The 72,089-nt window shown below is 46.0% G+C and overlaps 1 long non-coding RNA gene across 1 annotated transcript; it reads right to left on the bottom strand.

Annotated features, from left to right (window-relative positions):
* Window positions 1-19,400: 19,400 nt before the first annotated feature.
* On the bottom strand, window positions 19,401-45,561 carry LOC140694634 (uncharacterized). Its single transcript, XR_012070212.1, has 3 exons — window positions 45,422-45,561; window positions 21,038-21,110; window positions 19,401-19,666 (listed from the first exon to the last, which is right to left on the bottom strand). It is a non-coding gene; the product is annotated as an uncharacterized lncRNA (long non-coding RNA).
* Between the last annotated feature and the right edge of the window lie 26,528 nt (window positions 45,562-72,089).

The following is a 72,089-nucleotide window of genomic DNA, read 5'->3' as shown; positions in this document are numbered from 1 at the left end:
AGAAGGAAAAGCAGGGAATGGATACCAGTGCATGGTCTGAGCCCTGTTGATGGAGCAGTAAAGGTGAAACTCTCTTTAACTTGGACGCACACTCTCAAGCGGACAGGAGACATGGGATTGAAGGTGATGCGCTGAGTGTTAGAAGAGTGCACAGCAGATGCTTGGCTGACAGAACTCAAAGAATCCAGTGCAAAATATCCCCACAGTTGATTCTGAGACCAAGCTCCGAGCTGCCAAATTTGAGGTAGCAGAGGCAGCGTTCAGGGAGGGATAGGGCTACGGATGGTGGCACACGCTGAGTCTCAGGGATCTGGAGTGCGTTGTGGGATGTGGTGGGTCCTATCAAGAGAGCAAACCGACCTGGGACCCCAATGAGCAAGCAACCACCCTGGCGCGCGCAGTTGAAATTATCGATATGTCCCATGGCCACACCCAGTGCATCTGCAGGACCAGAGACCAATTTGGCCTTTTGCCAATAGAGCATGTGTGGGGCTGAATCAGAGATATTGTGCATCGGGTCTGAGGGATCCAGGGGGCCTTGGGTTTGAATTCAGAATGAAAAGCCTTAGGATCTGCTACATTCATAACCTGGGCTGTGATTATGGTTTGGTTTGAGGCACAGGGTGTGCAACAGCTCTGTGGTTGCCTTCGTGCACCCGTGCCACAAGGATGAGAGGACAAGGAAGTGTGGTCCAAGACCACAGCGTGAGAAGAGGAAGGATTTCCTTCAGTTTATCTCTCAAAAGCGGATGCTACATTTTGGATGGCACCGGCACGGTTCGGCAGCGAGGACACCAAGTTCGGGCTGCGGGATCATTCCAGCAGGCCCTGATGTGTGACATCCATAGATATGCTTCCACTGGTGTTTCTGTAGACAGAGAAGCTCTTGGAAGGACTGGTTTCAGTGGGACATTCCCGTGGCACTACAAAGCACAAGCGCACTCACACTCTGCTCTTCTGGAAACACTCCAAAATAACATAGAGTAGAATGCAGAGCTGAGAAGCTTGAGAAGCTCCATTTCCACCAGAGGAAGTGTCCTGTGCTCTTTCAGATTTGTGAGATAAGCGTAATCAAAATGAGGTTATCCTAATCGAAATAGTATGGGGGGTTCATCACAACAAAGGCAACACCAGCAATTGGAGATAGACCAGACAACACACACAGGAACAGGACATGGCATCAATGTCTAGGAAAATTTGTCCTCACAGAAATCCCATGCAATTGTGTAGAGCCAAGTGTCTAAAGTTTTCACTTAACCAAGCCCTAGAAGTCTACATTAGATACCTGAAATTACCTGACCAGTAGAGATGAAGAAATACAGTAAAAGGAAAAGGAAGTACCATTTTCAGTTCCAAAGAGATTGAAGGCCCTAAAGATAAGCTTTCAGACAACTAGACTGCAAAACGCTCTCCAGAGCAAGTATTGAAAATGGAGGTGAGGGAAACACTGAAGAACAACAGTGTCTCAGAATCACAAAAGGCAGAATACCAGAAAAGGGGAAGAGAAAGCCTAAAGACGAGCCAAATAATATCAGAAAACTCAGTGGATGAGAAAATATCAGGGCTAACATTCCGTCCTAAGCAGACGAGATATTGCAGAGGGACGCGTGAATGACTTTGAAGACAGGGGAACAGAAATCCCTCGGTCAGAAGCACACATAGGAAAGCAAGTGCAAACCAATGAAAACATTGCTGTTGAATCCTGGTTGAAGACAAGGCATGAAAGACTAAAATTCGAAAGAGTCCCAGATGGAAAAGCAAGAGATAAAGAAACAAACAATGTTTGAAAAGTGATGTGTAGAAAAATCAGACTGAAACTTGCTGAAAGCCAAGATAGAATCATCTAGGCGAATTCAGGAAGTACACAGCGTCCAAAAGAGGTGGAATCCCAATAGACTTAGCAGCAGCTGTATGATCCAAATCAACAAAGTTCATGAGCATCCCAGTGATTTAAAATGCGCCTGGAGGAAAGCAACATAGTCACAAGAGAACCTCCAGAGGGGTTTCAGCTGCTATCTCAGCAGCAATACTGCAGGACAGGGAGGAGTGCCAGGACATAGACCATAGCTTGAATGGCAAAATGCTGCCATCTAGGGTAGCCTATGCCACATGACCACCATTTCTAATAACAGCAGAGCTAGAGAATGCCACAGACCTGCAAATCTTAAAAGAATTCAGCAGTTCGAAACTTATCCTAAAAGAAAGGTTGAGAATTCTCCCCTGAAGGGATAAGCAGCAAGATGAAATGGAAAGAAGAAAACCCTTATTGGAAATGCAAGAAGAGCATGAGTGGAAAAGAAGAAACAAGAAGAAGGCAAGGAGGACATCAAAACCCTAAAGATGGGAGAGGGAAGCAGGAAATCATAGGGGATTGGAAGCACTCTCTTAAGGGAGTCAGCTTATATGACTCTCTGTTGGAAGCAAACGGAGAGATGCATGGCCTGACGTGTTTGCAAAGCAAACGAGAAGCAGACCAAGAAAGAATCAAACAAACAAACAACACAAAAAGGGTAGGGTAACATGAATATTCAAAAGAAATTACTCAAGGTGATGTCAAGGATCATTCAGTACGCATCGACCCAGTATCGCGGCTTGAATGTACTCAGCACACCTGTATTCGGAAATCAGAGGCGTGCATTTATATTCGTAAATATTGATTCATATGAGCATATCGTGACCTAACCCAAATGCCGATTTGGAATCCAATGGATTCCTAGTCCGTGATATAGACTTGCAAGTCTTCCAACAGGATGAATGAATGCCATCTTCTACACTACGTCGAGAAGAAATGGCACAAGCCTATAACAAGGAAAAGTAGCTCCGCAAAAGTGTACTAAGATCAAAAGAGACAGGCAGTAAAGTGCACATTGGGGATTGTATCAGTCCTAGGAATTTCAGCCCCCTTGAAACAAATGGATAGATGTCCCGTGAATGCGGGTGTTTCAGCAGAAATCATCCGACGGCTATGTATTGCGGGTGTGCCCATATTACAGGAACAATAGTTTCCCTTAGTGGGTCTCTGTGTACTGTGAACTGTTAGAAAGTTTAAAGACGTGTGAAACATTCAACTGAAAATGGACACACTTCCCTCCGTTGCTACAGTGCATACAGATCTGAACAAAAGGAAAGAGGGAAGAACAAAGGCCCATGGGACGCTAGTGGGTAGAATCACTTTTACCTTAGGAACCTCTCGTCGGATGCAGCCCCTCCCCCAACACTGACAAGATGCAGCAGCCATTGGGGATGGCAGTTAGCGGTTGGATTCCAGGTGGAATGTTGGTGTGTACCGCGAGGCTTGTTGTGGCTGGTGGATCCTAGGTAACCGGGCAGAGTTCTGTGGGTGGATCAGTGCGATGGAGGGGCTGCCGCCCTCTGTGGAGCTTGGCTTAGGTCTTTGGTCCGGGAAGCTGTGTCAGTTTGAGATACTGCTGCTGCCCAAAGACCTGAGTTCACGGGTCAGTTTCCAGAACCTGAAAGGGCAGACAGTGGAAGATCTGCCTGTCTTCAGCTTACTGGAGAGGCTCCGAGGTCCTTTCAGACTTGCCCAGTCCTGTTGAAGTCGACTTTATGGGAGACACGAAGAGAAGCTGGCCGAAAACATGGCTGCACGGATTGAGGAGAGATGCGAACACATTGATGAGAGATGTTCTGCTACAATAGAGAATACTGGCCTGGAGACAGCTGTAGAGGATAGCAGGCTCGAAAGGCATTCATGAGACATATTGAACCTCGCTGATACTAGCAGAAACCTACGGAGGGCCACCGTGGACTGGAGGAAGTTCCTCAATTCTCTGCTCCAAGAACGGGTCCAAGATCCCTGACGTCTACAGAGAAGAGATGGCAGAGATGATAAAAACGCTCATGTTCTTGAAAGAGGTCAGATAATCCACACGACCCAAGGGGCAATTCCAAGCCATTCAGAACAAAGTGCACCAAGCCCAGGTAAGCCTTTTCCCAGGTTTGGGCCTAGCTATCAAGCACTTGCTCTTCCCTCCCCTCCACTCAGGCATCCATTTTGAGGGATCAGTACCTGAGCTGCAATGAAGCCAGTAAGAGAAGAGCAAGCCCCTCCTAGAATCAGAGTTCCTCTAGCTTCATCCTCTGTGAACAACAGGGAACCCCATAAAGGTCAAATACTCTCGTATGAAATAGATGGGAATTGAATACTTAGCCCCCACAAAGAAACGATGGCCTTCCGCTAGATTCAGCAAATGCTGGGATTATGTCCTCTCTGGGGTGAAGGGAGTGTGGTAAGTGAGGGGAATCTTTGACTCAACTTGAATCTGTATTAGGCCTCCGTTTTGCAAGACAGTCTAGGTAAATATTAGAAGTCAGATAGTGAACGGAACTGTAAAAGTCGCCAATGACATGAAAGACACAGCTTATGTGGATCGTCTTTCAATTGAGTCAAGCCCCCGGGGGCAATCTATCATGGGGGTGCAGACTTGGTTGCATTCAAGTGCTTTACCCAACATGATCGGATGATTAAGCGTTCTCATCACTGATAGAAGAACACCTGGTTCTCAGTAGCCTAGCATAGCTGCAGCAGGGTTCTCATAGCTATAATGCCTCTAGGTTCTTTGGATTCAAAGCTAAATGTATATATTTAGTTCGTTTCCTCTTGTATTTTCCTTGAGAGGGATGTTACACCTTGAAATGCCAACATTGACCAGTAGGTGTCATCGGGAGTAAAGGGCACCACATGCACAAGGGAATCCAAGCTTGGGGGTTATTTCATGTTTCCATTAGTTATTTCATGGTTCCTGTTGGTTTCGGAGGCTTCAACAGTAAAGAGCTGACATGACCCCTTTAACAGTTCGGACTGCTAGTTTGCATTCTATCTGTCTATGTTTTCCTTAGAGCTGACAAAATGTTACCGAAATTGACAAGTCTGGCTTCTAGGTCGATTTAGTATGTTTCAGAAACTAACTTCATTTTCGTATAACTCCCAAAACATTTATATCAATTCTATTAAATTTTTAAAGACTGCAAATGAGATATCAACACAATGTCAAAACTGGAGTCTTCGGACAATCCCTCCCACCACGGCTGTATAGAAACAAAGAGATAAAAAAAAATCACATTTCTGTGAAATGTATCTGGAAAGTGTTGATTCATCGATGCCCAGTTGACAGAGAAGCAGTGCAACCTGCGCTCACTCGCTCCCATGAACACAGCAATGGAAACATCCACTCACCCAGCCCTTGGCACAGGACACTTGCCGAAGAGAGGTCTGTTACTTCCAAAGACAGGATGAGGCCTCAGAACACCTGGAAGCAGGAGAAGGAAAAGCAGGGAATGGATACCAGTGCATGGTCTGAGCCCTGTTGATGGAGCAGTAAAGGTGAAACTCTCTTTAACTTGGACGCACACTCTCAAGCGGACAGGAGACATGGGATTGAAGGTGATGCGCTGAGTGTTAGAAGAGTGCACAGCAGATGCTTGGCTGACAGAACTCAAAGAATCCAGTGCAAAATATCCCCACAGTTGATTCTGAGACCAAGCTCCGAGCTGCCAAATTTGAGGTAGCAGAGGCAGCGTTCAGGGAGGGATAGGGCTACGGATGGTGGCACACGCTGAGTCTCAGGGATCTGGAGTGCGTTGTGGGATGTGGTGGGTCCTATCAAGAGAGCAAACCGACCTGGGACCCCAATGAGCAAGCAACCACCCTGGCGCGCGCAGTTGAAATTATCGATATGTCCCATGGCCACACCCAGTGCATCTGCAGGACCAGAGACCAATTTGGCCTTTTGCCAATAGAGCATGTGTGGGGCTGAATCAGAGATATTGTGCATCGGGTCTGAGGGATCCAGGGGGCCTTGGGTTTGAATTCAGAATGAAAAGCCTTAGGATCTGCTACATTCATAACCTGGGCTGTGATTATGGTTTGGTTTGAGGCACAGGGTGTGCAACAGCTCTGTGGTTGCCTTCGTGCACCCGTGCCACAAGGATGAGAGGACAAGGAAGTGTGGTCCAAGACCACAGCGTGAGAAGAGGAAGGATTTCCTTCAGTTTATCTCTCGAAAGCGGATGCTACATTTTGGATGGCACCGGCACGGTTCGGCAGCGAGGACACCAAGTTCGGGCTGCGGGATCATTCCAGCAGGCCCTGATGTGTGACATCCATAGATATGCTTCCACTGGTGTTTCTGTAGACAGAGAAGCTCTTGGAAGGACTGGTTTCAGTGGGACATTCCCGTGGCACTACAAAGCACAAGCGCACTCACACTCTGCTCTTCTGGAAACACTCCAAAATAACATAGAGTAGAATGCAGAGCTGAGAAGCTTGAGAAGCTCCATTTCCACCAGAGGAAGTGTCCTGTGCTCTTTCAGATTTGTGAGATAAGCGTAATCAAAATGAGGTTATCCTAATCGAAATAGTATGGGGGGTTCATCACAACAAAGGCAACACCAGCAATTGGAGATAGACCAGACAACACACACAGGAACAGGACATGGCATCAATGTCTAGGAAAATTTGTCCTCACAGAAATCCCATGCAATTGTGTAGAGCCAAGTGTCTAAAGTTTTCACTTAACCAAGCCCTAGAAGTCTACATTAGATACCTGAAATTACCTGACCAGTAGAGATGAAGAAATACAGTAAAAGGAAAAGGAAGTACCATTTTCAGTTCCAAAGAGATTGAAGGCCCTAAAGATAAGCTTTCAGACAACTAGACTGCAAAACGCTCTCCAGAGCAAGTATTGAAAATGGAGGTGAGGGAAACACTGAAGAACAACAGTGTCTCAGAATCACAAAAGGCAGAATACCAGAAAAGGGGAAGAGAAAGCCTAAAGACGAGCCAAATAATATCAGAAAACTCAGTGGATGAGAAAATATCAGGGCTAACATTCCGTCCTAAGCAGACGAGATATTGCAGAGGGACGCGTGAATGACTTTGAAGACAGGGGAACAGAAATCCCTCGGTCAGAAGCACACATAGGAAAGCAAGTGCAAACCAATGAAAACATTGCTGTTGAATCCTGGTTGAAGACAAGGCATGAAAGACTAAAATTCGAAAGAGTCCCAGATGGAAAAGCAAGAGATAAAGAAACAAACAATGTTTGAAAAGTGATGTGTAGAAAAATCAGACTGAAACTTGCTGAAAGCCAAGATAGAATCATCTAGGCGAATTCAGGAAGTACACAGCGTCCAAAAGAGGTGGAATCCCAATAGACTTAGCAGCAGCTGTATGATCCAAATCAACAAAGTTCATGAGCATCCCAGTGATTTAAAATGCGCCTGGAGGAAAGCAACATAGTCACAAGAGAACCTCCAGAGGGGTTTCAGCTGCTATCTCAGCAGCAATACTGCAGGACAGGGAGGAGTGCCAGGACATAGACCATAGCTTGAATGGCAAAATGCTGCCATCTAGGGTAGCCTATGCCACATGACCACCATTTCTAATAACAGCAGAGCTAGAGAATGCCACAGACCTGCAAATCTTAAAAGAATTCAGCAGTTCGAAACTTATCCTAAAAGAAAGGTTGAGAATTCTCCCCTGAAGGGATAAGCAGCAAGATGAAATGGAAAGAAGAAAACCCTTATTGGAAATGCAAGAAGAGCATGAGTGGAAAAGAAGAAACAAGAAGAAGGCAAGGAGGACATCAAAACCCTAAAGATGGGAGAGGGAAGCAGGAAATCATAGGGGATTGGAAGCACTCTCTTAAGGGAGTCAGCTTATATGACTCTCTGTTGGAAGCAAACGGAGAGATGCATGGCCTGACGTGTTTGCAAAGCAAACGAGAAGCAGACCAAGAAAGAATCAAACAAACAAACAACACAAAAAGGGTAGGGTAACATGAATATTCAAAAGAAATTACTCAAGGTGATGTCAAGGATCATTCAGTACGCATCGACCCAGTATCGCGGCTTGAATGTACTCAGCACACCTGTATTCGGAAATCAGAGGCGTGCATTTATATTCGTAAATATTGATTCATATGAGCATATCGTGACCTAACCCAAATGCCGATTTGGAATCCAATGGATTCCTAGTCCGTGATATAGACTTGCAAGTCTTCCAACAGGATGAATGAATGCCATCTTCTACACTACGTCGAGAAGAAATGGCACAAGCCTATAACAAGGAAAAGTAGCTCCACAAAAGTGTACTAAGATCAAAAGAGACAGGCAGTAAAGTGCACATTGGGGATTGTATCAGTCCTAGGAATTTCAGCCCCCTTGAAACAAATGGATAGATGTCCCGTGAATGCGGGTGTTTCAGCAGAAATCATCCGACGGCTATGTATTGCGGGTGTGCCCATATTACAGGAACAATAGTTTCCCTTAGTGGGTCTCTGTGTACTGTGAACTGTTAGAAAGTTTAAAGACGTGTGAAACATTCAACTGAAAATGGACACACTTCCCTCCGTTGCTACAGTGCATACAGATCTGAACAAAAGGAAAGAGGGAAGAACAAAGGCCCATGGGACGCTAGTGGGTAGAATCACTTTTACCTTAGGAACCTCTCGTCGGATGCAGCCCCTCCCCCAACACTGACAAGATGCAGCAGCCATTGGGGATGGCAGTTAGCGGTTGGATTCCAGGTGGAATGTTGGTGTGTACCGCGAGGCTTGTTGTGGCTGGTGGATCCTAGGTAACCGGGCAGAGTTCTGTGGGTGGATCAGTGCGATGGAGGGGCTGCCGCCCTCTGTGGAGCTTGGCTTAGGTCTTTGGTCCGGGAAGCTGTGTCAGTTCGAGATACTGCTGCTGCCCAAAGACCTGAGTTCACGGGTCAGTTTCCAGAACCTGAAAGGGCAGACAGTGGAAGATCTGCCTGTCTTCAGCTTACTGGAGAGGCTCCGAGGTCCTTTCAGACTTGCCCAGTCCTGTTGAAGTCGACTTTATGGGAGACACGAAGAGAAGCTGGCCGAAAACATGGCTGCACGGATTGAGGAGAGATGCGAACACATTGATGAGAGATGTTCTGCTACAATAGAGAATACTGGCCTGGAGACAGCTGTAGAGGATAGCAGGCTCGAAAGGCATTCATGAGACATATTGAACCTCGCTGATACTAGCAGAAACCTACGGAGGGCCACCGTGGACTGGAGGAAGTTCCTCAATTCTCTGCTCCAAGAACGGGTCCAAGATCCCTGACGTCTACAGAGAAGAGATGGCAGAGATGATAAAAACGCTCATGTTCTTGAAAGAGGTCAGATAATCCACACGACCCAAGGGGCAATTCCAAGCCATTCAGATCAAAGTGCACCAAGCCCAGGTAAGCCTTTTCCCAGGTTTGGGCCTAGCTATCAAGCACTTGCTCTTCCCTCCCCTCCACTCAGGCATCCATTTTGAGGGATCAGTACCTGAGCTGCAATGAAGCCAGTAAGAGAAGAGCAAGCCCCTCCTAGAATCAGAGTTCCTCTAGCTTCATCCTCTGTGAACAACAGGGAAACCCATAAACGTCAAACACTCTCGTATGAAATAGATAGGAATTGAATACTTAGCCCCCACAAAGAAACGATGGCCTTCCGCTAGATTCAGCAAATGCTGGGATTATGTCCTCTCTGGGGTGAAGGGAGTGTGGTAAGTGAGGGGAATCTTTGACTGAACTTGAATCTGTATTAGGCCTCCGTTTTTCAAGACAGTCTAGGTAAATATTAGAAGTCAGATAGTGAACGGAACTGTAAAAGTCGCCAATGACATGAAAGACACAGCTTATGTGGACCGTCTTTCAATTGAGTCAAGCCCCCGGGGGCAATCTATCATGGGGGTGCAGACTTGGTTGCATTCAAGTGCTTTACCCAACATGATCGGATGATTAAGCGTTCTCATCACTGATAGAAGAACACCTGGTTCTCAGTAGCCTAGCATAGCTGCAGCAGGGTTCTCATAGCTATAATGCCTCTAGGTTCTTTGGATTCAAAGCTAAATGTATATATTTAGTTCGTTTCCTCTTGTATTTTCCTTGAGAGGGATGTTACACCTTGAAATGCCAACATTGACCAGTAGGTGTCATCGGGAGTAAAGGGCACCACATGCACAAGGGAATCCAAGCTTGGGGGTTATTTCATGTTTCCATTAGTTATTTCATGGTTCCTGTTGGTTTCGGAGGCTTCAACAGTAAAGAGCTGACATGACCCCTTTAACAGTTCGGACTGCTAGTTTGCATTCTATCTGTCTATGTTTTCCTTAGAGCTGACAAAATGTTCCCGAAATTGACAAGTCTGGCTTCTAGGTCGATTTAGTATGTTTCAGAAACTAACTTCATTTTCGTATAACTCCCAAAACATTTATATCAATTCTATTAAATTTTTAAAGACTGCAAATGAGATATCAACACAATGTCAAAACTGGAGTCTTCGGACAATCCCCCCCACCACGGCTGTATAGAAACAAAGAGATAAAAAAAATCACATTTCTGTGAAATGTATCTGGAAAGTGTTGATTCATCGATGCCCAGTTGACAGAGAAGCAGTGCAACCTGCGCTCACTCGCTCCCATGAACACAGCAATGGAAACATCCACTCACCCAGCCCTTGGCACAGGACACTTGCCGAAGAGAGGTCTGTTACTTCCAAAGACAGGATGAGGCCTCAGAACACCTGGAAGCAGGAGAAGGAAAAGCAGGGAATGGATACCAGTGCATGGTCTGAGCCCTGTTGATGGAGCAGTAAAGGTGAAACTCTCTTTAACTTGGACGCACACTCTCAAGCGGACAGGAGACATGGGATTGAAGGTGATGCGCTGAGTGTTAGAAGAGTGCACAGCAGATGCTTGGCTGACAGAACTCAAAGAATCCAGTGCAAAATATCCCCACAGTTGATTCTGAGACCAAGCTCCGAGCTGCCAAATTTGAGGTAGCAGAGGCAGCGTTCAGGGAGGGATAGGGCTACGGATGGTGGCACACGCTGAGTCTCAGGGATCTGGAGTGCGTTGTGGGATGTGGTGGGTCCTATCAAGAGAGCAAACCGACCTGGGACCCCAATGAGCAAGCAACCACCCTGGCGCGCGCAGTTGAAATTATCGATATGTCCCATGGCCACACCCAGTGCATCTGCAGGACCAGAGACCAATTTGGCCTTTTGCCAATAGAGCATGTGTGGGGCTGAATCAGAGATATTGTGCATCGGGTCTGAGGGATCCAGGGGGCCTTGGGTTTGAATTCAGAATGAAAAGCCTTAGGATCTGCTACATTCATAACCTGGGCTGTGATTATGGTTTGGTTTGAGGCACAGGGTGTGCAACAGCTCTGTGGTTGCCTTCGTGCACCCGTGCCACAAGGATGAGAGGACAAGGAAGTGTGGTCCAAGACCACAGCGTGAGAAGAGGAAGGATTTCCTTCAGTTTATCTCTCGAAAGCGGATGCTACATTTTGGATGGCACCGGCACGGTTCGGCAGCGAGGACACCAAGTTCGGGCTGCGGGATCATTCCAGCAGGCCCTGATGTGTGACATCCATAGATATGCTTCCACTGGTGTTTCTGTAGACAGAGAAGCTCTTGGAAGGACTGGTTTCAGTGGGACATTCCCGTGGCACTACAAAGCACAAGCGCACTCACACTCTGCTCTTCTGGAAACACTCCAAAATAACATAGAGTAGAATGCAGAGCTGAGAAGCTTGAGAAGCTCCATTTCCACCAGAGGAAGTGTCCTGTGCTCTTTCAGATTTGTGAGATAAGCGTAATCAAAATGAGGTTATCCTAATCGAAATAGTATGGGGGGTTCATCACAACAAAGGCAACACCAGCAATTGGAGATAGACCAGACAACACACACAGGAACAGGACATGGCATCAATGTCTAGGAAAATTTGTCCTCACAGAAATCCCATGCAATTGTGTAGAGCCAAGTGTCTAAAGTTTTCACTTAACCAAGCCCTAGAAGTCTACATTAGATACCTGAAATTACCTGACCAGTAGAGATGAAGAAATACAGTAAAAGGAAAAGGAAGTACCATTTTCAGTTCCAAAGAGATTGAAGGCCCTAAAGATAAGCTTTCAGACAACTAGACTGCAAAACGCTCTCCAGAGCAAGTATTGAAAATGGAGGTGAGGGAAACACTGAAGAACAACAGTGTCTCAGAATCACAAAAGGCAGAATACCAGAAAAGGGGAAGAGAAAGCCTAAAGACGAGCCAAATAATATCAGAAAACTCAGTGGATGAGAAAATATCAGGGCTAACATTCCGTCCTAAGCAGACGAGATATTGCAGAGGGACGCGTGAATGACTTTGAAGACAGGGGAACAGAAATCCCTCGGTCAGAAGCACACATAGGAAAGCAAGTGCAAACCAATGAAAACATTGCTGTTGAATCCTGGTTGAAGACAAGGCATGAAAGACTAAAATTCGAAAGAGTCCCAGATGGAAAAGCAAGAGATCAAGAAACAAACAATGTTTGAAAAGTGATGTGTAGAAAAATCAGACTGAAACTTGCTGAAAGCCAAGATAGAATCATCTAGGCGAATTCAGGAAGTACACAGCGTCCAAAAGAGGTGGAATCCCAATAGACTTAGCAGCAGCTGTATGATCCAAATCAACAAAGTTCATGAGCATCCCAGTGATTTAAAATGCGCCTGGAGGAAAGCAACATAGTCACAAGAGAACCTCCAGAGGGGTTTCAGCTGCTATCTCAGCAGCAATACTGCAGGACAGGGAGGAGTGCCAGGACATAGACCATAGCTTGAATGGCAAAATGCTGCCATCTAGGGTAGCCTATGCCACATGACCACCATTTCTAATAACAGCAGAGCTAGAGAATGCCACAGACCTGCAAATCTTAAAAGAATTCAGCAGTTCGAAACTTATCCTAAAAGAAAGGTTGAGAATTCTCCCCTGAAGGGATAAGCAGCAAGATGAAATGGAAAGAAGAAAACCCTTATTGGAAATGCAAGAAGAGCATGAGTGGAAAAGAAGAAACAAGAAGAAGGCAAGGAGGACATCAAAACCCTAAAGATGGGAGAGGGAAGCAGGAAATCATAGGGGATTGGAAGCACTCTCTTAAGGGAGTCAGCTTATATGACTCTCTGTTGGAAGCAAACGGAGAGATGCATGGCCTGACGTGTTTGCAAAGCAAACGAGAAGCAGACCAAGAAAGAATCAAACAAACAAACAACACAAAAAGGGTAGGGTAACATGAATATTCAAAAGAAATTACTCAAGGTGATGTCAAGGATCATTCAGTACGCATCGACCCAGTATCGCGGCTTGAATGTACTCAGCACACCTGTATTCGGAAATCAGAGGCGTGCATTTATATTCGTAAATATTGATTCATATGAGCATATCGTGACCTAACCCAAATGCCGATTTGGAATCCAATGGATTCCTAGTCCGTGATATAGACTTGCAAGTCTTCCAACAGGATGAATGAATGCCATCTTCTACACTACGTCGAGAAGAAATGGCACAAGCCTATAACAAGGAAAAGTAGCTCCGCAAAAGTGTACTAAGATCAAAAGAGACAGGCAGTAAAGTGCACATTGGGGATTGTATCAGTCCTAGGAATTTCAGCCCCCTTGAAACAAATGGATAGATGTCCCGTGAATGCGGGTGTTTCAGCAGAAATCATCCGACGGCTATGTATTGCGGGTGTGCCCATATTACAGGAACAATAGTTTCCCTTAGTGGGTCTCTGTGTACTGTGAACTCTTAGAAAGTTTAAAGACGTGTGAAACATTCAACTGAAAATGGACACACTTCCCTCCGTTGCTACAGTGCATACAGATCTGAACAAAAGGAAAGAGGGAAGAACAAAGGCCCATGGGACGCTAGTGGGTAGAATCACATTTACCTTAGGAACCTCTCGTCGGATGCAGCCCCTCCCCCAACACTGACAAGATGCAGCAGCCATTGGGGATGGCAGTTAGCGGTTGGATTCCAGGTGGAATGTTGGTGTGTACCGCGAGGCTTGTTGTGGCTGGTGGATCCTAGGTAACCGGGCAGAGTTCTGTGGGTGGATCAGTGCGATGGAGGGGCTGCCGCCCTCTGTGGAGCTTGGCTTAGGTCTTTGGTCCGGGAAGCTGTGTCAGTTCGAGATACTGCTGCTGCCCAAAGACCTGAGTTCACGGGTCAGTTTCCAGAACCTGAAAGGGCAGACAGTGGAAGATCTGCCTGTCTTCAGCTTACTGGAGAGGCTCCGAGGTCCTTTCAGACTTGCCCGGTCCTGTTGAAGTCGACTTTATGGGAGACACGAAGAGAAGCTGGCCGAAAACATGGCTGCACGGATTGAGGAGAGATGCGAACACATTGATGAGAGATGTTCTGCTACAATAGAGAATACTGGCCTGGAGACAGCTGTAGAGGATAGCAGGCTCGAAAGGCATTCATGAGACATATTGAACCTCGCTGATACTAGCAGAAACCTACGGAGGGCCACCGTGGACTGGAGGAAGTTCCTCAATTCTCTGCTCCAAGAACGGGTCCAAGATCCCTGACGTCTACAGAGAAGAGATGGCAGAGATGATAAAAACGCTCATGTTCTTGAAAGAGGTCAGATAATCCACACGACCCAAGGGGCAATTCCAAGCCATTCAGATCAAAGTGCACCAAGCCCAGGTAAGCCTTTTCCCAGGTTTGGGCCTAGCTATCAAGCACTTGCTCTTCCCTCCCCTCCACTCAGGCATCCATTTTGAGGGATCAGTACCTGAGCTGCAATGAAGCCAGTAAGAGAAGAGCAAGCCCCTTCTAGAATCAGAGTTCCTCTAGCTTCATCCTCTGTGAACAACAGGGAACCCCATAAAGGTCAAATACTCTCGTATGAAATAGATAGGAATTGAATACTTAGCTCCCACAAAGAAACGATGGCCTTCCGCTAGATTCAGCAAATGCTGGGATTATGTCCTGTCTGGGGTGAAGGGAGTGTGGTAAGTGAGGGGAATCTTTGACTGAACTTGAATCTGTATTAGGCCTCCGTTTTTCAAGACAGTCTAGGTAGATATTAGAAGTCAGATAGTGAACGGAACTGTAAAAGTCGCCAATGACATGAAAGACACAGCTTATGTGGACCGTCTTTCAATTGAGTCAAGCCCCCGGGGGCAATCTATCATGGGGGTGCAGACTTGGTTGCATTCAAGTGCTTTACCCAACATGATCGGATGATTAAGCGTTCTCATCACTGATAGAAGAACACCTGGTTCTCAGTAGCCTAGCATAGCTGCAGCAGGGTTCTCATAGCTATAATGCCTCTAGGTTCTTTGGATTCAAAGCTAAATGTATATATTTAGTTCGTTTCCTCTTGTATTTTCCTTGAGAGGGATGTTACACCTTGAAATGCCAACATTGACCAGTAGGTGTCATCGGGAGTAAAGGGCACCACATGCACAAGGGAATCCAAGCTTGGGGGTTATTTCATGTTTCCATTAGTTATTTCATGGTTCCTGTTGGTTTCGGAGGCTTCAACAGTAAAGAGCTGACATGACCCCTTTAACAGTTCGGACTGCTAGTTTGCATTCTATCTGTCTATGTTTTCCTTAGAGCTGACAAAATGTTCCCGAAATTGACAAGTCTGGCTTCTAGGTCGATTTAGTATGTTTCAGAAACTAACTTCATTTTCGTATAACTCCCAAAACATTTATATCAATTCTATTAAATTTTTAAAGACTGCAAATGAGATATCAACACAATGTCAAAACTGGAGTCTTCGGACAATCCCTCCCACCACGGCTGTATAGAAACAAAGAGATAAAAAAAAATCACATTTCTGTGAAATGTATCTGGAAAGTGTTGATTCATCGATGCCCAGTTGACAGAGAAGCAGTGCAACCTGCGCTCACTCGCTCCCATGAACACAGCAATGGAAACATCCACTCACCCAGCCCTTGGCACAGGACACTTGCCGAAGAGAGGTCTGTTACTTCCAAAGACAGGATGAGGCCTCAGAACACCTGGAAGCAGGAGAAGGAAAAGCAGGGAATGGATACCAGTGCATGGTCTGAGCCCTGTTGATGGAGCAGTAAAGGTGAAACTCTCTTTAACTTGGACGCACACTCTCAAGCGGACAGGAGACATGGGATTGAAGGTGATGCGCTGAGTGTTAGAAGAGTGCACAGCAGATGCTTGGCTGACAGAACTCAAAGAATCCAGTGCAAAATATCCCCACAGTTGATTCTGAGACCAAGCTCCGAGCTGCCAAATTTGAGGTAGCAGAGGCAGCGTTCAGGGAGGGATAGGGCTACGGATGGTGGCACACGCTGAGTCTCAGGGATCTGGAGTGCGTTGTGGGATGTGGTGGGTCCTATCAAGAGAGCAAACCGACCTGGGACCCCAATGAGCAAGCAACCACCCTGGCGCGCGCAGTTGAAATTATCGATATGTCCCATGGCCACACCCAGTGCATCTGCAGGACCAGAGACCAATTTGGCCTTTTGCCAATAGAGCATGTGTGGGGCTGAATCAGAGATATTGTGCATCGGGTCTGAGGGATCCAGGGGGCCTTGGGTTTGAATTCAGAATGAAAAGCCTTAGGATCTGCTACATTCATAACCTGGGCTGTGATTATGGTTTGGTTTGAGGCACAGGGTGTGCAACAGCTCTGTGGTTGCCTTCGTGCACCCGTGCCACAAGGATGAGAGGACAAGGAAGTGTGGTCCAAGACCACAGCGTGAGAAGAGGAAGGATTTCCTTCAGTTTATCTCTCAAAAGCGGATGCTACATTTTGGATGGCACCGGCACGGTTCGGCAGCGAGGACACCAAGTTCGGGCTGCGGGATCATTCCAGCAGGCCCTGATGTGTGACATCCATAGATATGCTTCCACTGGTGTTTCTGTAGACAGAGAAGCTCTTGGAAGAACTGGTTTCAGTGGGACATTCCCGTGGCACTACAAAGCACAAGCGCACTCACACTCTGCTCTTCTGGAAACACTCCAAAATAACATAGAGTAGAATGCAGAGCTGAGAAGCTTGAGAAGCTCCATTTCCACCAGAGGAAGTGTCCTGTGCTCTTTCAGATTTGTGAGATAAGCGTAATCAAAATGAGGTTATCCTAATCGAAATAGTATGGGGGGTTCATCACAACAAAGGCAACACCAGCAATTGGAGATAGACCAGACAACACACACAGGAACAGGACATGGCATCAATGTCTAGGAAAATTTGTCCTCACAGAAATCCCATGCAATTGTGTAGAGCCAAGTGTCTAAAGTTTTCACTTAACCAAGCCCTAGAAGTCTACATTAGATACCTGAAATTACCTGACCAGTAGAGATGAAGAAATACAGTAAAAGGAAAAGGAAGTACCATTTTCAGTTCCAAAGAGATTGAAGGCCCTAAAGATAAGCTTTCAGACAACTAGACTGCAAAACGCTCTCCAGAGCAAGTATTGAAAATGGAGGTGTGGGAAACACTGAAGAACAACAGTGTCTCAGAATCACAAAAGGCAGAATACCAGAAAAGGGGAAGAGAAAGCCTAAAGACGAGCCAAATAATATCAGAAAACTCAGTGGATGAGAAAATATCAGGGCTAACATTCCGTCCTAAGCAGACGAGATATTGCAGAGGGACGCGTGAATGACTTTGAAGACAGGGGAACAGAAATCCCTCGGTCAGAAGCACACATAGGAAAGCAAGTGCAAACCAATGAAAACATTGCTGTTGAATCCTGGTTGAAGACAAGGCATGAAAGACTAAAATTCGAAAGAGTCCCAGATGGAAAAGCAAGAGATCAAGAAACAAACAATGTTTGAAAAGTGATGTGTAGAAAAATCAGACTGAAACTTGCTGAAAGCCAAGATAGAATCATCTAGGCGAATTCAGGAAGTACACAGCGTCCAAAAGAGGTGGAATCCCAATAGACTTAGCAGCAGCTGTATGATCCAAATCAACAAAGTTCATGAGCATCCCAGTGATTTAAAATGCGCCTGGAGGAAAGCAACATAGTCACAAGAGAACCTCCAGAGGGGTTTCAGCTGCTATCTCAGCAGCAATACTGCAGGACAGGGAGGAGTGCCAGGACATAGACCATAGCTTGAATGGCAAAATGCTGCCATCTAGGGTAGCCTATGCCACATGACCACCATTTCTAATAACAGCAGAGCTAGAGAATGCCACAGACCTGCAAATCTTAAAAGAATTCAGCAGTTCGAAACTTATCCTAAAAGAAAGGTTGAGAATTCTCCCCTGAAGGGATAAGCAGCAAGATGAAATGGAAAGAAGAAAACCCTTATTGGAAATGCAAGAAGAGCATGAGTGGAAAAGAAGAAACAAGAAGAAGGCAAGGAGGACATCAAAACCCTAAAGATGGGAGAGGGAAGCAGGAAATCATAGGGGATTGGAAGCACTCTCTTAAGGGAGTCAGCTTATATGACTCTCTGTTGGAAGCAAACGGAGAGATGCATGGCCTGACGTGTTTGCAAAGCAAACGAGAAGCAGACCAAGAAAGAATCAAACAAACAAACAACACAAAAAGGGTAGGGTAACATGAATATTCAAAAGAAATTACTCAAGGTGATGTCAAGGATCATTCAGTACGCATCGACCCAGTATCGCGGCTTGAATGTACTCAGCACACCTGTATTCGGAAATCAGAGGCGTGCATTTATATTCGTAAATATTGATTCATATGAGCATATCGTGACCTAACCCAAATGCCGATTTGGAATCCAATGGATTCCTAGTCCGTGATATAGACTTGCAAGTCTTCCAACAGGATGAATGAATGCCATCTTCTACACTACGTCGAGAAGAAATGGCACAAGCCTATAACAAGGAAAAGTAGCTCCGCAAAAGTGTACTAAGATCAAAAGAGACAGGCAGTAAAGTGCACATTGGGGATTGTATCAGTCCTAGGAATTTCAGCCCCCTTGAAACAAATGGATAGATGTCCCGTGAATGCGGGTGTTTCAGCAGAAATCATCCGACGGCTATGTATTGCTGGTGTGCCCATATTACAGGAACAATAGTTTCCCTTAGTGGGTCTCTGTGTACTGTGAACTGTTAGAAAGTTTAAAGACGTGTGAAACATTCAACTGAAAATGGACACACTTCCCTCCGTTGCTACAGTGCATACAGATCTGAACAAAAGGAAAGAGGGAAGAACAAAGGCCCATGGGACGCTAGTGGGTAGAATCACATTTACCTTAGGAACCTCTCGTCGGATGCAGCCCCTCCCCCAACACTGACAAGATGCAGCAGCCATTGGGGATGGCAGTTAGCGGTTGGATTCCAGGTGGAATGTTGGTGTGTACCGCGAGGCTTGTTGTGGCTGGTGGATCCTAGGTAACCGGGCAGAGTTCTGTGGGTGGATCAGTGCGATGGAGGGCCTGCCGCCCTCTGTGGAGCTTGGCTTAGGTCTTTGGTCCGGGAAGCTGTGTCAGTTCGAGATACTGCTGCTGCCCAAAGACCTGAGTTCACGGGTCAGTTTCCAGAACCTGAAAGGGCAGACAGTGGAAGATCTGCCTGTCTTCAGCTTACTGGAGAGGCTCCGAGGTCCTTTCAGACTTGCCCAGTCCTGTTGAAGTCGACTTTATGGGAGACACGAAGAGAAGCTGGCCGAAAACATGGCTGCACGGATTGAGGAGAGATGCGAACACATTGATGAGAGATGTTCTGCTACAATAGAGAATACTGGCCTGAAGACAGCTGTAGGGGATAGCAGGCTCGAAAGGCATTCATGAGACATATTGAACCTCGCTGATACTAGCAGAAACCTACGGAGGGCCACCGTGGACTGGAGGAAGTTCCTCAATTCTCTGCTCCAAGAACGGGTCCAAGATCCCTGACGTCTACAGAGAAGAGATGGCAGAGATGATAAAAACGCTCATGTTCTTGAAAGAGGTCAGATAATCCACACGACCCAAGGGGCAATTCCAAGCCATTCAGATCAAAGTGCACCAAGCCCAGGTAAGCCTTTTCCCAGGTTTGGGCCTAGCTATCAAGCACTTGCTCTTCCCTCCCCTCCACTCAGGCATCCATTTTGAGGGATCAGTACCTGAGCTGCAATGAAGCCAGTAAGAGAAGAGCAAGCCCCTCCTAGAATCAGAGTTCCTCTAGCTTCATCCTCTGTGAACAACAGTTAACCCCATAAAGGTCAAATACTCCCGTATGAAATAGATAGGAATTGAATACTTAGCTCCCACAAAGAAACGATGGCCTTCTGCTAGATTCAGCAAATGCTGGGATTATGTCCTGTCTGGGGTGAAGGAGTGTGGTAAGTGAGGGGAATCTTTGACTCAACTTGAATCTGTATTAGGCCTCCGTTTTTCAAGACAGTCTAGGTAAATATTAGAAGTCAGATAGTGAACGGAACTGTAAAAGTCGCCAATGACATGAAAGACACAGCTTATGTGGACCGTCTTTCAATTGAGTCAAGCCCCCGGGGGCAATCTATCATGGGGGTGCAGACTTGGTTGCATTCAAGTGCTTTACCCAACATGATCGGATGATTAAGCGTTCTCATCACTGATAGAAGAACACCTGGTTCTCAGTAGCCTAGCATAGCTGCAGCAGGGTTCTCATAGCTATAATGCCTCTAGGTTCTTTGGATTCAAAGCTAAATGTATATATTTAGTTCGTTTCCTCTTGTATTTTCCTTGAGAGGGATGTTACACCTTGAAATGCCAACATTGACCAGTAGGTGTCATCGGGAGTAAAGGGCACCACATGCACAAGGGAATCCAAGCTTGGGGGTTATTTCATGTTTCCATTAGTTATTTCATGGTTCCTGTTGGTTTCGGAGGCTTCAACAGTAAAGAGCTGACATGACCCCTTTAACAGTTCGGACTGCTAGTTTGCATTCTATCTGTCTATGTTTTCCTTAGAGCTGACAAAATGTTCCCGAAATTGACAAGTCTGGCTTCTAGGTCGATTTAGTATGTTTCAGAAACTAACTTCATTTTCGTATAACTCCCAAAACATTTATATAATTTCTATTAAATTTTTAAAGACTGCAAATGAGATATCAACACAATGTCAAAACTGGAGTCTTCGGACAATCCCTCCCACCACGGCTGTATAGAAACAAAGAGATAAAAAAAATCACATTTCTGTGAAATGTATCTGGAAAGTGTTGATTCATCGATGCCCAGTTGACAGAGAAGCAGTGCAACCTGCGCTCACTCGCTCCCATGAACACAGCAATGGAAACATCCACTCACCCAGCCCTTGGCACCGGACACTTGCCGAAGAGAGGTCTGTTACTTCCAAAGACTGGATGAGGCCTCAGAACACCTGGAAGCAGGAGAAGGAAAAGCAGGGAATGGATACCAGTGCATGGTCTGAGCCCTGTTGATGGAGCAGTAAAGGTGAAACTCTCTTTAACTTGGACGCACACTCTCAAGCGGACAGGAGACATGGGATTGAAGGTGATGCGCTGAGTGTTAGAAGAGTGCACAGCAGATGCTTGGCTGACAGAACTCAAAGAATCCAGTGCAAAATATCCCCACAGTTGATTCTGAGACCAAGATCCGAGCTGCCAAATTTGAGGTAGCAGAGGCAGCGTTCAGGGAGGGATAGGGCTACGGATGGTGGCACACGCTGAGTCTCAGGGATCTGGAGTGCGTTGTGGGATGTGGTGGGTCCTATCAAGAGAGCAAACCGACCTGGGACCCCAATGAGCAAGCAACCACCCTGGCGCGCGCAGTTGAAATTATCGATATGTCCCATGGCCACACCCAGTGCATCTGCAGGACCAGAGACCAATTTGGCCTTTTGCCAATAGAGCATGTGTGGGGCTGAATCAGAGATATTGTGCATCGGGTCTGAGGGATCCAGGGGGCCTTGGGTTTGAATTCAGAATGAAAAGCCTTAGGATCTGCTACATTCATAACCTGGGCTGTGATTATGGTTTGGTTTGAGGCACAGGGTGTGCAACAGCTCTGTGGTTGCCTTCGTGCACCCGTGCCACAAGGATGAGAGGACAAGGAAGTGTGGTCCAAGACCACAGCGTGAGAAGAGGAAGGATTTCCTTCAGTTTATCTCTCGAAAGCGGATGCTACATTTTGGATGGCACCGGCACGGTTCGGCAGCGAGGACACCAAGTTCGGGCTGCGGGATCATTCCAGCAGGCCCTGATGTGTGACATCCATAGATATGCTTCCACTGGTGTTTCTGTAGACAGAGAAGCTCTTGGAAGAACTGGTTTCAGTGGGACATTCCCGTGGCACTACAAAGCACAAGCGCACTCACACTCTGCTCTTCTGGAAACACTCCAAAATAACATAGAGTAGAATGCAGAGCTGAGAAGCTTGAGAAGCTCCATTTCCACCAGAGGAAGTGTCCTGTGCTCTTTCAGATTTGTGAGATAAGCGTAATCAAAATGAGGTTATCCTAATCGAAATAGTATGGGGGGTTCATCACAACAAAGGCAACACCAGCAATTGGAGATAGACCAGACAACACACACAGGAACAGGACATGGCATCAATGTCTAGGAAAATTTGTCCTCACAGAAATCCCATGCAATTGTGTAGAGCCAAGTGTCTAAAGTTTTCACTTAACCAAGCCCTAGAAGTCTACATTAGATACCTGAAATTACCTGACCAGTAGAGATGAAGAAATACAGTAAAAGGAAAAGGAAGTACCATTTTCAGTTCCAAAGAGATTGAAGGCCCTAAAGATAAGCTTTCAGACAACTAGACTGCAAAACGCTCTCCAGAGCAAGTATTGAAAATGGAGGTGAGGGAAACACTGAAGAACAACAGTGTCTCAGAATCACAAAAGGCAGAATACCAGAAAAGGGGAAGAGAAAGCCTAAAGACGAGCCAAAGAATATCAGAAAACTCAGTGGATGAGAAAATATCAGGGCTAACATTCCGTCCTAAGCAGACGAGATATTGCAGAGGGACGCGTGAATGACTTTGAAGACAGGGGAACAGAAATCCCTCGGTCAGAAGCACACATAGGAAAGCAAGTGCAAACCAATGAAAACATTGCTGTTGAATCCTGGTTGAAGACAAGGCATGAAAGACTAAAATTCGAAAGAGTCCCAGATGGAAAAGCAAGAGATCAAGAAACAAACAATGTTTGAAAAGTGATGTGTAGAAAAATCAGACTGAAACTTGCTGAAAGCCAAGATAGAATCATCTAGGCGAATTCAGGAAGTACACAGCGTCCAAAAGAGGTGGAATCCCAATAGACTTAGCAGCAGCTGTATGATCCAAATCAACAAAGTTCATGAGCATCCCAGTGATTTAAAATGCGCCTGGAGGAAAGCAACATAGTCACAAGAGAACCTCCAGAGGGGTTTCAGCTGCTATCTCAGCAGCAATATTGCAGGACAGGGAGGAGTGCCAGGACATAGACCATAGCTTGAATGGCAAAATGCTGCCATCTAGGGTAGCCTATGCCACATGACCACCATTTCTAATAACAGCAGAGCTAGAGAATGCCACAGACCTGCAAATCTTAAAAGAATTCAGCAGTTCGAAACTTATCCTAAAAGAAAGGTTGAGAATTCTCCCCTGAAGGGATAAGCAGCAAGATGAAATGGAAAGAAGAAAACCCTTATTGGAAATGCAAGAAGAGCATGAGTGGAAAAGAAGAAACAAGAAGAAGGCAAGGAGGACATCAAAACCCTAAAGATGGGAGAGGGAAGCAGGAAATCATAGGGGATTGGAAGCACTCTCTTAAGGGAGTCAGCTTATATGACTCTCTGTTGGAAGCAAACGGAGAGATGCATGGCCTGACGTGTTTGCAAAGCAAACGAGAAGCAGACCAAGAAAGAATCAAACAAACAAACAACACAAAAAGGGTAGGGTAACATGAATATTCAAAAGAAATTACTCAAGGTGATGTCAAGGATCATTCAGTACGCATCGACCCAGTATCGCGGCTTGAATGTACTCAGCACACCTGTATTCGGAAATCAGAGGCGTGCATTTATATTCGTAAATATTGATTCATATGAGCATATCGTGACCTAACCCAAATGCCGATTTGGAATCCAATGGATTCCTAGTCCGTGATATAGACTTGCAAGTCTTCCAACAGGATGAATGAATGCCATCTTCTACACTACGTCGAGAAGAAATGGCACAAGCCTATAACAAGGAAAAGTAGCTCCGCAAAAGTGTACTAAGATCAAAAGAGACAGGCAGTAAAGTGCACATTGGGGATTGTATCAGTCCTAGGAATTTCAGCCCCCTTGAAACAAATGGATAGATGTCCCGTGAATGCGGGTGTTTCAGCAGAAATCATCCGACGGCTATGTATTGCGGGTGTGCCCATATTACAGGAACAATAGTTTCCCTTAGTGGGTCTCTGTGTACTGTGAACTGTTAGAAAGTTTAAAGACGTGTGAAACATTCAACTGAAAATGGACACACTTCCCTCCGTTGCTACAGTGCATACAGATCTGAACAAAAGGAAAGAGGGAAGAACAAAGGCCCATGGGACGCTAGTGGGTAGAATCACATTTACCGTAGGAACCTCTCGTCGGATGCAGCCCCTCCCCCAACACTGACAAGATGCAGCAGCCATTGGGGATGGCAGTTAGCGGTTGGATTCCAGGTGGAATGTTGGTGTGTACCGCGAGGCTTGTTGTGGCTGGTGGATCCTAGGTAACCGGGCAGAGTTCTGTGGGTGGATCAGTGCGATGGAGGGGCTGCCGCCCTCTGTGGAGCTTGGCTTAGGTCTTTGGTCCGGGAAGCTGTGTCAGTTCGAGATACTGCTGCTGCCCAAAGACCTGAGTTCACGGGTCAGTTTCCAGAACCTGAAAGGGCAGACAGTGGAAGATCTGCCTGTCTTCAGCTTACTGGAGAGGCTCCGAGGTCCTTTCAGACTTGCCCAGTCCTGTTGAAGTCGACTTTATGGGAGACACGAAGAGAAGCTGGCCGAAAACATGGCTGCACGGATTGAGGAGAGATGCGAACACATTGATGAGAGATGTTCTGCTACAATAGAGAATACTGGCCTGGAGACAGCTGTAGAGGATAGCAGGCTCGAAAGGCATTCATGAGACATATTGAACCTCGCTGATACTAGCAGAAACCTACGGAGGGCCACCGTGGACTGGAGGAAGTTCCTCAATTCTCTGCTCCAAGAACGGGTCCAAGATCCCTGACGTCTACAGAGAAGAGATGGCAGAGATGATAAAAACGCTCATGTTCTTGAAAGAGGTCAGATAATCCACACGACCCAAGGGGCAATTCCAAGCCATTCAGATCAAAGTGCACCAAGCCCAGGTAAGCCTTTTCCCAGGTTTGGGCCTAGCTATCAAGCACTTGCTCTTCCCTCCCCTCCACTCAGGCATCCATTTTGAGGGATCAGTACCTGAGCTGCAATGAAGCCAGTAAGAGAAGAGCAAGCCCCTCCTAGAATCAGAGTTCCTCTAGCTTCATCCTCTGTGAACAACAGTTAACCCCATAAAGGTCAAATACTCTCGTATGAAATAGATAGGAATTGAATACTTAGCTCCCACAAAGAAACGATGGCCTTCCGCTAGATTCAGCAAATGCTGGGATTATGTCCTGTCTGGGGTGAAGGGAGTGTGGTAAGTGAGGGGAATCTTTGACTGAACTTGAATCTGTATTAGGCCTCCGTTTTTCAAGACAGTCTAGGTAAATATTAGAAGTCAGATAGTGAACGGAACTGTAAAAGTCGCCAATGACATGAAAGACACAGCTTATGTGGACCGTCTTTCAATTGAGTCAAGCCCCCGGGGGCAATCTATCATGGGGGTGCAGACTTGGTTGCATTCAAGTGCTTTACCCAACATGATCGGATGATTAAGCGTTCTCATCACTGATAGAAGAACACCTGGTTCTCAGTAGCCTAGCATAGCTGCAGCAGGGTTCTCATAGCTATAATGCCTCTAGGTTCTTTGGATTCAAAGCTAAATGTATATATTTAGTTCGTTTCCTCTTGTATTTTCCTTGAGAGGGATGTTACACCTTGAAATGCCAACATTGACCAGTAGGTGTCATCGGGAGTAAAGGGCACCACATGCACAAGGGAATCCAAGCTTGGGGGTTATTTCATGTTTCCATTAGTTATTTCATGGTTCCTGTTGGTTTCGGAGGCTTCAACAGTAAAGAGCTGACATGACCCCTTTAACAGTTCGGACTGCTAGTTTGCATTCTATCTGTCTATGTTTTCCTTAGAGCTGACAAAATGTTCCCGAAATTGACAAGTCTGGCTTCTAGGTCGATTTAGTATGTTTCAGAAACTAACTTCATTTTCGTATAACTCCCAAAACATTTATATAATTTCTATTAAATTTTTAAAGACTGCAAATGAGATATCAACACAATGTCAAAACTGGAGTCTTCGGACAATCCCTCCCACCACGGCTGTATAGAAACAAAGAGATAAAAAAAAATCACATTTCTGTGAAATGTATCTGGAAAGTGTTGATTCATCGATGCCCAGTTGACAGAGAAGCAGTGCAACCTGCGCTCACTCGCTCCCATGAACACAGCAATGGAAACATCCACTCACCCAGCCCTTGGCACAGGACACTTGCCGAAGAGAGGTCTGTTACTTCCAAAGACAGGATGAGGCCTCAGAACACCTGGAAGCAGGAGAAGGAAAAGCAGGGAATGGATACCAGTGCATGGTCTGAGCCCTGTTGATGGAGCAGTAAAGGTGAAACTCTCTTTAACTTGGACGCACACTCTCAAGCGGACAGGAGACATGGGATTGAAGGTGATGCGCTGAGTGTTAGAAGAGTGCACAGCAGATGCTTGGCTGACAGAACTCAAAGAATCCAGTGCAAAATATCCCCACAGTTGATTCTGAGACCAAGCTCCGAGCTGCCAAATTTGAGGTAGCAGAGGCAGCGTTCAGGGAGGGATAGGGCTACGGATGTTGGCACACGCTGAGTCTCAGGGATCTGGAGTGCGTTGTGGGATGTGGTGGGTCCTATCAAGAGAGCAAACCGACCTGGGACCCCAATGAGCAAGCAACCACCCTGGCGCGCGCAGTTGAAATTATCGATATGTCCCATGGCCACACCCAGTGCATCTGCAGGACCAGAGACCAATTTGGCCTTTTGCCAATAGAGCATGTGTGGGGCTGAATCAGAGATATTGTGCATCGGGTCTGAGGGATCCAGGGGGCCTTGGGTTTGAATTCAGAATGAAAAGCCTTAGGATCTGCTACATTCATAACCTGGGCTGTGATTATGGTTTGGTTTGAGGCACAGGGTGTGCAACAGCTCTGTGGTTGCCTTCGTGCACCCGTGCCACAAGGATGAGAGGACAAGGAAGTGTGGTCCAAGACCACAGCGTGAGAAGAGGAAGGATTTCCTTCAGTTTATCTCTCAAAAGCGGATGCTACATTTTGGATGGCACCGGCACGGTTCGGCAGCGAGGACACCAAGTTCGGGCTGCGGGATCATTCCAGCAGGCCCTGATGTGTGACATCCATAGATATGCTTCCACTGGTGTTTCTGTAGACAGAGAAGCTCTTGGAAGAACTGGTTTCAGTGGGACATTCCCGTGGCACTACAAAGCACAAGCGCACTCACACTCTGCTCTTCTGGAAACACTCCAAAATAACATAGAGTAGAATGCAGAGCTGAGAAGCTTGAGAAGCTCCATTTCCACCAGAGGAAGTGTCCTGTGCTCTTTCAGATTTGTGAGATAAGCGTAATCAAAATGAGGTTATCCTAATCGAAATAGTATGGGGGGTTCATCACAACAAAGGCAACACCAGCAATTGGAGATAGACCAGACAACACACACAGGAACAGGACATGGCATCAATGTCTAGGAAAATTTGTCCTCACAGAAATCCCATGCAATTGTGTAGAGCCAAGTGTCTAAAGTTTTCACTTAACCAAGCCCTAGAAGTCTACATTACATACCTGAAATTACCTGACCAGTAGAGATGAAGAAATACAGTAAAAGGAAAAGGAAGTACCATTTTCAGTTCCAAAGAGATTGAAGGCCCTAAAGATAAGCTTTCAGACAACTAGACTGCAAAACGCTCTCCAGAGCAAGTATTGAAAATGGAGGTGAGGGAAACACTGAAGAACAACAGTGTCTCAGAATCACAAAAGGCAGAATACCAGAAAAGGGGAAGAGAAAGCCTAAAGACGAGCCAAATAATATCAGAAAACTCAGTGGATGAGAAAATATCAGGGCTAACATTCCGTCCTAAGCAGACGAGATATTGCAGAGGGACGCGTGAATGACTTTGAAGACAGGGGAACAGAAATCCCTCGGTCAGAAGCACACATAGGAAAGCAAGTGCAAACCAATGAAAACATTGCTGTTGAATCCTGGTTGAAGACAAGGCATGAAAGACTAAAATTCGAAAGAGTCCGAGATGGAAAAGCAAGAGATCAAGAAACAAACAATGTTTGAAAAGTGATGTGTAGAAAAATCAGACTGAAACTTGCTGAAAGCCAAGATAGAATCATCTAGGCGAATTCAGGAAGTACACAGCGTCCAAAAGAGGTGGAATCCCAATAGACTTAGCAGCAGCTGTATGATCCAAATCAACAAAGTTCATGAGCATCCCAGTGATTTAAAATGCGCCTGGAGGAAAGCAACATAGTCACAAGAGAACCTCCAGAGGGGTTTCAGCTGCTATCTCAGCAGCAATATTGCAGGACAGGGAGGAGTGCCAGGACATAGACCATAGCTTGAATGGCAAAATGCTGCCATCTAGGGTAGCCTATGCCACATGACCACCATTTCTAATAACAGCAGAGCTAGAGAATGCCACAGACCTGCAAATCTTAAAAGAATTCAGCAGTTCGAAACTTATCCTAAAAGAAAGGTTGAGAATTCTCCCCTGAAGGGATAAGCAGCAAGATGAAATGGAAAGAAGAAAACCCTTATTGGAAATGCAAGAATAGCATGAGTGGAAAAGAAGAAACAAGAAGAAGGCAAGGAGGACATCAAAACCCTAAAGATGGGAGAGGGAAGCAGGAAATCATAGGGGATTGGAAGCACTCTCTTAAGGGAGTCAGCTTATATGACTCTCTGTTGGAAGCAAACGGAGAGATGCATGGCCTGACGTGTTTGCAAAGCAAACGAGAAGCAGACCAAGAAAGAATCAAACAAACAAACAACACAAAAAGGGTAGGGTAACATGAATATTCAAAAGAAATTACTCAAGGTGATGTCAAGGATCATTCAGTACGCATCGACCCAGTATCGCGGCTTGAATGTACTCAGCACACCTGTATTCGGAAATCAGAGGCGTGCATTTATATTCGTAAATATTGATTCATATGAGCATATCGTGACCTAACCCAAATGCCGATTTGGAATCCAATGGATTCCTAGTCCGTGATATAGACTTGCAAGTCTTCCAACAGGATGAATGAATGCCATCTTCTACACTACGTCGAGAAGAAATGGCACAAGCCTATAACAAGGAAAAGTAGCTCCGCAAAAGTGTACTAAGATCAAAAGAGACAGGCAGTAAAGTGCACATTGGGGATTGTATCAGTCCTAGGAATTTCAGCCCCCTTGAAACAAATGGATAGATGTCCCGTGAATGCGGGTGTTTCAGCAGAAATCATCCGACGGCTATGTATTGCGGGTGTGCCCATATTACAGGAACAATAGTTTCCCTTAGTGGGTCTCTGTGTACTGTGAACTGTTAGAAAGTTTAAAGACGTGTGAAACATTCAACTGAAAATGGACACACTTCCCTCCGTTGCTACAGTGCATACAGATCTGAACAAAAGGAAAGAGGGAAGAACAAAGGCCCATGGGACGCTAGTGGGTAGAATCACTTTTACCTTAGGAACCTCTCGTCGGATGCAGCCCCTCCCCCAACACTGACAAGATGCAGCAGCCATTGGGGATGGCAGTTAGCCGTTGGATTCCAGGTGGAATGTTCGTGTGTACCGCGAGGCTTGTTGTGGCTGGTGGATCCTAGGTAACCGGGCAGAGTTCTGTGGGTGGATCAGTGCGATGGAGGGCCTGCCGCCCTCTGTGGAGCTTGGCTTAGGTCTTTGGTCCGGGAAGCTGTGTCAGTTCGAGATACTGCTGCTGCCCAAAGACCTGAGTTCACGGGTCAGTTTCCAGAACCTGAAAGGGCAGACAGTGGAAGATCTGCCTGTCTTCAGCTTATTGGAGAGGCTCCGAGGTCCTTTCAGACTTGCCCAGTCCTGTTGAAGTCGACTTTATGGGAGACACGAAGAGAAGCTGGCCGAAAACATGGCTGCACGGATTGAGGAGAGATGCGAACACATTGATGAGAGATGTTCTGCTACAATAGAGAATACTGGCCTGAAGACAGCTGTAGGGGATAGCAGGCTCGAAAGGCATTCATGAGACATATTGAACCTCGCTGATACTAGCAGAAACATACGGAGGGCCACCGTGGACTGGAGGAAGTTCCTCAATTCTCTGCTCCAAGAACGGGTCCAAGATCCCTGACGTCTACAGAGAAGAGATGGCAGAGATGATAAAAACGCTCATGTTCTTGAAAGAGGTCAGATAATCCACACGACCCAAGGGGCAATTCCAAGCCATTCAGATCAAAGTGCACCAAGCCCAGGTAAGCCTTTTCCCAGGTTTGGGCCTAGCTATCAAGCACTTGCTCTTCCCTCCCCTCCACTCAGGCATCCATTTTGAGGGATCAGTACCTGAGCTGCAATGAAGCCAGTAAGAGAAGAGCAAGCCCCTCCTAGAATCAGAGTTCCTCTAGCTTCATCCTCTGTGAACAACAGTTAACCCCATAAAGGTCAAATACTCTCGTATGAAATAGATAGGAATTGAATACTTAGCTCCCACAAAGAAACGATGGCCTTCCGCTAGATTCAGCAAATGCTGGGATTATGTCCTGTCTGGGGTGAAGGAGTGTGGTAAGTGAGGGGAATCTTTGACTCAACTTGAATCTGTATTAGGCCTCCGTTTTTCAAGACAGTCTAGGTAAATATTAGAAGTCAGATAGTGAACGGAACTGTAAAAGTCGCCAATGACATGAAAGACACAGCTTATGTGGACCGTCTTTCAATTGAGTCAAGCCCCCGGGGGCAATCTATCATGGGGGTGCAGACTTGGTTGCATTCAAGTGCTTTACCCAACATGATCGGATGATTAAGCGTTCTCATCACTGATAGAAGAACACCTGGTTCTCAGTAGCCTAGCATAGCTGCAGCAGGGTTCTCATAGCTATAATGCCTCTAGGTTCTTTGGATTCAAAGCTAAATGTATATATTTAGTTCGTTTCCTCTTGTATTTTCCTTGAGAGGGATGTTACACCTTGAAATGCCAACATTGACCAGTAGGTGTCATCGGGAGTAAAGGGCACCACATGCACAAGGGAATCCAAGCTTGGGGGTTATTTCATGTTTCCATTAGTTATTTCATGGTTCCTGTTGGTTTCGGAGGCTTCAACAGTAAAGAGCTGACATGACCCCTTTAACAGTTCGGACTGCTAGTTTGCATTCTATCTGTCTATGTTTTCCTTAGAGCTGACAAAATGTTCCTGAAATTGACAAGTCTGGCTTCTAGGTCGATTTAGTATGTTTCAGAAACTAACTTCATTTTCGTATAACTCCCAAAACATTTATATAATTTCTATTAAATTTTTAAAGACTGCAAATGAGATATCAACACAATGTCAAAACTGGAGTCTTCGGACAATCCCTCCCACCACGGCTGTATAGAAACAAAGAGATAAAAAAAATCACATTTCTGTGAAATGTATCTGGAAAGTGTTGATTCATCGATGCCCAGTTGACAGAGAAGCAGTGCAACCTGCGCTCACTCGCTCCCATGAACACAGCAATGGAAACATCCACTCACCCAGCCCTTGGCACAGGACACTTGCCGAAGAGAGGTCTGTTACTTCCAAAGACTGGATGAGGCCTCAGAACACCTGGAAGCAGGAGAAGGAAAAGCAGGGAATGGATACCAGTGCATGGTCTGAGCCCTGTTGATGGAGCAGTAAAGGTGAAACTCTCTTTAACTTGGACGCACACTCTCAAGCGGACAGGAGACATGGGATTGAAGGTGATGCGCTGAGTGTTAGAAGAGTGCACAGCAGATGCTTGGCTGACAGAACTCAAAGAATCCAGTGCAAAATATCCCCACAGTTGATTCTGAGACCAAGCTCCGAGCTGCCAAATTTGAGGTAGCAGAGGCAGCGTTCAGGGAGGGATAGGGCTACGGATGTTGGCACACGCTGAGTCTCAGGGATCTGGAGTGCGTTGTGGGATGTGGTGGGTCCTATCAAGAGAGCAAACCGACCTGGGACCCCAATGAGCAAGCAACCACCCTGGCGCGCGCAGTTGAAATTATCGATATGTCCCATGGCCACACCCAGTGCATCTGCAGGACCAGAGACCAATTTGGCCTTTTGCCAATAGAGCATGTGTGGGGCTGAATCAGAGATATTGTGCATCGGGTCTGAGGGATCCAGGGGGCCTTGGGTTTGAATTCAGAATGAAAAGCCTTAGGATCTGCTACATTCATAACCTGGGCTGTGATTATGGTTTGGTTTGAGGCACAGGGTGTGCAACAGCTCTGTGGTTGCCTTCGTGCACCCGTGCCACAAGGATGAGAGGACAAGGAAGTGTGGTCCAAGACCACAGCGTGAGAAGAGGAAGGATTTCCTTCAGTTTATCTCTCGAAAGCGGATGCTACATTTTGGATGGCACCGGCACGGTTCGGCAGCGAGGACACCAAGTTCGGGCTGCGGGATCATTCCAGCAGGCCCTGATGTGTGACATCCATAGATATGCTTCCACTGGTGTTTCTGTAGACAGAGAAGCTCTTGGAAGAACTGGTTTCAGTGGGACATTCCCGTGGCACTACAAAGCACAAGCGCACTCACACTCTGCTCTTCTGGAAACACTCCAAAATAACATAGAGTAGAATGCAGAGCTGAGAAGCTTGAGAAGCTCCATTTCCACCAGAGGAAGTGTCCTGTGCTCTTTCAGATTTGTGAGATAAGCGTAATCAAAATGAGGTTATCCTAATCGAAATAGTATGGGGGGTTCATCACAACAAAGGCAACACCAGCAATTGGAGATAGACCAGACAACACACACAGGAACAGGACATGGCATCAATGTCTAGGAAAATTTGTCCTCACAGAAATCCCATGCAATTGTGTAGAGCCAAGTGTCTAAAGTTTTCACTTAACCAAGCCCTAGAAGTCTACATTAGATACCTGAAATTACCTGACCAGTAGAGATGAAGAAATACAGTAAAAGGAAAAGGAAGTACCATTTTCAGTTCCAAAGAGATTGAAGGCCCTAAAGATAAGCTTTCAGACAACTAGACTGCAAAACGCTCTCCAGAGCAAGTATTGAAAATGGAGGTGAGGGAAACACTGAAGAACAACAGTGTCTCAGAATCACAAAAGGCAGAATACCAGAAAAGGGGAAGAGAAAGCCTAAAGACGAGCCAAAGAATATCAGAAAACTCAGTGGATGAGAAAATATCAGGGCTAACATTCCGTCCTAAGCAGACGAGATATTGCAGAGGGACGCGTGAATGACTTTGAAGACAGGGGAACAGAAATCCCTCGGTCAGAAGCACACATAGGAAAGCAAGTGCAAACCAATGAAAACATTGCTGTTGAATCCTGGTTGAAGACAAGGCATGAAAGACTAAAATTCGAAAGAGTCCCAGATGGAAAAGCAAGAGATCAAGAAACAAACAATGTTTGAAAAGTGATGTGTAGAAAAATCAGACTGAAACTTGCTGAAAGCCAAGATAGAATCATCTAGGCGAATTCAGGAAGTACACAGCGTCCAAAAGAGGTGGAATCCCAATAGACTTAGCAGCAGCTGTATGATCCAAATCAACAAAGTTCATGAGCATCCCAGTGATTTAAAATGCGCCTGGAGGAAAGCAACATAGTCACAAGAGAACCTCCAGAGGGGTTTCAGCTGCTATCTCAGCAGCAATACTGCAGGACAGGGAGGAGTGCCAGGACAAAGACCATAGCTTGAATGGCAAAATGCTGCCATCTAGGGTAGCCTATGCCACATGACCACCATTTCTAATAACAGCAGAGCTAGAGAATGCCACAGACCTGCAAATCTTAAAAGAATTCAGCAGTTCGAAACTTATCCTAAAAGAAAGGTTGAGAATTCTCCCCTGAAGGGATAAGCAGCAAGATGAAATGGAAAGAAGAAAACCCTTATTGGAAATGCAAGAAGAGCATGAGTGGAAAAGAAGAAACAAGAAGAAGGCAAGGAGGACATCAAAACCCTAAAGATGGGAGAGGGAAGCAGGAAATCATAGGGGATTGGAAGCACTCTCTTAAGGGAGTCAGCTTATATGACTCTCTGTTGGAAGCAAACGGAGAGATGCATGGCCTGACGTGTTTGCAAAGCAAACGAGAAGCAGACCAAGAAAGAATCAAACAAACAAACAACACAAAAAGGGTAGGGTAACATGAATATTCAAAAGAAATTACATCAAGGTGATGTCAAGGATCATTCAGTACGCATCGACCCAGTATCGCGGCTTGAATGTACTCAGCACACCTGTATTCGGAAATCAGAGGCGTGCATTTATATTCGTAAATATTGATTCATATGAGCATATCGTGACCTAACCCAAATGCCGATTTGGAATCCAATGGATTCCTAGTCCGTGATATAGACTTGCAAGTCTTCCAACAGGATGAATGAATGCCATCTTCTACACTACGTCGAGAAGAAATGGCACAAGCCTATAACAAGGAAAAGTAGCTCCGCAAAAGTGTACTAAGATCAAAAGAGACAGGCAGTAAAGTGCACATTGGGGATTGTATCAGTCCTAGGAATTTCAGCCCCCTTGAAACAAATGGATAGATGTCCCGTGAATGCGGGTGTTTCAGCAGAAATCATCCGACGGCTATGTATTGCGGGTGTGCCCATATTACAGGAACAATAGTTTCCCTTAGTGGGTCTCTGTGTACTGTGAACTGTTAGAAAGTTTAAAGACGTGTGAAACATTCAACTGAAAATGGACACACTTCCCTCCGTTGCTACAGTGCATACAGATCTGAACAAAAGGAAAGAGGGAAGAACAAAGGCCCATGGGACGCTAGTGGGTAGAATCACTTTTACCTTAGGAACCTCTCGTCGGATGCAGCCCCTCCCCCAACACTGACAAGATGCAGCAGCCATTGGGGATGGCAGTTAGCGGTTGGATTCCAGGTGGAATGTTGGTGTGTACCGCGAGGCTTGTTGTGGCTGGTGGATCCTAGGTAACCGGGCAGAGTTCTGTGGGTGGATCAGTGCGATGGAGGGGCTGCCGCCCTCTGTGGAGCTTGGCTTAGGTCTTTGGTCCGGGAAGCTGTGTCAGTTCGAGATACTGCTGCTGCCCAAAGACCTGAGTTCACGGGTCAGTTTCCAGAACCTGAAAGGGCAGACAGTGGAAAATCTGCCTGTCTTCAGCTTACTGGAGAGGCTCCGAGGTCCTTTCAGACTTGCCCAGTCCTGTTGAAGTCGACTTTATGGGAGACACGAAGAGAAGCTGGCCGAAAACATGGCTGCACGGATTGAGGAGAGATGCGAACACATTGATGAGAGATGTTCTGCTACAATAGAGAATACTGGCCTGGAGACAGCTGTAGAGGATAGCAGGCTCGAAAGGCATTCATGAGACATATTGAACCTCGCTGATACTAGCAGAAACCTACGGAGGGCCACCGTGGACTGGAGGAAGTTCCTCAATTCTCTGCTCCAAGAACGGGTCCAAGATCCCTGACGTCTACAGAGAAGAGATGGCAGAGATGATAAAAACGCTCATGTTCTTGAAAGAGGTCAGATAATCCACACGACCCAAGGGGCAATTCCAAGCCATTCAGATCAAAGTGCACCAAGCCCAGGTAAGCCTTTTCCCAGGTTTGGGCCTAGCTATCAAGCACTTGCTCTTCCCTCCCCTCCACTCAGGCATCCATTTTGAGGGATCAGTACCTGAGCTGCAATGAAGCCAGTAAGAGAAGAGCAAGCCCCTCCTAGAATCAGAGTTCCTCTAGCTTCATCCTCTGTGAACAACAGGGAACCCCATAAAGGTCAAATACTCTCGTATGAAATAGATAGGAATTGAATACTTAGCTCCCACAAAGAAACGATGGCCTTCCGCTAGATTCAGCAAATGCTGCGATTATGTCCTCTCTGGGGTGAAGGGAGTGTGGTAAGTGAGGGGAATCTTTGACTCAACTTGAATCTGTATTAGGCCTCCGTTTTTCAAGACAGTCTAGGTAGATATTAGAAGTCAGATAGTGAACGGAACTGTAAAAGTCGCCAATGACATGAAAGACACAGCTTATGTGGACCGTCTTTCAATTGAGTCAAGCCCCCGGGGGCAATCTATCATGGGGGTGCAGACTTGGTTGCATTCAAGTGCTTTACCCAACATGATCGGATGATTAAGCGTTCTCATCACTGATAGAAGAACACCTGGTTCTCAGTAGCCTAGCATAGCTGCAGCAGGGTTCTCATAGCTATAATGCCTCTAGGTTCTTTGGATTCAAAGCTAAATGTATATATTTAGTTCGTTTCCTCTTGTATTTTCCTTGAGAGGGATGTTACACCTTGAAATGCCAACATTGACCAGTAGGTGTCATCGGGAGTAAAGGGCACCACATGCACAAGGGAATCCAAGCTTGGGGGTTATTTCATGTTTCCATTAGTTATTTCATGGTTCCTGTTGGTTTCGGAGGCTTCAACAGTAAAGAGCTGACATGACCCCTTTAACAGTTCGGACTGCTAGTTTGCATTCTATCTGTCTATGTTTTCCTTAGAGCTGACAAAATGTTACCGAAATTGACAAGTCTGGCTTCTAGGTCGATTTAGTATGTTTCAGAAACTAACTTCATTTTCGTATAACTCCCAAAACATTTATATCAATTCTATTAAATTTTTAAAGACTGCAAATGAGATATCAACACAATGTCAAAACTGGAGTCTTCGGACAATCCCCCCCACCACGGCTGTATAGAAACAAAGAGATAAAAAAAATCACATTTCTGTGAAATGTATCTGGAAAGTGTTGATTCATCGATGCCCAGTTGACAGAGAAGCAGTGCAACCTGCACTCACTCGCTCCCATGAACACAGCAATGGAAACATCCACTCACCCAGCCCTTGGCACAGGACACTTGCCGAAGAGAGGTCTGTTACTTCCAAAGACAGGATGAGGCCTCAGAACACCTGGAATCAGGAGAAGGAAAAGCAGGGAATGGATACCAGTGCATGGTCTGAGCCCTGTTGATGGAGCAGTAAAGGTGAAACTCTCTTTAACTTGGACGCACACTCACAAGCAGACAGGAGACATGGGATTGAAGGTGATGTGCTGAGTGTTAGAAGAGTGCACAGCGGATGCTTGGCTGACAGAACTCAAAGAATCCAGTGCATAATATCCCCACAGTTGATTCTGAGACCAAGCTCCGAGCTGCCAAATTTGAGGTAGCATAGGCAGCGTTCAGGGAGGGATAGGGCTACGGATGGTGGCACACGCTGAGTCTCAGGGATCTGGAGTGCATTGTGGGATGTGGTGGGTCCTATCAAGAGAGCAAACCGACCTGGGACCCCAATGAGCAAGCAACCACCCTGGCGCACGCAGTTGAAATTATCGATATGTCCCATGGCCACACCCAGTGCATCTGCAGGACCAGAGACCAATTTGGCCTTTTGCCAATAGAGCATGTGTGGGGCTGAATCAGAGATATTGTGCATCGGGTCTGAGGGATCCAGGGGGCCTTGGGTTTGAATTCAGAATGAAAAGCCTTAGGATCTGCTACATTCATAACCTGGGCTGTGATTATGGTTTGGTTTGAGGCACAGGGTGTGCAACAGCTCTGTGGTTGCCTTCGTGCACCCGTGCCACAAGGATGAGAGGACAAGGAAGTGTGGTCCAAGACCACAGCGTGAGAAGAGGAAGGATTTCCTTCAGTTTATCTCTCAAAAGCGGATGCTACATTTTGGATGGCACCGGCACGGTTCGGCAGCGAGGACACCAAGTTCGGGCTGCGGGATCATTCCAGCAGGCCCTGATGTGTGACATCCATAGATATGCTTCCACTGGTGTTTCTGTAGACAGAGAAGCTCTTGGAAGGACTGGTTTCAGTGGGACATTCCCGTGGCACTACAAAGCACAAGCGCACTCACACTCTGCTCTTCTGGAAACACTCCAAAATAACATAGAGTAGAATGCAGAGCTGAGAAGCTTGAGAAGCTCCATTTCCACCAGAGGAAGTGTCCTGTGCTCTTTCAGATTTGTGAGATAAGCGTAATCAAAATGAGGTTATCCTAATCGAAATAGTATGGGGGGTTCATCACAACAAAGGCAACACCAGCAATTGGAGATAGACCAGACAACACACACAGGAACAGGACATGGCATCAATGTCTAGGAAAATTTGTCCTCATAGAAATCCCATGCAATTGTGTAGAGCCAAGTGTCTAAAGTTTTCACTTAACCAAGCCCTAGAAGTCTACATTAGATACCTGAAATTACCTGACCAGTAGAGATGAAGAAATACAGTAAAAGGAAAAGGAAGTACCATTTTCAGTTCCAAAGAGATTGAAGGCCCTAAAGATAAGCTTTCAGACAACTAGACTGCAAAACGCTCTCCAGAGCAAGTATTGAAAATGGAGGTGAGGGAAACACTGAAGAACAACAGTGTCTCAGAATCACAAAAGGCAGAATACCAGAAAAGGGGAAGAGAAAGCCTAAAGACGAGCCAAAGAATATCAGAAAACTCAGTGGATGAGAAAATATCAGGGCTAACATTCCGTCCTAAGCAGACGAGATATTGCAGAGGGACGCGTGAATGACTTTGAAGACAGGGGAACAGAAATCCCTCGGTCAGAAGCACACATAGGAAAGCAAGTGCAAACCAATGAAAACATTGCTGTTGAATCCTGTTTGAAGACAAGGCATGAAAGACTAAAATTCGAAAGAGTCCCAGATGGAAAAGCAAGAGATCAAGAAACAAACAATGTTTGAAAAGTGATGTGTAGAAAAATCAGACTGAAACTTGCTGAAAGCCAAGATAGAATCATCTAGGCGAATTCAGGAAGTACACAGCGTCCAAAAGAGGTGGAATCCCAATAGACTTAGCAGCAGCTGTATGGTCCAAATCAACAAAGTTCATGAGCATCCCAGTGATTTAAAATGCGCCTGGAGGAAAGCAACATAGTCACAAGAGAACCTCCAGAGGGGTTTCAGCTGCTATCTCAGCAGCAATACTGCAGGACAGGGAGGAGTGCCAGGACATAGACCATAGCTTGAATGGCAAAATGCTGCCATCTAGGGTAGCCTATGCCACATGACCACCATTTCTAATAACAGCAGAGCTAGAGAATGCCACAGACCTGCAAATCTTAAAAGAATTCAGCAGTTCGAAACTTATCCTAAAAGAAAGGTTGAGAATTCTCCCCTGAAGGGATAAGCAGCAAGATGAAATGGAAAGAAGAAAACCCTTATTGGAAATGCAAGAAGAGCATGAGTGGAAAAGAAGAAACAAGAAGAAGGCAAGGAGGACATCAAAACCCTAAAGATGGGAGAGGGAAGCAGGAAATCATAGGGGATTGGAAGCACTCTCTTAAGGGAGTCAGCTTATATGACTCTCTGTTGGAAGCAAACGGAGAGATGCATGGCCTGACGTGTTTGCAAAGCAAACGAGAAGCAGACCAAGAAAGAATCAAACAAACAAACAACACAAAAAGGGTAGGGTAACATGAATATTCAAAAGAAATTACTCAAGGTGATGTCAAGGATCATTCAGTACGCATCGACCCAGTATCGCGGCTTGAATGTACTCAGCACACCTGTATTCGGAAATCAGAGGCGTGCATTTATATTCGTAAATATTGATTCATATGAGCATATCGTGACCTAACCCAAATGCCGATTTGGAATCCAATGGATTCCTAGTCCGTGATATAGACTTGCAAGTCTTCCAACAGGATGAATGAATGCCATCTTCTACACTACGTCGAGAAGAAATGGCACAAGCCTATAACAAGGAAAAGTAGCTCCGCAAAAGTGTACTAAGATCAAAAGAGACAGGCAGTAAAGTGCACATTGGGGATTGTATCAGTCCTAGGAATTTCAGCCCCCTTGAAACAAATGGATAGATGTCCCGTGAATGCGGGTGTTTCAGCAGAAATCATCCGATGGCTATGTATTGCGGGTGTGCCCATATTACAGGAACAATAGTTTCCCTTAGTGGGTCTCTGTGTACTGTGAACTGTTAGAAAGTTTAAAGACGTGTGAAACATTCAACTGAAAATGGACACACTTCCCTCCGTTGCTACAGTGCATACAGATCTGAACAAAAGGAAAGAGGGAAGAACAAAGGCCCATGGGACGCTAGTGGGTAGAATCACTTTTACCTTAGGAACCTCTCGTCGGATGCAGCCCCTCCCCCAACACTGACAAGATGCAGCAGCCATTGGGGATGGCAGTTAGCGGTTGGATTCCAGGTGGAATGTTGGTGTGTACCGCAAGGCTTGTTGTGGCTGGTGGATCCTAGGTAACCGGGCAGAGTTCTGTGGGTGGATCAGTGCGATGGAGGGGCTGCCGCCCTCTGTGGAGCTTGGCTTAGGTCTTTGGTCCGGGAAGCTGTGTCAGTTCGAGATACTGCTGCTGCCCATAGACCTGAGTTCACGGGTCAGTTTCCAGAACCTGAAAGGGCAGACAGTGGAAGATCTGCCTGTCTTCAGCTTACTGGAGAGGCTCCGAGGTCCTTTCAGACTTGCCCAGTCCTGTTGAAGTCGACTTTATGGGAGACACGAAGAGAAGCTGGCCGAAAACATGGCTGCACGGATTGAGGAGAGATGCGAACACATTGATGAGAGATGTTCTGCTACAATAGAGAATACTGGCCTGGAGACAGCTGTAGAGGATAGCAGGCTCGAAAGGCATTCATGAGACATATTGAACCTCACTGATACTAGCAGGAACATACGGAGGGCCACCGTGGACTGGAGGAAGTTCCTCAATTCTCTGCTCCAAGAACGGGTCCAAGATCCCTGACGTCTACAGAGAAGAGATGGCAGAGATGATAAAAACGCTCATGTTCTTGAAAGAGGTCAGATAATCCACACGACCCAAGGGGCAATTCCAAGCCATTCAGATCAAAGTGCACCAAGCCCAGGTAAGCCTTTTCCCAGGTTTGGGCCTAGCTATCAAGCACTTGCTCTTCCCTCCCCTCCACTCAGGCATCCATTTTGAGGGATCAGTACCTGAGCTGCAATGAAGCCAGTAAGAGAAGAGCAAGCCCCTCCTAGAATCAGAGTTCCTCTAGCTTCATCCTCTGTGAACAACAGGGAACCCCATAAAGGTCAAATACTCTCGTATGAAATAGATAGGAATTGAATACTTAGCTCCCACAAAGAAACGATGGCCTTCCGCTAGATTCAGCAAATGCTGGGATTATGTCCTCTCTGGGGTGAAGGGAGTGTGGTAAGTGAGGGGAATCTTTGACTCAACTTGAATCTGTATTAGGCCTCCGTTTTTCAAGACAGTCTAGGTAGATATTAGAAGTCAGATAGTGAACGGAACTGTAAAAGTCGCCAATGACATGAAAGACACAGCTTATGTGGACCGTCTTTCAATTGAGTCAAGCCCCCGGGGGCAATCTATCATGGGGGTGCAGACTTGGTTGCATTCAAGTGCTTTACCCAACATGATCGGATGATTAAGCGTTCTCATCACTGATAGAAGAACACCTGGTTCTCAGTAGCCTAGCATAGCTGCAGCAGGGTTCTCATAGCTATAATGCCTCTAGGTTCTTTGGATTCAAAGCTAAATGTATATATTTAGTTCGTTTCCTCTTGTATTTTCCTTGAGAGGGATGTTACACCTTGAAATGCCAACATTGACCAGTAGGTGTCATCGGGAGTAAAGGGCACCACATGCACAAGGGAATCCAAGCTTGGGGGTTATTTCATGTTTCCATTAGTTATTTCATGGTTCCTGTTGGTTTCGGAGGCTTCAACAGTAAAGAGCTGACATGACCCCTTTAACAGTTCGGACTGCTAGTTTGCATTCTATCTGTCTATGTTTTCCTTAGAGCTGACAAAATGTTACCGAAATTGACAAGTCTGGCTTCTAGGTCGATTTAGTATGTTTCAGAAACTAACTTCATTTTCGTATAACTCCCAAAACATTTATATCAATTCTATTAAATTTTTAAAGACTGCAAATGAGATATCAACACAATGTCAAAACTGGAGTCTTCGGACAATCCCTCCCACCACGGCTGTATAGAAACAAAGAGATAAAAAAAAATCACATTTCTGTGAAATGTATCTGGAAAGTGTTGATTCATCGATGCCCAGTTGACAGAGAAGCAGTGCAACCTGCGCTCACTCGCTCCCATGAACACAGCAATGGAAACATCCACTCACCCAGCCCTTGGCACAGGACACTTGCCGAAGAGAGGTCTGTTACTTCCAAAGACAGGATGAGGCCTCAGAACACCTGGAAGCAGGAGAAGGAAAAGCAGGGAATGGATACCAGTGCATGGTCTGAGCCCTGTTGATGGAGCAGTAAAGGTGAAACTCTCTTTAACTTGGACGCACACTCTCAAGCGGACAGGAGACATGGGATTGAAGGTGATGCGCTGAGTGTTAGAAGAGTGCACAGCAGATGCTTGGCTGACAGAACTCAAAGAATCCAGTGCAAAATATCCCCACAGTTGATTCTGAGACCAAGCTCCGAGCTGCCAAATTTGAGGTAGCAGAGGCAGCGTTCAGGGAGGGATAGGGCTACGGATGGTGGCACACGCTGAGTCTCAGGGATCTGGAGTGCGTTGTGGGATGTGGTGGGTCCTATCAAGAGAGCAAACCGACCTGGGACCCCAATGAGCAAGCAACCACCCTGGCGCGCGCAGTTGAAATTATCGATATGTCCCATGGCCACACCCAGTGCATCTGCAGGACCAGAGACCAATTTGGCCTTTTGCCAATAGAGCATGTGTGGGGCTGAATCAGAGATATTGTGCATCGGGTCTGAGGGATCCAGGGGGCCTTGGGTTTGAATTCAGAATGAAAAGCCTTAGGATCTGCTACATTCATAACCTGGGCTGTGATTATGGTTTGGTTTGAGGCACAGGGTGTGCAACAGCTCTGTGGTTGCCTTCGTGCACCCGTGCCACAAGGATGAGAGGACAAGGAAGTGTGGTCCAAGACCACAGCATGAGAAGAGGAAGGATTTCCTTCAGTTTATCTCTCAAAAGCGGATGCTACATTTTGGATGGCACCGGCACGGTTCGGCAGCGAGGACACCAAGTTCGGGCTGCGGGATCATTCCAGCAGGCCCTGATGTGTGACATCCATAGATATGCTTCCACTGGTGTTTCTGTAGACAGAGAAGCTCTTGGAAGGACTGGTTTCAGTGGGACATTCCCGTGGCACTACAAAGCACAAGCGCACTCACACTCTGCTCTTCTGGAAACACTCCAAAATAACATAGAGTAGAATGCAGAGCTGAGAAGCTTGAGAAGCTCCATTTCCACCAGAGGAAGTGTCCTGTGCTCTTTCAGATTTGTGAGATAAGCATAATCAAAATGAGGTTATCCTAATCGAAATAGTATGGGGGGTTCATCACAACAAAGGCAACACCAGCAATTGGAGATAGACCAGACAACACACACAGGAACAGGACATGGCATCAATGTCTAGGAAAATTTGTCCTCACAGAAATCCCATGCAATTGTGTAGAGCCAAGTGTCTAAAGTTTTCACTTAACCAAGCCCTAGAAGTCTACATTAGATACCTGAAATTACCTGACCAGTAGAGATGAAGAAATACAGTAAAAGGAAAAGGAAGTACCATTTTCAGTTCCAAAGAGATTGAAGGCCCTAAAGATAAGCTTTCAGACAACTAGACTGCAAAACGCTCTCCAGAGCAAGTATTGAAAATGGAGGTGAGGGAAACACTGAAGAACAACAGTGTCTCAGAATCACAAAAGGCAGAATACCAGAAAAGGGGAAGAGAAAGCCTAAAGACGAGCCAAATAATATCAGAAAACTCAGTGGATGAGAAAATATCAGGGCTAACATTCCGTCCTAAGCAGACGAGATATTGCAGAGGGACGCGTGAATGACTTTGAAGACAGGGGAACAGAAATCCCTCGGTCAGAAGCACACATAGGAAAGCAAGTGCAAACCAATGAAAACATTGCTGTTGAATCCTGGTTGAAGACAAGGCATGAAAGACTAAAATTCGAAAGAGTCCCAGATGGAAAAGCAAGAGATCAAGAAACAAACAATGTTTGAAAAGTGATGTGTAGAAAAATCAGACTGAAACTTGCTGAAAGCCAAGATAGAATCATCTAGGCGAATTCAGGAAGTACACAGCGTCCAAAAGAGGTGGAATCCCAATAGACTTAGCAGCAGCTGTATGGTCCAAATCAACAAAGTTCATGAGCATCCCAGTGATTTAAAATGCGCCTGGAGGAAAGCAACATAGTCACAAGAGAACCTCCAGAGGGGTTTCAGCTGCTATCTCAGCAGCAATATTGCAGGACAGGGAGGAGTGCCAGGACATAGACCATAGCTTGAATGGCAAAATGCTGCCATCTAGGGTAGCCTATGCCACATGACCACCATTTCTAATAACAGCAGAGCTAGAGAATGCCACAGACCTGCAAATCTTAAAAGAATTCAGCAGTTCGAAACTTATCCTAAAAGAAAGGTTGAGAATTCTCCCCTGAAGGGATAAGCAGCAAGATGAAATGGAAAGAAGAAAACCCTTATTGGAAATGCAAGAAGAGCATGAGTGGAAAAGAAGAAACAAGAAGAAGGCAAGGAGGACATCAAAACCCTAAAGATGGGAGAGGGAAGCAGGAAATCATAGGGGATTGGAAGCACTCTCTTAAGGGAGTCAGCTTATATGACTCTCTGTTGGAAGCAAACGGAGAGATGCATGGCCTGACGTGTTTGCAAAGCAAACGAGAAGCAGACCAAGAAAGAATCAAACAAACAAACAACACAAAAAGGGTAGGGTAACATGAATATTCAAAAGAAATTACTCAAGGTGATGTCAAGGATCATTCAGTACGCATCGACCCAGTATCGCGGCTTGAATGTACTCAGCACACCTGTATTCGGAAATCAGAGGCGTGCATTTATATTCGTAAATATTGATTCATATGAGCATATCGTGACCTAACCCAAATGCCGATTTGGAATCCAATGGATTCCTAGTCCGTGATATAGACTTGCAAGTCTTCCAACAGGATGAATGAATGCCATCTTCTACACTACGTCGAGAAGAAATGGCACAAGCCTATAACAAGGAAAAGTAGCTCCACAAAAGTGTACTAAGATCAAAAGAGACAGGCAGTAAAGTGCACATTGGGGATTGTATCAGTCCTAGGAATTTCAGCCCCCTTGAAACAAATGGATAGATGTCCCGTGAATGCGGGTGTTTCAGCAGAAATCATCCGACGGCTATGTATTGCGGGTGTGCCCATATTACAGGAACAATAGTTTCCCTTAGTGGGTCTCTGTGTACTGTGAACTGTTAGAAAGTTTAAAGACGTGTGAAACATTCAACTGAAAATGGACACACTTCCCTCCGTTGCTACAGTGCATACAGATCTGAACAAAAGGAAAGAGGGAAGAACAAAGGCCCATGGGACGCTAGTGGGTAGAATCACTTTTACCTTAGGAACCTCTCGTCGGATGCAGCCCCTCCCCCAACACTGACAAGATGCAGCAGCCATTGGGGATGGCAGTTAGCAGTTGGATTCCAGGTGGAATGTTGGTGTGTACCGCGAGGCTTGTTGTGGCTGGTGGATCCTAGGTAACCGGGCAGAGTTCTGTGGGTGGATCAGTGCGATGGAGGGGCTGCCGCCCTCTGTGGAGCTTGGCTTAGGTCTTTGGTCCGGGAAGCTGTGTCAGTTCGAGATACTGCTGCTGCCCAAAGACCTGAGTTCACGGGTCAGTTTCCAGAACCTGAAAGGGCAGACAGTGGAAGATCTGCCTGTCTTCAGCTTACTGGAGAGGCTCCGAGGTCCTTTCAGACTTGCCCAGTCCTGTTGAAGTCGACTTTATGGGAGACACGAAGAGAAGCTGGCCGAAAATATGGCTGCACGGATTGAGGAGAGATGCGAACACATTGATGAGAGATGTTCTGCTACAATAGAGAATACTGGCCTGGAGACAGCTGTAGAGGATAGCAGGCTCGAAAGGCATTCATGAGACATATTGAACCTCGCTGATACTAGCAGAAACATACGGAGGGCCACCGTGGACTGGAGGAAGTTCCTCAATTCTCTGCTCCAAGAACGGGTCCAAGATCCCTGACGTCTACAGAGAAGAGATGGCAGAGATGATAAAAACGCTCATGTTCTTGAAAGAGGTCAGATAATCCACACGACCCAAGAGGCAATTCCAAGCCATTCAGATCAAAGTGCACCAAGCCCAGGTAAGCCTTTTCCCAGGTTTGGGCCTAGCTATCAAGCACTTGCTCTTCCCTCCCCTCCACTCAGGCATCCATTTTGAGGGATCAGTACCTGAGCTGCAATGAAGCCAGTAAGAGAAGAGCAAGCCCCTCCTAGAATCAGAGTTCCTCTAGCTTCATCCTCTGTGAACAACAGGGAACCCCATAAAGGTCAAATACTCTCGTATGAAATAGATAGGAATTGAATACTTAGCTCCCACAAAGAAACGATGGCCTTCCGCTAGATTCAGCAAATGCTGGGATTATGTCCTGTCTGGGGTGAAGGGAGTGTGGTAAGTGAGGGGAATCTTTGACTGAACTTGAATCTGTATTAGGCCTCCGTTTTTCAAGACAGTCTAGGTAAATATTAGAAGTCAGATAGTGAACGGAACTGTAAAAGTCGCCAATGACATGAAAGACACAGCTTATGTGGACCGTCTTTCAATTGAGTCAAGCCCCCGGGGGCAATCTATCATGGGGGTGCAGACTTGGTTGCATTCAAGTGCTTTACCCAACATGATCGGATGATTAAGCGTTCTCATCACTGATAGAAGAACACCTGGTTCTCAGTAGCCTAGCATAGCTGCAGCAGGGTTCTCATAGCTATAATGCCTCTAGGTTCTTTGGATTCAAAGCTAAATGTATATATTTAGTTCGTTTCCTCTTGTATTTTCCTTGAGAGGGATGTTACACCTTGAAATGCCAACATTGACCAGTAGGTGTCATCGGGAGTAAAGGGCACCACATGCACAAGGGAATCCAAGCTTGGGGGTTATTTCATGTTTCCATTAGTTATTTCATGGTTCCTGTTGGTTTCGGAGGCTTCAACAGTAAAGAGCTGACATGACCCCTTTAACAGTTCGGACTGCTAGTTTGCATTCTATCTGTCTATGTTTTCCTTAGAGCTGACAAAATGTTACCGAAATTGACAAGTCTGGCTTCTAGGTCGATTTAGTATGTTTCAGAAACTAACTTCATTTTCGTATAACTCCCAAAACATTTATATCAATTCTATTAAATTTTTAAAGACTGCAAATGAGATATCAACACAATGTCAAAACTGGAGTCTTCGGACAATCCCTCCCACCACGGCTGTATAGAAACAAAGAGATAAAAAAAAATCACATTTCTGTGAAATGTATCTGGAAAGTGTTGATTCATCGATGCCCAGTTGACAGAGAAGCAGTGCAACCTGCGCTCACTCGCTCCCATGAACACAGCAATGGAAACATCCACTCACCCAGCCCTTGGCACAGGACACTTGCCGAAGAGAGGTCTGTTACTTCCAAAGACAGGATGAGGCCTCAGAACACCTGGAAGCAGGAGAAGGAAAAGCAGGGAATGGATACCAGTGCATGGTCTGAGCCCTGTTGATGGAGCAGTAAAGGTGAAACTCTCTTTAACTTGGACGCACACTCTCAAGCGGACAGGAGACATGGGATTGAAGGTGATGCGCTGAGTGTTAGAAGAGTGCACAGCAGATGCTTGGCTGACAGAACTCAAAGAATCCAGTGCAAAATATCCCCACAGTTGATTCTGAGACCAAGCTCCGAGCTGCCAAATTTGAGGTAGCAGAGGCAGCGTTCAGGGAGGGATAGGGCTACGGATGGTGGCACACGCTGAGTCTCAGGGATCTGGAGTGCGTTGTGGGATGTGGTGGGTCCTATCAAGAGAGCAAACCGACCTGGGACCCCAATGAGCAAGCAACCACCCTGGCGCGCGCAGTTGAAATTATCGATATGTCCCATGGCCACACCCAGTGCATCTGCAGGACCAGAGACCAATTTGGCCTTTTGCCAATAGAGCATGTGTGGGGCTGAATCAGAGATATTGTGCATCGGGTCTGAGGGATCCAGGGGGCCTTGGGTTTGAATTCAGAATGAAAAGCCTTAGGATCTGCTACATTCATAACCTGGGCTGTGATTATGGTTTGGTTTGAGGCACAGGGTGTGCAACAGCTCTGTGGTTGCCTTCGTGCACCCGTGCCACAAGGATGAGAGGACAAGGAAGTGTGGTCCAAGACCACAGCGTGAGAAGAGGAAGGATTTCCTTCAGTTTATCTCTCAAAAGCGGATGCTACATTTTGGATGGCACCGGCACGGTTCGGCAGCGAGGACACCAAGTTCGGGCTGCGGGATCATTCCAGCAGGCCCTGATGTGTGACATCCATAGATATGCTTCCACTGGTGTTTCTGTAGACAGAGAAGCTCTTGGAAGGACTGGTTTCAGTGGGACATTCCCGTGGCACTACAAAGCACAAGCGCACTCACACTCTGCTCTTCTGGAAACACTCCAAAATAACATAGAGTAGAATGCAGAGCTGAGAAGCTTGAGAAGCTCCATTTCCACCAGAGGAAGTGTCCTGTGCTCTTTCAGATTTGTGAGATAAGCGTAATCAAAGTGAGGTTATCCTAATCGAAATAGTATGGGGGGTTCATCACAACAAAGGCAACACCAGCAATTGGAGATAGACCAGACAACACACACAGGAACAGGACATGGCATCAATGTCTAGGAAAATTTGTCCTCACAGAAATCCCATGCAATTGTGTAGAGCCAAGTGTCTAAAGTTTTCACTTAACCAAGCCCTAGAAGTCTACATTAGATACCTGAAATTACCTGACCAGTAGAGATGAAGAAATACAGTAAAAGGAAAAGGAAGTACCATTTTCAGTTCCAAAGAGATTGAAGGCCCTAAAGATAAGCTTTCAGACAACTAGACTGCAAAACGCTCTCCAGAGCAAGTATTGAAAATGGAGGTGAGGGAAACACTGAAGAACAACAGTGTCTCAGAATCACAAAAGGCAGAATACCAGAAAAGGGGAAGAGAAAGCCTAAAGACGAGCCAAATAATATCAGAAAACTCAGTGGATGAGAAAATATCAGGGCTAACATTCCGTCCTAAGCAGACGAGATATTGCAGAGGGACGCGTGAATGACTTTGAAGACAGGGGAACAGAAATCCCTCGGTCAGAAGCACACATAGGAAAGCAAGTGCAAACCAATGAAAACATTGCTGTTGAATCCTGGTTGAAGACAAGGCATGAAAGACTAAAATTCGAAAGAGTCCCAGATGGAAAAGCAAGAGATCAAGAAACAAACAATGTTTGAAAAGTGATGTGTAGAAAAATCAGACTGAAACTTGCTGAAAGCCAAGATAGAATCATCTAGGCGAATTCAGGAAGTACACAGCATCCAAAAGAGGTGGAATCCCAATAGACTTAGCAGCAGCTGTATGATCCAAATCAACAAAGTTCATGAGCATCCCAGTGATTTAAAATGCGCCTGGAGGAAAGCAACATAGTCACAAGAGAACCTCCAGAGGGGTTTCAGCTGCTATCTCAGCAGCAATACTGCAGGACAGGGAGGAGTGCCAGGACATAGACCATAGCTTGAATGGCAAAATGCTGCCATCTAGGGTAGCCTATGCCACATGACCACCATTTCTAATAACAGCAGAGCTAGAGAATGCCACAGACCTGCAAATCTTAAAAGAATTCAGCAGTTCGAAACTTATCCTAAAAGAAAGGTTGAGAATTCTCCCCTGAAGGGATAAGCAGCAAGATGAAATGGAAAGAAGAAAACCCTTATTGGAAATGCAAGAAGAGCATGAGTGGAAAAGAAGAAACAAGAAGAAGGCAAGGAGGACATCAAAACCCTAAAGATGGGAGAGGGAAGCAGGAAATCATAGGGGATTGGAAGCACTCTCTTAAGGGAGTCAGCTTATATGACTCTCTGTTGGAAGCAAACGGAGAGATGCATGGCCTGACGTGTTTGCAAAGCAAACGAGAAGCAGACCAAGAAAGAATCAAACAAACAAACAACACAAAAAGGGTAGGGTAACATGAATATTCAAAAGAAATTACTCAAGGTGATGTCAAGGATCATTCAGTACGCATCGACCCAGTATCGCGGCTTGAATGTACTCAGCACACCTGTATTCGGAAATCAGAGGCGTGCATTTATATTCGTAAATATTGATTCATATGAGCATATCGTGACCTAACCCAAATGCCGATTTGGAATCCAATGGATTCCTAGTCCGTGCTATAGACTTGCAAGTCTTCCAACAGGATGAATGAATGCCATCTTCTACACTACGTCGAGAAGAAATGGCACAAGCCTATAACAAGGAAAAGTAGCTCCGCAAAAGTGTACTAAGATCAAAAGAGACAGGCAGTAAAGTGCACATTGGGGATTGTATCAGTCCTAGGAATTTCAGCCCCCTTGAAACAAATGGATAGATGTCCCGTGAATGCGGGTGTTTCAGCAGAAATCATCCGACGGCTATGTATTGCGGGTGTGCCCATATTACAGGAACAATAGTTTCCCTTAGTGGGTCTCTGTGTACTGTGAACTGTTAGAAAGTTTAAAGACGTGTGAAACATTCAACTGAAAATGGACACACTTCCCTCCGTTGCTACAGTGCATACAGATCTGAACAAAAGGAAAGAGGGAAGAACAAAGGCCCATGGGACGCTAGTGGGTAGAATCACTTTTACCTTAGGAACCTCTCGTCGGATGCAGCCCCTCCCCCAACACTGACAAGATGCAGCAGCCATTGGGGATGGCAGTTAGCGGTTGGATTCCAGGTGGAATGTTGGTGTGTACCGCGAGGCTTGTTGTGGCTGGTGGATCCTAGGTAACCGGGCAGAGTTCTGTGGGTGGATCAGTGCGATGGAGGGGCTGCCGCCCTCTGTGGAGCTTGGCTTAGGTCTTTGGTCCGGGAAGCTGTGTCAGTTCGAGATACTGCTGCTGCCCAAAGACCTGAGTTCACGGGTCAGTTTCCAGAACCTGAAAGGGCAGACAGTGGAAGATCTGCCTGTCTTCAGCTTACTGGAGAGGCTCTGAGGTCCTTTCAGACTTGCCCAGTCCTGTTGAAGTCGACTTTATGGGAGACACGAAGAGAAGCTGGCCGAAAACATGGCTGCACGGATTGAGGAGAGATGCGAACACATTGATGAGAGATGTTCTGCTACAATAGAGAATACTGGCCTGGAGACAGCTGTAGAGGATAGCAGGCTCGAAAGGCATTCATGAGACATATTGAACCTCGCTGATACTAGCAGAAACCTACGGAGGGCCACCGTGGACTGGAGGAAGTTCCTCAATTCTCTGCTCCAAGAACGGGTCCAAGATCCCTGACGTCTACAGAGAAGAGATGGCAGAGATGATAAAAACGCTCATGTTCTTGAAAGAGGTCAGATAATCCACACGACCCAAGGGGCAATTCCAAGCCATTCAGATCAAAGTGCACCAAGCCCAGGTAAGCCTTTTCCCAGGTTTGGGCCTAGCTATCAAGCACTTGCTCTTCCCTCCCCTCCACTCAGGCATCCATTTTGAGGGATCAGTACCTGAGCTGCAATGAAGCCAGTAAGAGAAGAGCAAGCCCCTCCTAGAATCAGAGTTCCTCTAGCTTCATCCTCTGTGAACAACAGGGAACCCCATAAAGGTCAAATACTCTCGTATGAAATAGATAGGAATTGAATACTTAGCTCCCACAAAGAAACGATGGCCTTCCACTAGATTCAGCAAATGCTGGGATTATGTCCTCTCTGGGGTGAAGGGAGTGTGGTAAGTGAGGGGAATCTTTGACTCAACTTGAATCTGTATTAGGCCTCCGTTTTTCAAGACAGTCTAGGTAGATATTATGAGTCAGATAGTGAACGGAACTGTAAAAGTCGCCAATGACATGAAAGACACAGCTTATGTGGACCGTCTTTCAATTGAGTCAAGCCCCCGGGGGCAATCTATCATGGGGGTGCAGACTTGGTTGCATTCAAGTGCTTTACCCAACATGATCGGATGATTAAGCGTTCTCATCACTGATAGAAGAACACCTGGTTCTCAGTAGCCTAGCATAGCTGCAGCAGGGTTCTCATAGCTATAATGCCTCTAGGTTCTTTGGATTCAAAGCTAAATGTATATATTTAGTTCGTTTCCTCTTGTATTTTCCTTGAGAGGGATGTTACACCTTGAAATGCCAACATTGACCAGTAGGTGTCATCGGGAGTAAAGGGCACCACATGCACAAGGGAATCCAAGCTTGGGGGTTATTTCATGTTTCCATTAGTTATTTCATGGTTCCTGTTGGTTTCGGAGGCTTCAACATTAAAGAGCTGACATGACCCCTTTAACAGTTCGGACTGCTAGTTTGCATTCTATCTGTCTATGTTTTCCTTAGAGCTGACAAAATGTTACCGAAATTGACAAGTCTGGCTTCTAGGTCGATTTAGTATGTTTCAGAAACTAACTTCATTTTCGTATAACTCCCAAAACATTTATATAATTTCTATTAAATTTTTAAAGACTGCAAATGAGATATCAACACAATGTCAAAACTGGAGTCTTCGGACAATCCCGCCCACCACGGCTGTATAGAAACAAAGAGATAAAAAAAAATCACATTTCTGTGAAATGTATCTGGAAAGTGTTGATTCATCGATGCCCAGTTGACAGAGAAGCAGTGCAACCTGCGCTCACTCGCTCCCATGAACACAGCAATGGAAACATCCACTCACCCAGCCCTTGGCACAGGACACTTGCCGAAGAGAGGTCTGTTACTTCCAAAGACAGGATGAGGCCTCAGAACACCTGGAAGCAGGAGAAGGAAAAGCAGGGAATGGATACCAGTGCATGGTCTGAGCCCTGTTGATGGAGCAGTAAAGGTGAAACTCTCTTTAACTTGGACGCACACTCTCAAGCGGACAGGAGACATGGGATTGAAGGTGATGCGCTGAGTGTTAGAAGAGTGCACAGCAGATGCTTGGCTGACAGAACTCAAAGAATCCAGTGCAAAATATCCCCACAGTTGATTCTGAGACCAAGCTCCGAGCTGCCAAATTTGAGGTAGCAGAGGCAGCGTTCAGGGAGGGATAGGGCTACGGATGGTGGCACACGCTGAGTCTCAGGGATCTGGAGTGCGTTGTGGGATGTGGTGGGTCCTATCAAGAGAGCAAACCGACCTGGGACCCCAATGAGCAAGCAACCACCCTGGCGCGCGCAGTTGAAATTATCGATATGTCCCATGGCCACACCCAGTGCATCTGCAGGACCAGAGACCAATTTGGCCTTTTGCCAATAGAGCATGTGTGGGGCTGAATCAGAGATATTGTGCATCGGGTCTGAGGGATCCAGGGGGCCTTGGGTTTGAATTCAGAATGAAAAGCCTTAGGATCTGCTACATTCATAACCTGGGCTGTGATTATGGTTTGGTTTGAGGCACAGGGTGTGCAACAGCTCTGTGGTTGCCTTCGTGCACCCGTGCCACAAGGATGAGAGGACAAGGAAGTGTGGTCCAAGACCACAGCGTGAGAAGAGGAAGGATTTCCTTCAGTTTATCTCTCAAAAGCGGATGCTACATTTTGGATGGCACCGGCACGGTTCGGCAGCGAGGACACCAAGTTCGGGCTGCGGGATCATTCCAGCAGGCCCTGATGTGTGACATCCATAGATATGCTTCCACTGGTGTTTCTGTAGACAGAGAAGCTCTTGGAAGGACTGGTTTCAGTGGGACATTCCCGTGGCACTACAAAGCACAAGCGCACTCACACTCTGCTCTTCTGGAAACACTCCAAAATAACATAGAGTAGAATGCAGAGCTGAGAAGCTTGAGAAGCTCCATTTCCACCAGAGGAAGTGTCCTGTGCTCTTTCAGATTTGTGAGATAAGCGTAATCAAAATGAGGTTATCCTAATCGAAATAGTATGGGGGGTTCATCACAACAAAGGCAACACCAGCAATTGGAGATAGACCAGACAACACACACAGGAACAGGACATGGCATCAATGTCTAGGAAAATTTGTCCTCACAGAAATCCCATGCAATTGTGTAGAGCCAAGTGTCTAAAGTTTTCACTTAACCAAGCCCTAGAAGTCTACATTAGATACCTGAAATTACCTGACCAGTAGAGATGAAGAAATACAGTAAAAGGAAAAGGAAGTACCATTTTCAGTTCCAAAGAGATTGAAGGCCCTAAAGATAAGCTTTCAGACAACTAGACTGCAAAACGCTCTCCAGAGCAAGTATTGAAAATGGAGGTGAGGGAAACACTGAAGAACAACAGTGTCTCAGAATCACAAAAGGCAGAATACCAGAAAAGGGGAAGAGAAAGCCTAAAGACGAGCCAAAGAATATCAGAAAACTCAGTGGATGAGAAAATATCAGGGCTAACATTCCGTCCTAAGCAGACGAGATATTGCAGAGGGACGCGTGAATGACTTTGAAGACAGGGGAACAGAAATCCCTCGGTCAGAAGCACACATAGGAAAGCAAGTGCAAACCAATGAAAACATTGCTGTTGAATCCTGGTTGAAGACAAGGCATGAAAGACTAAAATTCGAAAGAGTCCCAGATGGAAAAGCAAGAGATCAAGAAACAAACAATGTTTGAAAAGTGATGTGTAGAAAAATCAGACTGAAACTTGCTGAAAGCCAAGATAGAATCATCTAGGCGAATTCAGGAAGTACACAGCGTCCAAAAGAGGTGGAATCCCAATAGACTTAGCAGCAGCTGTATGATCCAAATCAACAAAGTTCATGAGCATCCCAGTGATTTAAAATGCGCCTGGAGGAAAGCAACATAGTCACAAGAGAACCTCCAGAGGGGTTTCAGCTGCTATCTCAGCAGCAATATTGCAGGACAGGGAGGAGTGCCAGGACATAGACCATAGCTTGAATGGCAAAATGCTGCCATCTAGGGTAGCCTATGCCACATGACCACCATTTCTAATAACAGCAGAGCTAGAGAATGCCACAGACCTGCAAATCTTAAAAGAATTCAGCAGTTCGAAACTTATCCTAAAAGAAAGGTTGAGAATTCTCCCCTGAAGGGATAAGCAGCAAGATGAAATGGAAAGAAGAAAACCCTTATTGGAAATGCAAGAAGAGCATGAGTGGAAAAGAAGAAACAAGAAGAAGGCAAGGAGGACATCAAAACCCTAAAGATGGGAGAGGGAAGCAGGAAATCATAGGGGATTGGAAGCACTCTCTTAAGGGAGTCAGCTTATATGACTCTCTGTTGGAAGCAAACGGAGAGATGCATGGCCTGACGTGTTTGCAAAGCAAACGAGAAGCAGACCAAGAAAGAATCAAACAAACAAACAACACAAAAAGGGTAGGGTAACATGAATATTCAAAAGAAATTACTCAAGGTGATGTCAAGGATCATTCAGTACGCATCGACCCAGTATCGCGGCTTGAATGTACTCAGCACACCTGTATTCGGAAATCAGAGGCGTGCATTTATATTCGTAAATATTGATTCATATGAGCATATCGTGACCTAACCCAAATGCCGATTTGGAATCCAATGGATTCCTAGTCCGTGCTATAGACTTGCAAGTCTTCCAACAGGATGAATGAATGCCATCTTCTACACTACGTCGAGAAGAAATGGCACAAGCCTATAACAAGGAAAAGTAGCTCCGCAAAAGTGTACTAAGATCAAAAGAGACAGGCAGTAAAGTGCACATTGGGGATTGTATCAGTCCTAGGAATTTCAGCCCCCTTGAAACAAATGGATAGATGTCCCGTGAATGCGGGTGTTTCAGCAGAAATCATCCGACGGCTATGTATTGCGGGTGTGCCCATATTACAGGAACAATAGTTTCCCTTAGTGGGTCTCTGTGTACTGTGAACTGTTAGAAAGTTTAAAGACGTGTGAAACATTCAACTGAAAATGGACACACTTCCCTCCGTTGCTACAGTGCATACAGATCTGAACAAAAGGAAAGAGGGAAGAACAAAGGCCCATGGGACGCTAGTGGGTAGAATCACTTTTACCTTAGGAACCTCTCGTCGGATGCAGCCCCTCCCCCAACACTGACAAGATGCAGCAGCCATTGGGGATGGCAGTTAGCGGTTGGATTCCAGGTGGAATGTTGGTGTGTACCGCGAGGCTTGTTGTGGCTGGTGGATCCTAGGTAACCGGGCAGAGTTCTGTGGGTGGATCAGTGCGATGGAGGGGCTGCCGCCCTCTGTGGAGCTTGGCTTAGGTCTTTGGTCCGGGAAGCTGTGTCAGTTCGAGATACTGCTGCTGCCCAAAGACCTGAGTTCACGGGTCAGTTTCCAGAACCTGAAAGGGCAGACAGTGGAAGATCTGCCTGTCTTCAGCTTACTGGAGAGGCTCCGAGGTCCTTTCAGACTTGCCCAGTCCTGTTGAAGTCGACTTTATGGGAGACACGAAGAGAAGCTGGCCGAAAACATGGCTGCACGGATTGAGGAGAGATGCGAACACATTGATGAGAGATGTTCTGCTACAATAGAGAATACTGGCCTGGAGACAGCTGTAGAGGATAGCAGGCTCGAAAGGCATTCATGAGACATATTGAACCTCGCTGATACTAGCAGAAACCTACGGAGGGCCACCGTGGACTGGAGGAAGTTCCTCAATTCTCTGCTCCAAGAACGGGTCCAAGATCCCTGACGTCTACAGAGAAGAGATGGCAGAGATGATAAAAACGCTCATGTTCTTGAAAGAGGTCAGATAATCCACACGACCCAAGGGGCAATTCCAAGCCATTCAGATCAAAGTGCACCAAGCCCAGGTAAGCCTTTTCCCAGGTTTGGGCCTAGCTATCAAGCACTTGCTCTTCCCTCCCCTCCACTCAGGCATCCATTTTGAGGGATCAGTACCTGAGCTGCAATGAAGCCAGTAAGAGAAGAGCAAGCCCCTCCTAGAATCAGAGTTCCTCTAGCTTCATCCTCTGTGAACAACAGGGAAACCCATAAACGTCAAATACTCTCGTATGAAATAGATAGGAATTGAATACTTAGCTCCCACAAAGAAACGATGGCCTTCCGCTAGATTCAGCAAATGCTGGGATTATGTCCTGTCTGGGGTGAAGGGAGTGTGGTAAGTGAGGGGAATCTTTGACTCAACTTGAATCTGTATTAGGCCTCCGTTTTTCAAGACAGTCTAGGTAAATATTAGAAGTCAGATAGTGAACGGAACTGTAAAAGTCGCCAATGACATGAAAGACACAGCTTATGTGGACCGTCTTTCAATTGAGTCAAGCCCCCGGGGGCAATCTATCATGGGGGTGCAGACTTGGTTGCATTCAAGTGCTTTACCCAACATGATCGGATGATTAAGCGTTCTCATCACTGATAGAAGAACACCTGGTTCTCAGTAGCCTAGCATAGCTGCAGCAGGGTTCTCATAGCTATAATGCCTCTAGGTTCTTTGGATTCAAAGCTAAATGTATATATTTAGTTCGTTTCCTCTTGTATTTTCCTTGAGAGGGATGTTACACCTTGAAATGCCAACATTGACCAGTAGGTGTCATCGGGAGTAAAGGGCACCACATGCACAAGGGAATCCAAGCTTGGGGGTTATTTCATGTTTCCATTAGTTATTTCATGGTTCCTGTTGGTTTCGGAGGCTTCAACAGTAAAGAGCTGACATGACCCCTTTAACAGTTCGGACTGCTAGTTTGCATTCTATCTGTCTATGTTTTCCTTAGAGCTGACAAAATGTTACCGAAATTGACAAGTCTGGCTTCTAGGTCGATTTAGTATGTTTCAGAAACTAACTTCATTTTCGTATAACTCCCAAAACATTTATGTCAATTCTATTAAATTTTTAAAGACTGCAAATGAGATATCAACACAATGTCAAAACTGGAGTCTTTGGACAATCCCTCCCACCACGGCTGTATAGAAACAAAGAGATAAAAAAAAATCACATTTCTGTGAAATGTATCTGGAAAGTGTTGATTCATCGATGCCCAGTTGACAGAGAAGCAGTGCAACCTGCGCTCACTCGCTCCCATGAACACAGCAATGGAAACATCCACTCACCCAGCCCTTGGCACAGGACACTTGCCGAAGAGAGGTCTGTTACTTCCAAAGACAGGATGAGGCCTCAGAACACCTGGAAGCAGGAGAAGGAAAAGCAGGGAATGGATACCAGTGCATGGTCTGAGCCCTGTTGATGGAGCAGTAAAGGTGAAACTCTCTTTAACTTGGACGCACACTCTCAAGCGGACAGGAGACATGGGATTGAAGGTGATGCGCTGAGTGTTAGAAGAGTGCACAGCAGATGCTTGGCTGACAGAACTCAAAGAATCCAGTGCAAAATATCCCCACAGTTGATTCTGAGACCAAGCTCCGAGCTGCCAAATTTGAGGTAGCAGAGGCAGCGTTCAGGGAGGGATAGGGCTACGGATGGTGGCACACGCTGAGTCTCAGGGATCTGGAGTGCGTTGTGGGATGTGGTGGGTCCTATCAAGAGAGCAAACCGACCTGGGACCCCAATGAGCAAGCAACCACCCTGGCGCGCGCAGTTGAAATTATCGATATGTCCCATGGCCACACCCAGTGCATCTGCAGGACCAGAGACCAATTTGGCCTTTTGCCAATAGAGCATGTGTGGGGCTGAATCAGAGATATTGTGCATCGGGTCTGAGGGATCCAGGGGGCCTTGGGTTTGAATTCAGAATGAAAAGCCTTAGGATCTGCTACATTCATAACCTGGGCTGTGATTATGGTTTGGTTTGAGGCACAGGGTGTGCAACAGCTCTGTGGTTGCCTTCGTGCACCCGTGCCACAAGGATGAGAGGACAAGGAAGTGTGGTCCAAGACCACAGCGTGAGAAGAGGAAGGATTTCCTTCAGTTTATCTCTCAAAAGCGGATGCTACATTTTGGATGGCACCGGCACGGTTCGGCAGCGAGGACACCAAGTTCGGGCTGCGGGATCATTCCAGCAGGCCCTGATGTGTGACATCCATAGATATGCTTCCACTGGTGTTTCTGTAGACAGAGAAGCTCTTGGAAGGACTGGTTTCAGTGGGACATTCCCGTGGCACTACAAAGCACAAGCGCACTCACACTCTGCTCTTCTGGAAACACTCCAAAATAACATAGAGTAGAATGCAGAGCTGAGAAGCTTGAGAAGCTCCATTTCCACCAGAGGAAGTGTCCTGTGCTCTTTCAGATTTGTGAGATAAGCGTAATCAAAATGAGGTTATCCTAATCGAAATAGTATGGGGGGTTCATCACAACAAAGGCAACACCAGCAATTGGAGATAGACCAGACAACACACACAGGAACAGGACATGGCATCAATGTCTAGGAAAATTTGTCCTCACAGAAATCCCATGCAATTGTGTAGAGCCAAGTGTCTAAAGTTTTCACTTAACCAAGCCCTAGAAGTCTACATTACATACCTGAAATTACCTGACCAGTAGAGATGAAGAAATACAGTAAAAGGAAAAGGAAGTACCATTTTCAGTTCCAAAGAGATTGAAGGCCCTAAAGATAAGCTTTCAGACAACTAGACTGCAAAACGCTCTCCAGAGCAAGTATTGAAAATGGAGGTGAGGGAAACACTGAAGAACAACAGTGTCTCAGAATCACAAAAGGCAGAATACCAGAAAAGGGGAAGAGAAAGCCTAAAGACGAGCCAAATAATATCAGAAAACTCAGTGGATGAGAAAATATCAGGGCTAACATTCCGTCCTAAGCAGACGAGATATTGCAGAGGGACGCGTGAATGACTTTGAAGACAGGGGAACAGAAATCCCTCGGTCAGAAGCACACATAGGAAAGCAAGTGCAAACCAATGAAAACATTGCTGTTGAATCCTGGTTGAAGACAAGGCATGAAAGACTAAAATTCGAAAGAGTCCCAGATGGAAAAGCAAGAGATCAAGAAACAAACAATGTTTGAAAAGTGATGTGTAGAAAAATCAGACTGAAACTTGCTGAAAGCCAAGATAGAATCATCTAGGCGAATTCAGGAAGTACACAGCGTCCAAAAGAGGTGGAATCCCAATAGACTTAGCAGCAGCTGTATGGTCCAAATCAACAAAGTTCATGAGCATCCCAGTGATTTAAAATGCGCCTGGAGGAAAGCAACATAGTCACAAGAGAACCTCCAGAGGGGTTTCAGCTGCTATCTCAGCAGCAATATTGCAGGACAGGGAGGAGTGCCAGGACATAGACCATAGCTTGAATGGCAAAATGCTGCCATCTAGGGTAGCCTATGCCACATGACCACCATTTCTAATAACAGCAGAGCTAGAGAATGCCACAGACCTGCAAATCTTAAAAGAATTCAGCAGTTCGAAACTTATCCTAAAAGAAAGGTTGAGAATTCTCCCCTGAAGGGATAAGCAGCAAGATGAAATGGAAAGAAGAAAACCCTTATTGGAAATGCAAGAAGAGCATGAGTGGAAAAGAAGAAACAAGAAGAAGGCAAGGAGGACATCAAAACCCTAAAGATGGGAGAGGGAAGCAGGAAATCATAGGGGATTGGAAGCACTCTCTTAAGGGAGTCAGCTTATATGACTCTCTGTTGGAAGCAAACGGAGAGATGCATGGCCTGACGTGTTTGCAAAGCAAACGAGAAGCAGACCAAGAAAGAATCAAACAAACAAACAACACAAAAAGGGTAGGGTAACATGAATATTCAAAAGAAATTACTCAAGGTGATGTCAAGGATCATTCAGTACGCATCGACCCAGTATCGCGGCTTGAATGTACTCAGCACACCTGTATTCGGAAATCAGAGGCGTGCATTTATATTCGTAAATATTGATTCATATGAGCATATCGTGACCTAACCCAAATGCCGATTTGGAATCCAATGGATTCCTAGTCCGTGATATAGACTTGCAAGTCTTCCAACAGGATGAATGAATGCCATCTTCTACACTACGTCGAGAAGAAATGGCACAAGCCTATAACAAGGAAAAGTAGCTCCGCAAAAGTGTACTAAGATCAAAAGAGACAGGCAGTAAAGTGCACATTGGGGATTGTATCAGTCCTAGGAATTTCAGCCCCCTTGAAACAAATGGATAGATGTCCCGTGAATGCGGGTGTTTCAGCAGAAATCATCCGACGGCTATGTATTGCGGGTGTGCCCATATTACAGGAACAATAGTTTCCCTTAGTGGGTCTCTGTGTACTGTGAACTGTTAGAAAGTTTAAAGACGTGTGAAACATTCAACTGAAAATGGACACACTTCCCTCCGTTGCTACAGTGCATACAGATCTGAACAAAAGGAAAGAGGGAAGAACAAAGGCCCATGGGACGCTAGTGGGTAGAATCACTTTTAACTTAGGAACCTCTCGTCGGATGCAGCCCCTCCCCCAACACTGACAAGATGCAGCAGCCATTGGGGATGGCAGTTAGCGGTTGGATTCCAGGTGGAATGTTGGTGTGTACCGCGAGGCTTGTTGTGGCTGGTGGATCCTAGGTAACCGGGCAGAGTTCTGTGGGTGGATCAGTGCGATGGAGGGGCTGCCGCCCTCTGTGGAGCTTGGCTTAGGTCTTTGGTCCGGGAAGCTGTGTCAGTTCGAGATACTGCTGCTGCCCAAAGACCTGAGTTCACGGGTCAGTTTCCAGAACCTGAAAGGGCAGACAGTGGAAGATCTGCCTGTCTTCAGCTTACTGGAGAGGCTCCGAGGTCCTTTCAGACTTGCCCAGTCCTGTTGAAGTCGACTTTATGGGAGACACGAAGAGAAGCTGGCCGAAAACATGGCTGCACGGATTGAGGAGAGATGCGAACACATTGATGAGAGATGTTCTGCTACAATAGAGAATACTGGCCTGGAGACAGCTGTAGAGGATAGCAGGCTCGAAAGGCATTCATGAGACATATTGAACCTCGCTGATACTAGCAGAAACTATCGGAGGGCCACCGTGGACTGGAGGAAGTTCCTCAATTCTCTGCTCCAAGAACGGGTCCAAGATCCCTGACGTATACAGAGAAGAGATGGCAGAGATGATAAAAACGCTCATGTTCTTGAAAGAGGTCAGATAATCCACACGACCCAAGGGGCAATTCCAAGCCATTCAGATCAAAGTGCACCAAGCCCAGGTAAGCCTTTTCCCAGGTTTGGGCCTAGCTATCAAGCACTTGCTCTTCCCTCCCCTCCACTCAGGCATCCATTTTGAGGGATCAGTACCTGAGCTGCAATGAAGCCAGTAAGAGAAGAGCAAGCCCCTCCTAGAATCAGAGTTCCTCTAGCTTCATCCTCTGTGAACAACAGGGAACCCCATAAAGGTCAAATACTCTCGTATGAAATAGATAGGAATTGAATACTTAGCTCCCACAAAGAAACGATGGCCTTCCGCTAGATTCAGCAAATGCTGGGATTATGTCCTGTCTGGGGTGAAGGGAGTGTGGTAAGTGAGGGGAATCTTTGACTGAACTTGAATCTGTATTAGGCCTCCGTTTTTCAAGACAGTCTAGGTAAATATTAGAAGTCAGATAGTGAACGGAACTGTAAAAGTCGCCAATGACATGAAAGACACAGCTTATGTGGACCGTCTTTCAATTGAGTCAAGCCCCCGGGGGCAATCTATCATGGGGGTGCAGACTTGGTTGCATTCAAGTGCTTTACCCAACATGATCGGATGATTAAGCGTTCTCATCACTGATAGAAGAACACCTGGTTCTCAGTAGCCTAGCATAGCTGCAGCAGGGTTCTCATAGCTATAATGCCTCTAGGTTCTTTGGATTCAAAGCTAAATGTATATATTTAGTTCGTTTCCTCTTGTATTTTCCTTGAGAGGGATGTTACACCTTGAAATGCCAACATTGACCAGTAGGTGTCATCGGGAGTAAAGGGCACCACATGCACAAGGGAATCCAAGCTTGGGGGTTATTTCATGTTTCCATTAGTTATTTCATGGTTCCTGTTGGTTTCGGAGGCTTCAACAGTAAAGAGCTGACATGACCCCTTTAACAGTTCGGACTGCTAGTTTGCATTCTATCTGTCTATGTTTTCCTTAGAGCTGACAAAATGTTACCGAAATTGACAAGTCTGGCTTCTAGGTCGATTTAGTATGTTTCAGAAACTAACTTCATTTTCGTATAACTCCCAAAACATTTATATAATTTCTATTAAATTTTTAAAGACTGCAAATGAGATATCAACACAATGTCAAAACTGGAGTCTTCGGACAATCCCTCCCACCACGGCTGTATAGAAACAAAGAGATAAAAAAAAATCACATTTCTGTGAAATGTATCTGGAAAGTGTTGATTCATCGATGCCCAGTTGACAGAGAAGCAGTGCAACCTGCGCTCACTCGCTCCCATGAACACAGCAATGGAAACATCCACTCACCCAGCCCTTGGCACAGGACACTTGCCGAAGAGAGGTCTGTTACTTCCAAAGACAGGATGAGGCCTCAGAACACCTGGAAGCAGGAGAAGGAAAAGCAGGGAATGGATACCAGTGCATGGTCTGAGCCCTGTTGATGGAGCAGTAAAGGTGAAACTCTCTTTAACTTGGACGCACACTCTCAAGCGGACAGGAGACATGGGATTGAAGGTGATGCGCTGAGTGTTAGAAGAGTGCACAGCAGATGCTTGGCTGACAGAACTCAAAGAATCCAGTGCAAAATATCCCCACAGTTGATTCTGAGACCAAGCTCCGAGCTGCCAAATTTGAGGTAGCAGAGGCAGCGTTCAGGGAGGGATAGGGCTACGGATGGTGGCACACGCTGAGTCTCAGGGATCTGGAGTGCGTTGTGGGATGTGGTGGGTCCTATCAAGAGAGCAAACCGACCTGGGACCCCAATGAGCAAGCAACCACCCTGGCGCGCGCAGTTGAAATTATCGATATGTCCCATGGCCACACCCAGTGCATCTGCAGGACCAGAGACCAATTTGGCCTTTTGCCAATAGAGCATGTGTGGGGCTGAATCAGAGATATTGTGCATCGGGTCTGAGGGATCCAGGGGGCCTTGGGTTTGAATTCAGAATGAAAAGCCTTAGGATCTGCTACATTCATAACCTGGGCTGTGATTATGGTTTGGTTTGAGGCACAGGGTGTGCAACAGCTCTGTGGTTGCCTTCGTGCACCCGTGCCACAAGGATGAGAGGACAAGGAAGTGTGGTCCAAGACCACAGCGTGAGAAGAGGAAGGATTTCCTTCAGTTTATCTCTCAAAAGCGGATGCTACATTTTGGATGGCACCGGCACGGTTCGGCAGCGAGGACACCAAGTTCGGGCTGCGGGATCATTCCAGCAGGCCCTGATGTGTGACATCCATAGATATGCTTCCACTGGTGTTTCTGTAGACAGAGAAGCTCTTGGAAGGACTGGTTTCAGTGGGACATTCCCGTGGCACTACAAAGCACAAGCGCACTCACACTCTGCTCTTCTGGAAACACTCCAAAATAACATAGAGTAGAATGCAGAGCTGAGAAGCTTGAGAAGCTCCATTTCCACCAGAGGAAGTGTCCTGTGCTCTTTCAGATTTGTGAGATAAGCGTAATCAAAATGAGGTTATCCTAATCGAAATAGTATGGGGGGTTCATCACAACAAAGGCAACACCAGCAATTGGAGATAGACCAGACAACACACACAGGAACAGGACATGGCATCAATGTCTAGGAAAATTTGTCCTCACAGAAATCCCATGCAATTGTGTAGAGCCAAGTGTCTAAAGTTTTCACTTAACCAAGCCCTAGAAGTCTACATTAGATACCTGAAATTACCTGACCAGTAGAGATGAAGAAATACAGTAAAAGGAAAAGGAAGTACCATTTTCAGTTCCAAAGAGATTGAAGGCCCTAAAGATAAGCTTTCAGACAACTAGACTGCAAAACGCTCTCCAGAGCAAGTATTGAAAATGGAGGTGAGGGAAACACTGAAGAACAACAGTGTCTCAGAATCACAAAAGGCAGAATACCAGAAAAGGGGAAGAGAAAGCCTAAAGACGAGCCAAATAATATCAGAAAACTCAGTGGATGAGAAAATATCAGGGCTAACATTCCGTCCTAAGCAGACGAGATATTGCAGAGGGACGCGTGAATGACTTTGAAGACAGGGGAACAGAAATCCCTCGGTCAGAAGCACACATAGGAAAGCAAGTGCAAACCAATGAAAACATTGCTGTTGAATCCTGGTTGAAGACAAGGCATGAAAGACTAAAATTCGAAAGAGTCCCAGATGGAAAAGCAAGAGATCAAGAAACAAACAATGTTTGAAAAGTGATGTGTAGAAAAATCAGACTGAAACTTGCTGAAAGCCAAGATAGAATCATCTAGGCGAATTCAGGAAGTACACAGCGTCCAAAAGAGGTGGAATCCCAATAGACTTAGCAGCAGCTGTATGATCCAAATCAACAAAGTTCATGAGCATCCCAGTGATTTAAAATGCGCCTGGAGGAAAGCAACATAGTCACAAGAGAACCTCCAGAGGGGTTTCAGCTGCTATCTCAGCAGCAATATTGCAGGACAGGGAGGAGTGCCAGGACATAGACCATAGCTTGAATGGCAAAATGCTGCCATCTAGGGTAGCCTATGCCACATGACCACCATTTCTAATAACAGCAGAGCTAGAGAATGCCACAGACCTGCAAATCTTAAAAGAATTCAGCAGTTCGAAACTTATCCTAAAAGAAAGGTTGAGAATTCTCCCCTGAAGGGATAAGCAGCAAGATGAAATGGAAAGAAGAAAACCCTTATTGGAAATGCAAGAAGAGCATGAGTGGAAAAGAAGAAACAAGAAGAAGGCAAGGAGGACATCAAAACCCTAAAGATGGGAGAGGGAAGCAGGAAATCATAGGGGATTGGAAGCACTCTCTTAAGGGAGTCAGCTTATATGACTCTCTGTTGGAAGCAAACGGAGAGATGCATGGCCTGACGTGTTTGCAAAGCAAACGAGAAGCAGACCAAGAAAGAATCAAACAAACAAACAACACAAAAAGGGTAGGGTAACATGAATATTCAAAAGAAATTACTCAAGGTGATGTCAAGGATCATTCAGTACGCATCGACCCAGTATCGCGGCTTGAATGTACTCAGCACACCTGTATTCGGAAATCAGAGGCGTGCATTTATATTCGTAAATATTGATTCATATGAGCATATCGTGACCTAACCCAAATGCCGATTTGGAATCCAATGGATTCCTAGTCCGTGATATAGACTTGCAAGTCTTCCAACAGGATGAATGAATGCCATCTTCTACACTACGTCGAGAAGAAATGGCACAAGCCTATAACAAGGAAAAGTAGCTCCGCAAAAGTGTACTAAGATCAAAAGAGACAGGCAGTAAAGTGCACATTGGGGATTGTATCAGTCCTAGGAATTTCAGCCCCCTTGAAACAAATGGATAGATGTCCCGTGAATGCGGGTGTTTCAGCAGAAATCATCCGACGGCTATGTATTGCGGGTGTGCCCATATTACAGGAACAATAGTTTCCCTTAGTGGGTCTCTGTGTACTGTGAACTGTTAGAAAGTTTAAAGACGTGTGAAACATTCAACTGAAAATGGACACACTTCCCTCCGTTGCTACAGTGCATACAGATCTGAACAAAAGGAAAGAGGGAAGAACAAAGGCCCATGGGACGCTAGTGGGTAGAATCACTTTTACCTTAGGAACCTCTCGTCGGATGCAGCCCCTCCCCCAACACTGACAAGATGCAGCAGCCATTGGGGATGGCAGTTAGCGGTTGGATTCCAGGTGGAATGTTGGTGTGTACCGCGAGGCTTGTTGTGGCTGGTGGATCCTAGGTAACCGGGCAGAGTTCTGTGGGTGGATCAGTGCGATGGAGGGGCTGCCGCCCTCTGTGGAGCTTGGCTTAGGTCTTTGGTCCGGGAAGCTGTGTCAGTTCGAGATACTGCTGCTGCCCAAAGACCTGAGTTCACGGGTCAGTTTCCAGAACCTGAAAGGGCAGACAGTGGAAGATCTGCCTGTCTTCAGCTTACTGGAGAGGCTCCGAGGTCCTTTCAGACTTGCCCAGTCCTGTTGAAGTCGACTTTATGGGAGACACGAAGAGAAGCTGGCCGAAAACATGGCTGCACGGATTGAGGAGAGATGCGAACACATTGATGAGAGATGTTCTGCTACAATAGAGAATACTGGCCTGGAGACAGCTGTAGAGGATAGCAGGCTCGAAAGGCATTCATGAGACATATTGAACCTCGCTGATACTAGCAGAAACCTACGGAGGGCCACCGTGGACTGGAGGAAGTTCCTCAATTCTCTGCTCCAAGAACGGGTCCAAGATCCCTGACATCTACAGAGAAGAGATGGCAGAGATGATAAAAAGGCTCATGTTCTTGAAAGAGGTCAGATAATCCACACGACCCAAGGGGCAATTCCAAGCCATTCAGATCAAAGTGCACCAAGCCCAGGTAAGCCTTTTCCCAGGTTTGGGCCTAGCTATCAAGCACTTGCTCTTCCCTCCCCTCCACTCAGGCATCCATTTTGAGGGATCAGTACCTGAGCTGCAATGAAGCCAGTAAGAGAAGAGCAAGCCCCTCCTAGAATCAGAGTTCCTCTAGCTTCATCCTCTGTGAACAACAGGGAAACCCATAAACGTCAAATACTCTCGTATGAAATAGATAGGAATTGAATACTTAGCTCCCACAAAGAAACGATGGCCTTCCGCTAGATTCAGCAAATGCTGGGATTATGTCCTGTCTGGGGTGAAGGGAGTGTGGTAAGTGAGGGGAATCTTTGACTCAACTTGAATCTGTATTAGGCCTCCGTTTTTCAAGACAGTCTCGGTAAATATTAGAAGTCAGATAGTGAACGGAACTGTAAAAGTCGCCAATGACATGAAAGACACAGCTTATGTGGACCGTCTTTCAATTGAGTCAAGCCCCCGGGGGCAATCTATCATGGGGGTGCAGACTTGGTTGCATTCAAGTGCTTTACCCAACATGATCGGATGATTAAGCGTTCTCATCACTGATAGAAGAACACCTGGTTCTCAGTAGCCTAGCATAGCTGCAGCAGGGTTCTCATAGCTATAATGCCTCTAGGTTCTTTGGATTCAAAGCTAAATGTATATATTTAGTTCGTTTCCTCTTGTATTTTCCTTGAGAGGGATGTTACACCTTGAAATGCCAACATTGACCAGTAGGTGTCATCGGGAGTAAAGGGCACCACATGCACAAGGGAATCCAAGCTTGGGGGTTATTTCATGTTTCCATTAGTTATTTCATGGTTCCTGTTGGTTTCGGAGGCTTCAACAGTAAAGAGCTGACATGACCCCTTTAACAGTTCGGACTGCTAGTTTGCATTCTATCTGTCTATGTTTTCCTTAGAGCTGACAAAATGTTACCGAAATTGACAAGTCTGGCTTCTAGGTCGATTTAGTATGTTTCAGAAACTAACTTCATTTTCGTATAACTCCCAAAACATTTATATCAATTCTATTAAATTTTTAAAGACTGCAAATGAGATATCAACACAATGTCAAAACTGGAGTCTTCGGACAATCCCTCCCACCACGGCTGTATAGAAACAAAGAGATAAAAAAAAATCACATTTCTGTGAAATGTATCTGGAAAGTGTTGATTCATCGATGCCCAGTTGACAGAGAAGCAGTGCAACCTGCGCTCACTCGCTCCCATGAACACAGCAATGGAAACATCCACTCACCCAGCCCTTGGCACAGGACACTTGCCGAAGAGAGGTCTGTTACTTCCAAAGACAGGATGAGGCCTCAGAACACCTGGAAGCAGGAGAAGGAAAAGCAGGGAATGGATACCAGTGCATGGTCTGAGCCCTGTTGATGGAGCAGTAAAGGTGAAACTCTCTTTAACTTGGACGCACACTCTCAAGCGGACAGGAGACATGGGATTGAAGGTGATGCGCTGAGTGTTAGAAGAGTGCACAGCAGATGCTTGGCTGACAGAACTCAAAGAATCCAGTGCAAAATATCCCCACAGTTGATTCTGAGACCAAGCTCCGAGCTGCCAAATTTGAGGTAGCAGAGGCAGAGTTCAGGGAGGGATAGGGCTACGGATGGTGGCACACGCTGAGTCTCAGGGATCTGGAGTGCGTTGTGGGATGTGGTGGGTCCTATCAAGAGAGCAAACCGACCTGGGACCCCAATGAGCAAGCAACCACCCTGGCGCGCGCAGTTGAAATTATCGATATGTCCCATGGCCACACCCAGTGCATCTGCAGGACCAGAGACCAATTTGGCCTTTTGCCAATAGAGCATGTGTGGGGCTGAATCAGAGATATTGTGCATCGGGTCTGAGGGATCCAGGGGGCCTTGGGTTTGAATTCAGAATGAAAAGCCTTAGGATCTGCTACATTCATAACCTGGGCTGTGATTATGGTTTGGTTTGAGGCACAGGGTGTGCAACAGCTCTGTGGTTGCCTTCGTGCACCCGTGCCACAAGGATGAGAGGACAAGGAAGTGTGGTCCAAGACCACAGCGTGAGAAGAGGAAGGATTTCCTTCAGTTTATCTCTCAAAAGCGGATGCTACATTTTGGATGGCACCGGCACGGTTCGGCAGCGAGGACACCAAGTTCGGGCTGCGGGATCATTCCAGCAGGCCCTGATGTGTGACATCCATAGATATGCTTCCACTGGTGTTTCTGTAGACAGAGAAGCTCTTGGAAGGACTGGTTTCAGTGGGACATTCCCGTGGCACTACAAAGCACAAGCGCACTCACACTCTGCTCTTCTGGAAACACTCCAAAATAACATAGAGTAGAATGCAGAGCTGAGAAGCTTGAGAAGCTCCATTTCCACCAGAGGAAGTGTCCTGTGCTCTTTCAGATTTGTGAGATAAGCGTAATCAAAATGAGGTTATCCTAATCGAAATAGTATGGGGGGTTCATCACAACAAAGGCAACACCAGCAATTGGAGATAGACCAGACAACACACACAGGAACAGGACATGGCATCAATGTCTAGGAAAATTTGTCCTCACAGAAATCCCATGCAATTGTGTAGAGCCAAGTGTCTAAAGTTTTCACTTAACCAAGCCCTAGAAGTCTACATTACATACCTGAAATTACCTGACCAGTAGAGATGAAGAAATACAGTAAAAGGAAAAGGAAGTACCATTTTCAGTTCCAAAGAGATTGAAGGCCCTAAAGATAAGCTTTCAGACAACTAGACTGCAAAACGCTCTCCAGAGCAAGTATTGAAAATGGAGGTGAGGGAAACACTGAAGAACAACAGTGTCTCAGAATCACAAAAGGCAGAATACCAGAAAAGGGGAAGAGAAAGCCTAAAGACGAGCCAAATAATATCAGAAAACTCAGTGGATGAGAAAATATCAGGGCTAACATTCCGTCCTAAGCAGACGAGATATTGCAGAGGGACGCGTGAATGACTTTGAAGACAGGGGAACAGAAATCCCTCGGTCAGAAGCACACATAGGAAAGCAAGTGCAAACCAATGAAAACATTGCTGTTGAATCCTGGTTGAAGACAAGGCATGAAAGACTAAAATTCGAAAGAGTCCCAGATGGAAAAGCAAGAGATCAAGAAACAAACAATGTTTGAAAAGTGATGTGTAGAAAAATCAGACTGAAACTTGCTGAAAGCCAAGATAGAATCATCTAGGCGAATTCAGGAAGTACACAGCGTCCAAAAGAGGTGGAATCCCAATAGACTTAGCAGCAGCTGTATGGTCCAAATCAACAAAGTTCATGAGCATCCCAGTGATTTAAAATGCGCCTGGAGGAAAGCAACATAGTCACAAGAGAACCTCCAGAGGGGTTTCAGCTGCTATCTCAGCAGCAATATTGCAGGACAGGGAGGAGTGCCAGGACATAGACCATAGCTTGAATGGCAAAATGCTGCCATCTAGGGTAGCCTATGCCACATGACCACCATTTCTAATAACAGCAGAGCTAGAGAATGCCACAGACCTGCAAATCTTAAAAGAATTCAGCAGTTCGAAACTTATCCTAAAAGAAAGGTTGAGAATTCTCCCCTGAAGGGATAAGCAGCAAGATGAAATGGAAAGAAGAAAACCCTTATTGGAAATGCAAGAAGAGCATGAGTGGAAAAGAAGAAACAAGAAGAAGGCAAGGAGGACATCAAAACCCTAAAGATGGGAGAGGGAAGCAGGAAATCATAGGGGATTGGAAGCACTCTCTTAAGGGAGTCAGCTTATATGACTCTCTGTTGGAAGCAAACGGAGAGATGCATGGCCTGACGTGTTTGCAAAGCAAACGAGAAGCAGACCAAGAAAGAATCAAACAAACAAACAACACAAAAAGGGTAGGGTAACATGAATATTCAAAAGAAATTACTCAAGGTGATGTCAAGGATCATTCAGTACGCATCGACCCAGTATCGCGGCTTGAATGTACTCAGCACACCTGTATTCGGAAATCAGAGGCGTGCATTTATATTCGTAAATATTGATTCATATGAGCATATCGTGACCTAACCCAAATGCCGATTTGGAATCCAATGGATTCCTAGTCCGTGATATAGACTTGCAAGTCTTCCAACAGGATGAATGAATGCCATCTTCTACACTACGTCGAGAAGAAATGGCACAAGCCTATAACAAGGAAAAGTAGCTCCGCAAAAGTGTACTAAGATCAAAAGAGACAGGCAGTAAAGTGCACATTGGGGATTGTATCAGTCCTAGGAATTTCAGCCCCCTTGAAACAAATGGATAGATGTCCCGTGAATGCGGGTGTTTCAGCAGAAATCATCCGACGGCTATGTATTGCGGGTGTGCCCATATTACAGGAACAATAGTTTCCCTTAGTGGGTCTCTGTGTACTGTGAACTGTTAGAAAGTTTAAAGACGTGTGAAACATTCAACTGAAAATGGACACACTTCCCTCCGTTGCTACAGTGCATACAGATCTGAACAAAAGGAAAGAGGGAAGAACAAAGGCCCATGGGACGCTAGTGGGTAGAATCACTTTTACCTTAGGAACCTCTCGTCGGATGCAGCCCCTCCCCCAACACTGACAAGATGCAGCAGCCATTGGGGATGGCAGTTAGCGGTTGGATTCCAGGTGGAATGTTGGTGTGTACCGCGAGGCTTGTTGTGGCTGGTGGATCCTAGGTAACCGGGCAGAGTTCTGTGGGTGGATCAGTGCGATGGAGGGGCTGCCGCCCTCTGTGGAGCTTGGCTTAGGTCTTTGGTCCGGGAAGCTGTGTCAGTTCGAGATACTGCTGCTGCCCAAAG

The sequence above is a fragment of the Vicugna pacos genome, unplaced genomic scaffold, assembly GCF_048564905.1.
Source record: "Vicugna pacos unplaced genomic scaffold, VicPac4 scaffold_70, whole genome shotgun sequence".
NCBI lineage: Eukaryota > Metazoa > Chordata > Mammalia > Artiodactyla > Camelidae > Vicugna > Vicugna pacos.
Note: the sequence above shows the minus strand (reverse complement) of the source record. Positions and strands in the feature narration are given on the sequence as shown.